Below are 72089 nucleotides of genomic sequence, written 5' to 3'. Positions count from 1 at the left end.
CATTTGGGTTGTAACCCTAATCAATTAAGCATGCATGCAATGTTTTATGCTTGATGTGATTGATTGTGGATGAGATGTGTGATAAATGGCACATGTGCTAGGAGAATGAACCATGGCTAATAAGGATGACCAAAGCTATAGTATAATTAAGTAAAATGAAAGTAGGTTTAGCATGGTATATAAATATGAAATTGGTGTGGAATGCAATGTGGAAATATGATGGTTTGGATATGTCATATGTTGACATTACAAAGGCATGGATTAATTATGTTTATGAGTTTTTGAGTGGCTAAATACATTATGTTACATGTCATCTAGGATGAATGAGTAAATGAGTATTCAAGGGTGACAAATGGCTTGGAAAATAGCCTAAAATTTGTCTACAAGGGTAGACACACGGGCGTGTGTCTAGGCCGTGTGTGACACACGGTCAGCTTCATGGGCGTGTGGTCCAACCGTGTGTCCCCTATACCCTAGTTTTACAAGTCAATATGCATGGTAGTAAACATACGAGTAGAGACATGGTCGTGTGTCTCATCCGTATGGAGGACACGGCCTTGGGACATCGGCATGTACCCAGGCCGTGTGAAGTCTGCACCTTAAATGCGAAAATTAAATTCACCACACGGCCTAGCACACGGGCGTGTGACTTGACTATGTGATCTTAAATTGATATTGACGTCATAAACAGAGAGTTACACAACCTGGAGACACGGGCGTGTCAATGGTACATAGGCGTGTCCCTGTGTCCACATAGGCATGTTGTAACACCCCTAACCCGTATCCGCTGCCAGAACAGGGTTTCAGAGCATTACTACTATTTACAGATCATTAAAAAAAAATTTAAATACTTACCGATTCAATGCATCATATAAATAAATATATTACCATTCAATCAACAGTTTTGACACTTGTATAAGCATCAAACAGCAGCATTGTTAGTATACTTGCACATATCTGATATAAATTCAACATTGATATATCTATTTTCTCGACATATCGCACTTGAGTTTAATAATAGTCTCAACTTACATAATTTCCTTGTATCAACATATCAAAGATAATCATATATGTACATGTCATGAAACATATCATGCTCTTACCGTTTCTTCATAAGCATATATCATTCATTTCATTATATCAATATTTCATGCTCTATCATTTCCATATATTTTATGTATATTTATTCCGGTAATAGTTTATATCAAACTTAACATAAATTATATTCCATGTACTTATACTTATTTCGTTTATCTATCTTTATAATTATTTCATATAACCATTCGTCATCTGATACATATTACCTGAATATCAATTGTTCAACAGATGTCATAGCGTCTCCCATCCACGGTCTTATTTATCTTTGACATGATGCCATAGTGTCTTTCAACTATGGTCTTACTCATTTTTTTGTCATGTTGCCATGGTATCTTTCAACCATGGTCTTATTCATTTCATGTCACGCTGCCATGGTATCTTTCAACCATGGTCTTATTTATTTCCCGTCATGTTGCCATGGTATCTTTCAACCATGGTCTTACACATTTCATATCAGGCTGCCATGGTATCTTTCAACCATGGTCTTACACGTTTCATATCAGGCTGCCATGGTATCTTTCAACCATGGTCTTACACATTTCATATCAGGTTGCCATGGTATCTTTCAACCATGGTCTTACACATTTCATATCAGAGAGCACACTCCCGCGAACCTCATCCTTACAGTGGGATTACCAGTCCAGGCTAAATCCCCTGTAATATAAACTCATAGAGTATTGTCAGGATTACCAGTCCAGGCTAAATCCCCTGCAACGACAATTACTCTAATGAGCTTGGATATGAATTACCAATCCAGGCTAAATTCAGACCCTAATTCGGATTACCCGTCCGGGCTAAATCCATTTACACGTATTCTTCGGGAGGGCTATATCAGGATAGGATCACCCGTCCGGGCTAGATCCTTTTTACCGTCAATTCCTTTTCAGAGATCCATCGAATTTTCCTTTCATTCAACCGGGATTTCTTCCTCTTTTATCAAATATGTCAATGTTTCATAAAATTTCATATAATGAACATTCAAATCATATTCATATCAAAAACATGCATTTCAAGCATTTAAGAATATAATTCAAGTTACATGAACTTACCTCATTGCTTGTTTGTGTTTATAATTTCAGTAATCCGATATCTTTTCTTTTCCACGATCAAGTCTCATATTTGAGTCGTCCGGATCTTTATAAATAAATTTGATCATCATTTTCATTCATTTCATATTCTAATGCATTTAATTAATGCTCTAGGTAAAATTATCATTTTGCCCTTAACTTTTAATTAATGACGATTTCGCCCTTAGGGTCAGGAAAATAAAATTCTTGCAATTTAATCCTTATTTCCAGCTATTATTCTCATATATATATTGATAACAGTCCATGAATTCTATAAAATATCAGAATTTTCCATAATTTCAACACTTTTCAATTTAATCCCTAAAACATGTTTTCCCCCGATCTTAAACTAAATTAATAATTTCATTCAATTTTTTAATTTAAATAATAAAATAATCCATTTCATGCAATTTGGTCATTTCTGACATTTTTACAAAATTGCCCATAAAGTTTTATTTTTATTCAATTTAGTCCTTGAGCCTAAAATATGCAAATTAGCCATGCTAGATGAATATTCATACATATTTTTTCCTCCTCCTCCTCTCCATTCCACATCCTTAATGTAGATAACACACTTGTAAGTAACATTATCCATAATTTTTATTATTTACTTTTATGAATATTCAAGCTGTCCATCTATGTCATAGTCACTAAATTATTTATATCTGGAGCTCTAGAACTCTAAATTAAGATCCAATAATTTTCCCTGAAACTAGACTCATATATCTTCTTACCATAAAATTTTCAGAATTTTTGGTTGATTCAATAAGTACAGTTTATTCTTTAAAGTTACCCCTATTCTGCTGTCTGACAGTTGTGACCCTTCTTCACTAAAAATAAATTATCTCTTTATACAGAATTCAAATTATGTTCTTGTTTGTTTATATTAAAAATAGATTCATTCATAATTCTATACATATAAATTTAAGTCCCTAATTATTTTTATTCAATTTTTTATAATTTTTCAAAGTCAGAACAGGGGAACCCGAATTCATTCTGACCTTATCTCACAAAATTCATTATATCTCAAAATTTACAAATCTATTGCTTACACCGTTTCTTCTATGAGAAACTAGACTCAATTATATTTAATTTAATATTTTTTTCATATTCTAATTCAATTTATACAATTTATGGTGATTTTTCAAAGTTAGTCTACTGCTGCTGTCCAATACTGTTTTAGTACAAGATATTAATTACCATGTTATAACATCCTTATTTTCTTTTTCTACACCATTTCTCATCACTTTCTCTTATTTTCTCTTCACTAACATATCAAGAACATAAGACCTTATGTAAGAAAACTCTACTATAACATCATTTCCATGTTTTATCAATAATAACAAACTTAAAAATATATTGAAATCTTGATATACTTACCTTGTTCTATTGATACTAATCTTTAACTTGATTTTCTCTCTCCTCCAGCTTCTATTTCTTGAATCCAACTTGATATTCTAACTCCCCATGGCCTCCTTAACATTTCTCTCTCTTAGTAGCAATGGAAATTCTTTTGATTTCTAGGTGGAAATGGTGAATTTTTGGTGGAAGGACCAAATTGTAAAGAAAAGAAAATTTCTTTCTTTTCCTTCTCTTCTAACGTTGGCTGCATGCATGGAAAGATGATGAAAATTCTTCATCTTTCCTTCCTTTTATACTAAATAATTAATAATAAAATAATAATAAAATATCTCATTAAAATAATATATATCTAATTAAATAATCATAAAATATCATCAACATCATCATTACTTTCTAGATTTCTCTCTCTTCCAATTGACCATTTTGCCCTTTATTATCTTTTAAAATTCCATCCTTGAGTCATCATTTAATTTTGGTAAAATTGCAATTTAGTCCCTCATAGTTCTTCACCTATTCAATTTGGTCCTAATTCATCCATTTTCCTTAGTTTCTAGATCATTCCACTCTTAAAATATTTACACTATTGATCCTTAAACTTTTTCATATTTACACTTTAACCCCTTAAATTTTGAGTATTTACTCTTGTGCAACAAAACTTTTCTCACTTTTACAATTTAGTCCTTTCTTGAATTAATATATCATAATATACTTCTTAATATTGACATAACTCAAAATTTCCCTTTATGTCACTTTATTTCCTTATTTTACTATATCAAGGATAATATCTTACTGTAAAAATTTTCAGGGTATTACACATGTGACTCTATTTCATGGAAAAAATTTCTAAGATTCCCAAAACTTTTTAAGGTTCTCAATTTAGTCCCTAACTACTTTCAATGCATGTTTAGAGCTTCGTAAGTCTATGTAAGAGACATTATCATGAGTTTACATGATTTAGAAATTGAAAGAAAATTGTAGGCCAGTTTTACATGATGAGTATGATTAAGTCTAGTAATGCCTCGTATCCTATTTCGGTGTCAGACACGGGTAAGGGGTGTTAAACTTAGTGGTATCAGAGCTACGGTTTAGTCAATTCTCGGACTAGCGTAGCATGTGTACGTGTCTAGCTATACATGCCATAAATATATTATGATAGTGTGACAACTCTTGACGATTTTAAAATGTGTTTTCATATAGTAAATGGATTCCGACAGAGTAGTGGTAGAGGATGTTCAAAGTAACGCTCCTGCACCCGCTAAAAGGGCAGTACCGTCTGAGAGTAGACCCCTGATACGTAATATTTGTGACAGGTTTTAAAGATTTATGAATGAATCGTTCTTGAGACTAACTTATTATCGCGGTTAAGGCAAGTGTACCTATCGAACAATAGTATACTTTATCAAGACCGGAACCACGAGTACTAGTATTTACTTCCTTTTTATTATCTAGCCTAAAAATTAAGAAGTTTGGTTATCTAAACTAATTACTAAACTAAGAATGCACAGAAAGAAAATTTGAGAAAATACTTTTGGGAAAATTTGATTGATTAAGACAATACCTAAGGAAAAATCCAGCTAGACTTCACTTGTTATTTGACTCTAAATCAGACGATTTATTCATTTGACTTGATCCGTAAAAATCCCTAAGTTATATTATTATCTCTCTCGAGACTAATAACGTCTAACCTTAGGTTGAATAATTGAAATCTCTTTCTAATTAACACCCTAGAATTGCATTAACTCGATCTATGGATTCCCTTATTAGGTTTTACCCTAATCCGGCAAAATCTTATCACCCTATCTCTAGGTGTGCAATCAACCCCGCTTAATTATGACAAATTTACTCTTAGACAGGGTCTATTCCTCCTCTGAATAAGAGCTTAACTTGAATCAATATCCTGGAATATCAAAACAAGAATTAAGAACACATAATTAAGAACAAGTCAAATATTTATCGTAAAATTCAGATAATAATAACAAGATCCGTCTTAGGTTTCATTCCCCTTAGGTATTTAGGGGGTTTAGTTCATACTTATGAAAGAAAACATCTCAAAATCATAAAGATAACAAAACATAAGAAAACCCAAAACTTCTGAAAGAACTTGAAGGGAGATCTTCAGTCTTGATGATGAATCCGGTTTCTGAGATGGATCAATCGGCTTTCCTTGAGCAATTCCTTGCTTCCTACTCTGTGTTCCTTTTCTAAGTGCCTCCTCAGGTGTTTAAATAGGCTTTAGAATGCCTAAGAGCCCCCAAAATTGGCCTTTTTCTGAATAGGGTTATACTTGGGCTCTGATAAAAGCCAAATTATACATATTTATACCCCAAATACTTAGCATATTTATGGATGTTTATTACTAGATTTATGGATTTTGGTGCTCTTAATCCGGTTATTTCATGTTTTGTACTCAGGAGAGCACCAAGAGTCGAAAGGAGCCAAAAACGAGCTAAAAAGGGAAAAAATAGACCAAATCGAGAAGATGACACGGCCTAAGCCTTGCCACACAAGTATCTCACACGCCCGTGGCCTTCGAGGGTGTCAACCAAGGTTTTCACTATTCACACGGCCTGGCCATTGAGCCCACATGGCAGTGTGCAATTTAACGGATCGAACACGGCCTAGTAATCACGTCACACGGCCATAGCACACGGGCGTGTTCCTTTTTCAAAGAGTTGTATTTTACACGGAAAAGGATACTTAAGGAGGAAGAAAGCCAATCCAAAGCCTATATAAACACCCTAAGTGTGACCTAGAAGGAGGCCGCTCTTTCTAGAAATACAAAACCACACGCCAGGAATTACTTGAAGAAAGCCAGACGAGCCGGAGCTACTCCAAGACTGAAGATATCTCTCAGAATTCCTTCAGGGGTTTTAGAGTTTTCTTTATGTTTTGTTATTTTCATACTTTTGAGATGTACTCCTATTTTATTATGCACTAAACCTCTTAGATACCTAAGGGGGATAAAACCTATGATGGATCTTGTTATTATTATCTGAACTGTATGATAAATACTTGATTTGTTCTTAATTATGTGTTCTTAATGCTTGAGTTAATATTCCGGGTATTGATTCATGATTTGATGTGCTTATGCAGAGGAGGAATAGACCCTGCCTAAGAGTAGATTTGGCATAATTAAGTGGAATAGATCAAACGACTAGAAATAGGGTTACGAGATTTTTTTCAGATTAGGGTGAAACCTAATATGGGAATCCATAGAGTGATTTACTGTTTCCTTAGGGGTTTTAATTAAGAAAGAAATTTCGATTAATTCAACTGAGGGTTAGACATTATTAATCTCGAAAGGGATAATAACATAGGTTAAGGAGTCTCACGGATCAAGTCAAGTGAATAAATCATCCGGTTCAGAGGCAGATAACAAGTGAAATCTAGGTGGATTCCTCTTTGGGTGTCGTCTTTATCAATTTCTTTTCTTCAAGTCTTTTTCTAAATTTTCTCTTTGCTTGAATTAAATCAGATAATTAGTTTAAATAATTAGTTAATTAAAACAAACCCTTTTATTCTTAGGCTAGATAATAAAAAGATAATTATTACTAGTACTTTTGGTTCCCTTGGGTACGATATCCCGGTCTTGCCATTACTGTACTATTGTTTGATAGGTGCGCTTGCCTTTTCGTCGTGATAATAGTTAGTCTAGGTTTGATCTTCATTATAAATATTTATTACTTGTTAAGAATCACGCGACCAGGCTCAACAGGGACACGCTCGTGTGACACGCCCGTGTGCGATTACTCCAGCCAGTGGTCAAGGCTGTTGAACAGGCACGGGCACATAGTCTACCCGTGCAAGTTGTGTTTCGATCCTACCAAAGGGACACGACAGTGTGACATGCTCGTGTGAGAAAGTGCAGGCCGTGTTGATTTCCCACGTAGGCCATTTTCTCCGTTTTCAGCCCGTTTCTCGCTCTTTTTACTCGTCTATGCTCACCTAAGTATAAAACATAAAATTAAAGGATTAGGAGCATCAAATTCACCAAATCTAAGGAGAAATCATCCATAAATGTGCTAAGCATGGATAAAAATATGTATAATTTACGGTTTATCAAATACCCTCACACTTAAGCATTTGCTTGTCCTCAAGCAAAATCCTCAACTCACAATCAAAATAAATTTTTCTCAATTTATAATCTCTATCAATAATATCTCAAAATAATCCATATGTATTCATACATTGAAAATTCAACTAAATGTACATCAGAGTTTCAAACATTCCAAGTTGAGCATTTTATCACGAAAACATAGGTGTCTCCCCTCTATCTAAATGATTACATTTGATCAAAATATCGCAGAGTTTAACATCCTCACTCAAATCACTCAAGGTGTTTAAGGACATCAATAAAGGCACTCATTAGTCAATATGAAAAGTTATTACCATAGGCTTGCTTGAAAATCAAATCTCCACCACTATACATTGAGCTGATACATTAATCAAAAAGGTCTTTTTAGAGGGTTGTAACGTGGCTTTGGTTAGGGGGTGTGGTCACAAGCTGAAAGAAAAGGTTAGAATCGAGATTGAATTGAAAATTTACCTAGCTAGAAAAATGACTAGTCATTAGTTGAATACAATTGAGCTTCTTCTCAGAATATGGAATTGACACTTAAGCTCAAAAACGACGAATTACAACTAATATGTATTGAAGTACACTTTTTTTAAGAACAAATCAAAAACATAGAAGAGCAAAACATAGCTAAGCAATTAGTTCAAATCAAATCTCGACAAAAATAGGGATCAAATTAGGGGATTTCAACAATAATGGGTTATAGGTTAATATTGAGGGTAAATCAATTAATGTCTTGTTAGGCTCAAAGGGGTTCACTAAAAGTTAATTATGAAGGTTGGCTTTTGTGGAGTGAGTGGGTTAAACCTAAGTGCTTTTATGATCTTGACATATCAAATCAAATGGTTTGGTCTTGACATGCATAATCAAGCAAGTTCTAGAATAACAAATCAATATTGACGCACTCATAATAAAAGTGAGCATGAAAGGAGTAAAATATGCTCTAAAGGCTCAAGATCTCACAAAAATTATAGCTTTTTGATGTTCAAACTTGTGAATTTCAACTTAAGATAATACTTAAACTTAGGAAAACAACCTAAAAGTTTTTAATTCTTCAAAAATCAACTTATCATGCTTGATTCCCTAATGTCTTAAAGTTTAAATAATCAATGCATAAATGCCTATGTTTTAATTCAAGACATATCAATAAAAATCATAAATTAATTAACATTCATTCTAATAGTGATATGAGTGATTCACGTGAGAATAAGACACAATTCAGGGATTTCTAACAATAATATAAAAGACCCCCCACACTTAAGATATACATTGCCCTCAATGTACAAAGATAGATATATTGATAAAAATAATCATAAGATAGGAAGAGAAGTGAAACTTCCTGAACGATGAATGAACTCCTTGAATTGGAGTGATGGAGAGTAATCGGCCAAAGCAATGATGAGAGTGGAGGAGGATACTCCGGTGGTGGTAGAGGTTCATTAATTTATAAATCCTGCGCCAAAAGAATATTATATCTGGTGGTAGCTATGGTCGTGGTCGAGCAGGACATGGCAGTCGTGGAGAACCTTTCTCGGTGGAGTTTTTAGTTCCTATGCGATGATGAGCTTTGGAGCTCTTTATAACTGTGATAGAATTAAGAACTTTTTAGGGAATATAAAGAAGCATAATTACTCGTAATAAAATAGTTGAAATTAAAAATTGTAAAATAATAATTATAAAACCTAATAAAAATAAGCTTAAAGAAAAATAAAAACTGGTCTTAAAATAGAATAAAAGTAAAAACATAAAATAATAAATAAAAGTTTTTAAACATCTTCATCGTTAGATGGTTCGCAAGGTGGGGGTGGCAATGAGATGTGAAGGTGCTGACAAATCTGGTGAAGTGTAGCATCAATGTGATCAAATCGCTGAAAACACTGCTACTCAAATCGTGTAAGGCGCTCAGAGATGTCAGAATATGAAGCCGCCGCATGAACTGGACGATGAGGAGGTGGTGGCTGAGCCGGTGGATCCTCGCGACGTGGAGGGACATCATCAGTAATGTCCTCTGGGTACTCCTCCTCGGTGGACTGGGCGAGGCGGTACTAAGGAGGGTATGTGCCACGTCGTTTCTCGATCATCCTCATACTTAGCATGCTCGAGATGCCCTGTGGGGACATCCGGCCGATGAGAGTGAGGGAGGATGATTGTGCTGCTGTGTTGAGGAGCCCAAAGTGCTGAGCCAACAGAGTCACATAGGGCCCGATAGAGATGAACCCTCTCTTATGTCGCTCCGTCTGGTGGCGAATAGTGAGGGCAATAAAGTAAGCGAGGTCGATGACTTGTCTATTCACCATACTCCATAAGAAATAGGTGTCGTGGGTGGTGACGACGCTAGTGCTCTCTCATCTCCGTGTCAGAGTGTGAGCTAAGACGGCGTGCAGATACCTCAAGGATGGAGGGAGAGCCGATGCCTTGGAGTGGCTAGGATCGTAGGTGGTCGAGGCAGGGATGAGGTCCCTCCAGCATTTTAAGGGGGAGTAGTGGATGTGGCGGTAGAGGGTGTTGAGTTCATTGTCATCCATGAACTCCTCCGTGTATAGCCCTATGCAATCCCGAACTCGGGTATGCTCAACTGGCGTACTAGACCACCAAGGCAGAACTGGACCGTTCCAGGATCGTCGAAGTTGGTCATGACGGTCTGAAGATGGAACGCCGAGCAGAGCTCCAATGTGAACTCGAGATACATTGGCTCAACAATCTTAAAGAAGAGCCTCCAAGGGTCCGTCGTCAGGAGGGCTCAGACCGCGTCAGCCAAATGAATCATTCTAGTACGGCCCAGTCAATACAACGGCCCACACCTAGGGGTCGGGCCCGTAATATCTGATATAATTCCTCTTGGGGTCCCAAGAGAACCTGGAGGAATGGGTGCCTAATATCCGTGGTAGGACCAAAGGATGACGTTACTCCTTTCCTCTTCTTCGAGGCGAGAACAGCGGTCTTCTTACCATGTGAGGACGACATTATACCTATATTGAAAAATCGAAGTTCAACCAATATGCCCCAAGAATAGTATGGAAAATCAAGACTAAATATGAATATTTCATGAGATTTACATACTAGATGATACAAACTAAAACAACTAAATATATCAAGTTATAAGATTATAGGAATAATGAATGAATGCATGTGGGTAAGCATAAATTTCATGGAAACAAGGAAAAATGAAAGAGTATAGCATAATGTAGTAACTAAAATGACAAAATTTTTATAAAACAAGCATGAGTATTTTAATATTCTAACTATGAATATTCATTCAAAATAGTTCAATAGAGCAGAGAAATCAAGAAATAAGCAACATATTTAAAAAAATAGAGAGAAAAGAGCAAACAAACGCAAAAGAAAAGAGCTTGGGGCAGTAGAATCGGTGTTGTAAGCGGCGCACAGGCATGGATGGTAGGGCGTGTGGAGTTGCAGCGGCTAGGGTTAGGGATTTTTAGGGAGAGAGATAATGAATAGTGAGGGGTTTATATAGATTTTGGGGCATAAGGCCATGGGACACGCCCATGTGCCTTAATTTTTGCCCGTGTGTTTCGCGATTTCTAAATTTGGGCGGGTCTAAATTCGGCCCACGCCCTTGTTGCTTGGGCGTGTAGGTGCACACGATCGTGTCACACGACCGTGTCTTGCTTCTTTCCCTTCTCCCACGCCCGTGTACATAGGCCTACGCCCGTGTTCGTTTTGACAATGTCGACCACAGGTGGATGGCACGGGCATACACGTCCGTGTTACATTCTCAGTTTCAACCATGGTTTCAAGGCACGGGCGTGTCTCACGCCAGTGTTGTTTTGGCAGTTTCGTCCACGACCATGTTGCACGGCCGTGGCAACTTATCGCATCCCGTGTTGGGTAAAAAATCTTGCCATGTTTTCACACGGCCTGATGCACGCCCGTGTGCCTGGCCGTGTGTCTTTATAAAGCCTACGTTCCATGATTCGGTTAGTATGTTAGATTTTAAAAGCTAAAATTTAAAGAAATTAACACTGTTAGTGCTCGGGTTGCCTCCCAAGAAGTGCTTATTTATAGTCTAAGCTCGACCTACCTCTCTTCTGCATGGTAAAGGTGGTGCGAGGAGTTTACACTCCTCATCCCTGCTATCAACTTTATCAACATAAGGTTTAAGACGAGTATTATTTACTTTAAATGTGCCGAATTTGCGATGAATTACCTCAATTGTACCATATGGGAAAATACCGTAAGAGAAAGTTCTTCATTAGGTTCAGGAGTGGCAATGCGAAGATCTGTTGCATCTAGTAGCACTTTGTCTCCAACCTTAAGTTGATTTGGTGAGGCATTGAGCTCGTCCTAGCTCAGTTTCGGGTTATTGGATATTCTCAGTTTCTGTGTCCGCCATTTATCTAGCTCCTCGATTTGTAGCCTTCGGTCTTCATAGATAGGTCCTTTGTTGTTGTTTGAACACGACTCATATGCATTCTTCGTAACTGTTTCCTGCACAGAGGGTTACACCACATGATCAGTACTAGTAGAATGATTTATACAACCACCTTCAATTTTCGATGTGTTACTCGAATTACGAACTTGAAGGGTAATTATTTCGTCTCTCACACGAAGTGTAAGTTCACTTGTACCAACATCAATAATGGTTCTAGCAGACGCTAAAAAGGGTCATCCTAAAATTAAAGGTGCGTTACTATCCTTTTCCATGTCTAGAGCAACAAAGTCTACTGAGTATATAAATTTATTTATCTTAACAAGAACATCTTCAATGATACCCCTAGGAAATCTAATGGTTTTATCCGCCAATTGAATACTCATCCAAGTTTGTTTGGGTTTCCCAAGACCTAGCTATTTAAACATTTTATAAGGCATAACATTAATGATTGCCCCTAAGTCAGCCAATGCCTTATGAACATCTAAACTACAAATTAAACAAGGAATCATAAAACTCCCTAGATCTTTCAATTTTTTGGGTAGCTTATTCTGTAATATGGTTGAGCAAACGGCATTCAACTCCACATGCGACGCCTCATTCAACTTTCATTTATTTGTTAAAAGCTCCTTTAAAAATTTGAAGAATTTACCGAATTTTTTAATAATTTAAGGAATTTACCAAATTTTTCTTCTGTGCGGTCTTTCCTTGTCACGTTTGGGTATAGAACACGAGGTTTGTACTCTTTACTCACAGGTTTCTAGTCATTGTGGTCCACATTACCTTTACCTCTGTTCTAGCTCAGGTGAAACTAACCCTTCCTCATCTTGAATGGTAATTGCATTGATTTGATCCCTTGGGTTTGATTTAATGTTACTCGGTAAAATACCTTGTGGTTGTTCAGAAATCAGTTTGGCGAATTGGCCTACCTGAGTTTCGAGCCCTTGGATTGACGCTTGTTGATTCTTAAGGGTTGTCTCGATATTCTAGAAATGAGTTTCTAACACCGAGATAAATTTTGTTAACATCTCCTCAAGGTTTGGCTTCTTTTCTTGCTGGTAAGGTGGTTATTGAAAACCCGGAGGATGTTGTGGCCTTTGATTTCCTTGATCGCCCCACGAGAAATTGGGATGGTTCCTCCAACCTGCATTATAAGTGTTACTATATGGGTTATTTTGAGGTTTAGAGTTATTGTTACCCATATATTGGACTTGTTCCTCCTCGATGCTAGGGTTGAAGGGTTGATATTCTGTGCATGCTCCTCCTCCACTCGAATCGCACCTCATCACTGGATGTACTTGAGTAGAACCACACAAACTGCCAATCTTTTTATTTAAGAGTTCTACTTAGTTAGATAGCATAGTAACCGTGTCGAGGTTGAAAACACCGGCTGCATTTATCGACTTTGTCCTCATAACTTGCCACTGATAGTTATTCAGTGACATCTCCTCAATAAATTCGTAAGCCGCCTCAGGTGTCTTATTATTGATAGTTCCACCAGCGGCTGCGTCAATCATCTGCCGAGTCGAAGGGTTCAGGCCATTCTGAAACGTTTGGACCTGTAGCCAGAGGGGTAACATATGGTGAGGGCATCTTCGGAAAAGGTCATTGTGTCTCTCCCATGCACCGTATAGTGTTTCTAAATCCATCAGCACAAAAGAGGAGTTATCATTACGTAATTTGGTTATTTTAGCCGGCAGAAAATATTTTAATAAAAACTTTTTGGTCATTTATTCCCAAGTAGTGATTGACCCTAATGGTAACGAGTTCAACCATTGTTTAGCCTTATTCCTCAACGAAAAAGGAAATAATCGAAGGCGAATGGAGTCATCAGAAACGCCATTGATTTTAAAAATGTCGCAGAACTCTAAAAAATTTGCCAAGTCAGCGTTAGGATCATCGTCCTACAAACCATCAAACTGAACAAACTGTTGTATCATTTGAATTGTTTTAGGTTTCAGTTCAAAATTATTTACAGCAATAACAAGTTTAACTATACTTGACTCAGTTCCTGTTAAATTAGGTTTAGCATAATCATACATAGTGCGTGGAGCAGGATTCTGATTTACTGGATCAGCAGCAATCACAGGAGGTAGCGGATTTTCTTGGTTTTCAGCCATCTCCTTGGTTGTGGTTGAAGTATCATCCTCTTGCTCGTACTCTGTGTATCTTAGGCTTCGCTTTATTTCTCTTCAGTTTTTGCGAACTGTGCAGTCGATCTTACTGTCAAAAAGAAGTGGTCCTGACGGGATTCTTCTGGTCATAAACTAGAAAAACCTTTCAGAATAAAATAAATGAAGAATTAGAGAAGAAAATAAAATTTTAAATTGCAATAAAAGTAAAATGGCTAAAATAATAAAAATCGAGTGTTCCTAATATCCTAGTTCCCTGGTAACAGCGCCAAAAACTTGATACGTGATATTCGTGACAGGTTTTAAAGATTTATGAATGAATCATTCTTGAGACTAACTTATTATCACGACTAAGGCAAGTGTACCTATCGAACAGTAGTATAATTCAGCAAGACTGGATTGTCGAACCCAAATGAAGCACGAGTACTAGTATTGACTTCCTTTTTATTATCTAGCCTAAAAATTAAGAGGTTTGGTTATCTAAACTAATTACTAAACTAAGAATACACAGAAAGAAAATTTGGGAAAATACTTTTAGGAAAATTCGATTGATTAAGACAATACCTAAGGGAAAATCCATCTAGACTTTACTTGTTATTTGACTCTGAATCAGACAATTTATTCATTTGACTTGATCCATAGAAGTCTCTAAGTTATATTATTATCTCTCTCGAGACTAATAACGTCTAACCCTAGGTTGAATGATTGAAATCTCTTTCTAATTAACACCCTAGAATTGCATTAACTCGATCTATAGATTTCCTTATTAGGTTTCACCCTAATCCGGTAAAATCTTATCACCCTATCTCTAGGCGTGCAATCAACTCCACTTAATTATGATAAATTTACTCTTAGACAGGGTCTATTCCTCCTCTGTATAAGAGCTTAACTTGAATCAATATCCTGGAATATCAAAACAAGAATTAAGAACACATAATTAAGAACAAGTCAAATATTTAACATACAATTCAGATAATAATAACAAGATCCGTATTAGGTTTCATTCCCCTTAGGTATTTAAGGGGTTTAGCTCATATTTATGAAAGAAAACATCTCAAAAGCATAAAGATAACAAAACATAAGAAAAATCCAAAACTCTTGAAGGAACTTGAAGGGAGATCTTCAGTCTTGATGATGAATCCGATTTCTGAGATGGATCAATCGACTTTCTTTGAGTAATTCCTTGCTTCCTACTCTGCGTTCCTCTTTTAAATGCCTCCTCAGGTGTTTAAATAGGCTTTAGAATGCCTAAAAGCCCCCAAAATTAGCCTTTTATGAATAGGGTTATACTTGGGCTCGGCAAGGACACGCCCATGTGGCACGTCCGTGTACGATTACTCCAGCCCGTAGTCAAGGCTGTTAAACAGGCACAGGTGTGTAGTCTACCCGTGTAAGTCGTGCTTCGATCCTGCCAAAGGGATACAACCGTGTGACACACCCATATGAGAAAGTTCAGGCCATTTTGATTTCTTACGTAGGTCTATTTGCTCCGTTTTCAACCCGTTTCTCGCTCTTTTTACTCTCCTATGCTCACCTAAGTATGAAACATGAAATTAAAGGATTAGGAGCATCGAATTCACCAAATCTAAGGAGAAATCATCCATAAATGTGCTAAGCATTGGATGAAAATATGTATAATTTACGATTTATCAACCCCTTACAGTTAGTCGATGAGAAAGAGGCAGGGAAGCCTTTCTTCATATGACGGATTCCTGGGACACGGAGTTTGTTCAAACAAACCCAAACGCTCAACCTCCTCTATCCTCATCCATTCCTCAACCTAACCTTGTAGCACCCTAAGGTATAGACTTTGTGAGACTGAATAGACCACTAGTTGATAAGGTTCGGAAACAAGGAACTGAAGAGTTCTGAGCTAGTAAAGACGACGACCTTAAGAGGGCAGAGTTTTGGCTCAAGAATACTATTAGGGTGTTTGATGAGTTATCATGCATACCAAAATAATGCATAAAGTGTGTTGTGTCTATTCTGAGGGACTCGACCTATCGTTGGTGGAACACCCTTGTGTTGGTGGTACCAAGGGAGAGAGTTAATTAGGACTTCTTCCAAGAAGAATTCTGTAAGAAGTACATTAGCCAAAAATTTATCGATCAAAAAAGGAAGGAATTCCTTGAGCTAAAATAAGGTCAAATAACTGTAACGGAATATGAGCGTGGATTTGTGAGACTAAGAAAATACGCTCGAGAATGTGTATCGACTAAAACCATCATGTGCAAAAGATTTGAAGATAGATTGAACGAAGAAATCTTATTGTTAGTGGGTGTCCTTGAACTGAGAGAATTTGTTGTGCTCATAGAGAGAGCTTGTAAAGTCAAGGAATTGGCTAAAGAGAAAAGAAAAGCTGAGTTAGAGTCTCGAGATTCGAAGAAGAGACAGATAGGTAAATCATTTCAATCCTCAACTAAGAAACCGAGAGAGTTTAATACTCAATCGAGTGTTTCAGCTGGTTCTCGATCAGGAACCATGAGAAATAGTGTTCAGGTTATAAAGCTCAAACTACGTCGATAGCGAGTGTGGGTAACACTTGACCTAGTAGACCTTAGTGCCAACATTGTGGCAAACGTCACCCCGGTGAATGCTGGATGAATAGCCGGACATGCTTCAAGTGTGGTTCACATGATCATATTATCAAAGATTGTCTTAATAAGGTTGAAAAGGAAAAATTTCAGAGTGCAAGGTCGGGCAATGTTTCTTCTAGAGGAAGACCATAGAAGAATCTGGAAAATAGAACGAGTAGTAAGAGTGCACCTAGAGAACTAACTGTAAGACCCGAGAGTAGAACACCTGCGAGGACTTATGCAATTCGCGCTCGCGAAAAGGCTTCATCCCCTGATGCGATTACGGGTACTTTTTCTCTCTATGATACTTCTGTTATTGCTTTAATTGATCCGAGATCTACTCATTTGTATGTTTGTGTGAAATTCGTGTCTAGCATGAATATGCCTATTGGGTCTACAGAATTTATGATAAAAGTGTCAAACCCTCTAGGCAAACATGTAATAGTTGACAAAGTATGTAAGAACTGCCCTTTAATGATTAGAGGTCATTGTTTTTCAGCTCATCTTATGCCTTTTCCGTTTGATGAATTCGATATAATACTTGGTATGGATTGGCTGACCATGCATGATGTAGTATTAAATTGTAGAAGGAAAATCATTGAACTGAAATGTGAAAGTGGTGATATCCTTCGGGTTGAATCAGATGAATTGAATAACTTTCCTATAGTGATTTCTTCTATGACTGCTCAGAAATGTATAAGAAAAGGTTATGAAGCTTATCTTGCCTTTGTGTTGAATACAGAAGAGTTTGAATTGAAAATTGATACAGTACTGATAGTATATGAGTATCCGGATGTGTTCCCGAAAGAGTTGTTTGGATTGTCTCCAATTAGGGAAGTTGAGTTTGGCATTAAATTAGTTTTGGGTACTGCACCTATTTCGATTGCTCTGTATAAGATGGCTCCGACGGATTTAAGGGAGTTGAAAATTCAATTACAAGAGTTGACGGATAAAGGTTTCGCGAGACCCAGTTATTCTCCGTGGGACGCACCGGTACTATTTGTGAAAAAGAAATATGGTTCAATGAGATTGTGCATTGACTACCGACAGCTCAATAAGGTAACCATAAAGAACAAATACCCCTTACCAAGAATTGATGACTTGTTTGACCAATTGAATGGAGTCACAGTATTTTCAAAGATAGACTTGAGATCCAGTTACTAAAAGTTGAGAGTCAAAGATTTGGACGTACCAAAGACTGGATTTCGGACAAGGTATGGTCACTATGAATTTTTGGTTATGCCTTTTGGTTTAGCGAATGCACCTGCTGTATTTATAGACTTAATGAACCGTATTTTTTGACCATACCTGGATAAATTTGTGGTTGTTTTCATTGATGATATCCTGATTTATTCTCATAATGAGACTGAGCATGTTGAGCACTTGAGAATGGTTTTGCAAATTTTGAGAGACAAGTAGTTGTATGCTAAGTTCAGTAAAATCAAATTTTAGCTTCGAGAAGTTGGGTTTTTGGGCCACATTGTTTCGGATGATGGTATTAGAGTTGACCGAGTAAGATTTCGATTATTATTGATTAGAAGCCGCCGAGAAATGCAACTGAGGGCAGAAGCTTTCTAGGTTTGGTCAGTTATTACAGACGGTTTGTGAAAGGACTCTCCATGATTGCTACTCTGATGACGAGATTATTAAAGAAAGATGTTAAGTTCGAATAGACGGAAAAATGCCAAAAGAGTTTTGAGAAGCTAAAGGCATTATTGACTGAGGCTCCGATTTTAGTACAATCTGAACTGGAAAAATAATTTGTGGTTTATAATGATGCGTCTTTGAATAGATTGGGTTGTGTGCTTATGCAGGAAGGCAAGGTGATCGCTTATGCCTCGAGGTAACTGAAACCGCATGAGAAAAATTATACAACACACGATTTGGAATTGGCTGCCACAGTGTTTACATTAAAGATTTGGAGACATTATTTGTATGGTGAGAAATGTCGTGTGTATACTAATCATAAAATTCTGAAGTACTTGATAACTCAAAAGGACTTGAACCTACGACAATAAAGGTGGGTAGAGTTGATAAAAGATTACGAGCTAGTAATTGACTACCACCCAGAAAAGGTGAACGTGGTCGCCGATGCCTTAAGTAGGAAGTCGTTATTTACTTTAAGGGCTATGAACACTCAGTTGGCCTTAGCAGATGATGGTTCGATTCTAATCGAGTTGAGATCTAGATCGATGTTTCTTCAAGAGATTTATGAAGCTTAGCAAAGTGACGGTGATTTGCAAGCCAAAAGAGTTCAATGTCAATCGGGCATGGAATTAGATTTTTGGATTAGTTCCGATGGTTGCTTAATGTTCTGAAATAGGATTTGTATTCCTAAGAATACCGAGTTGATTCAGAAGATTTTACTTGAGGCTTATAGCAATCATCTGTCTATGCATCCGGGTAGTACGAAAATGTACAATGACTTAAAAAAACTATATTGGTGGCCGAGCAAGAAAAAAGATATTTCTAAGTTCATTTCGAGATGCCTGATTTGTTAACAAGTGAAAACGAAACACCAAGTATCTTCAGGCTTACTTTAGCTTGTAATGGTTCCCAAGTGGAAATGGGACCGTATTACTATAGATTTCGTGACGGGTCTGCCTTTAACACCGCGAAAAAAGATGTTGTGTGGGTTGTAGTTGATCAATTAATAAAGTCGGCCCATTTTATACCAGTACATATCGACTATTCACTTGACAAGCTAGCCGAGTTGTATATTTCTAAAATAGTGAGGTTACACGGAGTGCCTTTATCGATTATATCGGATAAAGAAGTTACAAAAAGCTTTAAGTGCAAAATTGAATTTTAGTACCGCTTTCCATCAGCAGACCGACGGCCAGTCTGAGCGAGTAATTCAAATTTTGGAAGATATGTTGCAGTGTTTTGTTCTTGAGTTCTAAGGTAATTGAGAAAAGTATTTACCGTTAGTAGAATTTGCCTACAACAACAGTTTTCAGTCGAGTTTTGAAAATGGCACCTTATGATGCGTTGTATGGGCGTAAGTACCAAACGCTTTTGTATTGGACCGAACTTAGAGAGAATCAGATTCACGAAATTGATTTGGTTAAAGAAATGAAGAAAAGGTAAAAGTGATTCGAGATTGCCTGAAAGTCACTTCGGATAGACAGAAATCGTACACGGATTTGAAACAGAAGGAGATTGAGTTTCAAGTCGGTGATAAAGAATTTTTGAAAGTGTCTCCAAGGAAAAAGGTTTTGAGATTTGGTAAGAAAAATTAAAATCCACGCTTTATTGGACCGTATGAAATTACTGAGAGAGCAGAGCCAGTTGTCTATCGGTTAGCCTTACCATCCGAATTAGAAAAGTTTCATGATGTGTTCCATGTGTCTATGTTGTGCTGATACCGATTTGATCCTTCGCACGTGATTTCACCTATAGAGGTTGAGATCTGACCAGATATGACTTATGGTAAAGATCCGATTAAGATTTTGGCCCGGGAAGTCAAGCAATTGAGAAACAAAAGTGTTGCCCTTGTGAAAGTTCTATGGCAAAGGCATGGGGTTGAAGAAGCTACATGAGGGACCGAGGAAAATATGATAAACCAATACCCGAACCTTTTCACTGGTAAGATTTTCGGGGACGAAAATCTCTAAAGGGGAGAATTGTAACATCCCGAATTAGGGCCTAGTTAGAATAGTGGTTTTGAAACCATAAATCCGAAATATAAAAATTATTATATGATTCTCATAGGGTCTATGATACGATTGCATGCTTGTGTGAAGGTTTCATGAAGAAATTATATTAATAAGGTGTCCAATTTGACATTTAGGACTAAATTGTAAAAGTTACAAAATGTGAGTTCTAAAATATTTAAACATAAAATTGCCATGGATTATTGATTAGAGGTCCTTAAATAGTAATTTGCCCAATTTCTAAAATTATGGACAAAAATGGGCATGAATAGGAAAATTTTGAAAGAAAGGCCTTAAGGGCATTTTTGTCATTTGGTTAATAAAAGAATAAAAAGGGAAAAATAAGTCAAAATTGTGTTCATCTTCTCCATGCCATAGCCGAAGTTCTCAAGCTCTCTATAGCTACAGTTTTTCAACTTTTCAAGCTTGAAAGTAAGTCAATCCTAGCCCCTTTTATGTTCTTTATATTTTTGAAGTCCTTAAAACATGATCTATCCATTTTTAGTCATATTTTGAGCTAGGGTTCATGTATGAAATTTGACCCATGTATGATATGGTTGTATTTTGATGTTTAATAGAGGAATATGAAAGTTTGATGCATGATAAACATCTTTTACTAAGTAGTTTTTCATGAAAACACCTAAAAAGGACCTATTTGTAAAAGTTGTGAAATAAGTGGTTAAAATATGGTTTGAAAGAAAATGTGGGCTGATATGAGTATGATATAAGTTCGGTAAGGCTTGGGTATCAAAGAAAATGAACACATTTTATTTTACAAGCCTAGGGGCTAAGTTGTAATTATGAAAAGTTTAGCGAAAAAGTATAATTTTGCCAAAGTATGATTTATGGACTATTTTGAACAATGTGATGATTATATGAGCTAAATTTTCTATTATAGATCAAGAAAACCAGAGTCCGGACCTAGATTGGGGAAAAAACAAGATTTCAGACTAAATTGAATTAATTGTCCATATTTTGTACGAGGTAAGTTCATGTGTAAGTAATACAATGTTGTATCATGTTTTAATGCTTAATTAATGTATGAATTTCTATGTTTAACTATTACAATGAGTGTATGAATGATACTATGGTCAATAAGAATGACATTGTGAACGAGTTCGACAAAGATGAGACGTCGAGAAAATTCCGTTTGAACCTTAGGAATAGTTTAGGATATAAGTGACATGTCACTAGGAACTATGTGATTATGAGCTCATGAGATTATGTGTATATGTGACTATGTGAATCCGGGTGATAGTCTTGTACGTTCTACCGATGGCTGGGTAGCCCGGCATGTGTTACGGGTACCTGTCAGCTTGTGTGAGCAGCCCGAGTAGTTACGTCCTGACTGTCAGCTTGTGTGAGCAAGCCCGTGATTAACTCAAGAGTGAGCAATGTGTGATTATGATGTGAGGTAGCATGTGGCTGCGTTTGAAGCACTATGTGCAAGTTTTCCGTGTATCCAATAGTATTCCAAGTGTTCAATGGGTAATCCTGTGAGTTATTTGATAAGTAAATCAATGACATGGATACATGACAATGTGTTACGAGTTGGTACAGGTATGTACGATAAACTCATACGAATGAGCTCGATATGTGATGAACTTTTGATAAGATTGAAATGGTGTAAGTTATGTCTACAAATTAAGCTATACTTGTGAAATTATGATAACACATAAGTAAACTATGTTAGGTCAAGGGTATTTATACATATGATTATGTTGCTATTTATTTGCATGTGAACTTACTAAGCTTTATGCTTACTCCCATCTCTTTCTTATTTTCTTATAGTATTGCCAAGCTAGCTCAGGGATTGAAGGACGTCGGAGGCTCGATCACACTATCAACTAGACATTTGGGTATAGTTAATCTAAATATTTTGAGTATGGCATTTTTAGGGGCTTGACCTTTTTGTTATATGTCATATTGGTTTAGCCAAATGTATTGGCTTATGGTAATATCTGATTCATTTTGTATATGGCCATGTAATATGGTTCATATTGATCATTTGGGTTGTAACCCTAATCAATTATTCATGCATGCAATGTTTTATGCTTAATGTGATTACTTGTGGATGAGATGTGTGATGAATGGCACATGTGCTAAGAGAATGAAACATGGCCAATAAGGATGACCAAAGCTATAGTATAATTGAGTAAAATGAAAGTAGGTTTAGCTTGGTATACGAATATAAAACTGGTGTGGAATGCTATGTGGAAATATAATGGTTTGGATATGTGATATGTTGACATTACAAAGGCATGGATTAATTATGTTTATAAGTTTTTGAGTGACTAAATATATTATGTTACATGTCATCTAGTATGAATGACTAAATGAGCATTCAAGGATGACAAATGGCTTGGAAAATAGCCTTAAATTTGTCCACACGGGTGGACACACAGGCGTGTGCCTAAGCCGTGTATGACACACGGTCAGCCCTATGGGCGTGTGGTCCAACCGTGTGTCCCCTGCACCCTAGTTTTACAAGTCAGTATGCATGGTAATAAACACACGGGTAGGGACACGGCCGTGTGTCTCAGCCGTGTGGAGGACACGGTCTTGGGACATGGGTGTGTGCCCAGGCTGTGTGAAGTCTGCACCTTAAATGCGAAAATTAAATTCGCCACACGGTCTAGCACACGGGCGTGTGTCTTGGCCGTGTGATCTTAAATTGATGCTAACGTTATAAACAAAGAGTTAAGCAACCTAGAGACACGGGCGTGTCCCTGTGTCCACAAGGGCGTATGACTCTATTTCATGGAAAAAAAATTTAAGATTCCCAAAACTTTCTAAGGTTATCGGTTTAGTCCCTAACTACTTTCAATGCATGTTTAGGGCTTCGTAAGCCCATGTAAGGGACATTATGCATGAGTTTACATGATTTAGAAATTGAAAGAAAATTTGTATGCCAGTCTTACATGATGAGTATGATTAAGTCCTGTAATGTCTTGTATCCTGTTCCAGCGTCAGACACGAGTAGAGGGAGTTACAAACCTTCTTAATATATACCAGTATTTTATTACAAAAGGAACAATTAATCCAGTTATAAAAAAAATATTTAGATTATGTTTATATAGTAAGGCAAGAATAATCCTACCTATAAAAAACTTTTCTATAATAAATAGAGCCATTTGCAACCAACAGCCTCAATTTCAAAAAGTTATTTCTGAATATTTTTCATAAGCTTGTGTTTTTACAAATTATATAAAAAAATTTCCTACTACAAAATTTAAACTTGACCATGAACCATTTGATATAAGTTATATTGAATGAGAGTTAAAGCAATAACAACTCAAAATTTTTCTTTCCATTTATTAAAAGATTTTCCATCTTTCATTAAATCTATGTTATTATACATGTTAAATAAAAATAACTTCTTTTACTATTTTCATTTTGAAATATGTAGTCTTATTGGTATACTTGAACATAAAAAAAATGTTCAGCCATATCAAATTTGGACTATCTCCAAAATTATTATAGGAAGAAACCTTTCTACAACCATGGAAGTGGAAGAACACTTGACAAAATATGTTAACAAGTGTTATAATAATCCTGCTTATTATCAAATTCAAGCAAGAATAGATCGAATTGCTAGAGCTCGGGATCTACTTCAATAAAAAACTTAAAGATTTTGGACTAATAGTCGAAGCATAATGGCATTAAAATATATTGAAAAGTTGAAACTCACTAGAATTGTCAATCAATTCATTAAATTTAGAAAAAAAAAAGAAGCAACATGGAAACAACAACAATCAAGAAAAGATGGCATCCTCGCCAAGAATCTATGTGGAATTCAAATATAATCAAATTGAGATATGAATCTATACCATAGAAGGAGGTGTAAGAACCTAAAAGAGTTATATACAGCTTATCTTAAACACAAAGAAAATTTGTAATCTTCTGCCCCTTTACTAGTAGTTTCATTCAGGTAATATTTCTTTCATCATGTAATTGTGATAATAAGTAAAACCAACAACTATAGGTTATAATGATGAGAAAGGATTCCAACACCAATTTCAGAAGATTATTGCTCGCTGCCTTTTTTTTTCCATCTATATAATTCATAATTATATGCCAATCAAGTATATTTTAGCTTCATTTTCTAATCGATTACTCTTTGGACAATGACATCTATATCATTTTCCCTTTTTTTTAATCGTTCTAATTTGCTATTTACTTTAATAGGTCATAACATTATTTCATATCATGAAATTGGTGATTTTGTATTTTTAAAAACTGCAAGGACCTGCATGTACAATAATAGACCGCAAAATCTTGGATTTGCAATGACAGAAAGCTCAGAGGTAACAGAAATAACATTCAGAAAGCAAATATCAACCATGATAATAAATCTTTTTCAACTATATATATGTTGTACGTATCCGTACTGGGTTTCTTTTTACATCAAAAACTGGGTCTGGGATCCACATCTCAGCCATCGACTATAATGATACTGTTCATTACACCTTCCTTACCTTCCAAACTAAAAAACGATGAAAAAAAAAACTGCCCCTTTATGGGAGAAGAATAAAGCAATATAAAAATAAAAAAGAGCCCAGATCAATCAAACAAATACGTGCCCAGACTCAACGTCAGCTTTTACAATTTGAATTGTCAAAAAATAATAAACCAATAGAAACATATCACAATCGGAGATCGATGTATGCAAATATATATATATCATATATATATATATGAAGAGGGGTAAATGAATTGAATTTACAACAACCAATGAATCGGCAAGTGTATCTAAGTCCACATTGCTGACCTTGACTCGATAACGACGGGAAGCATGCATCTAAGCTCCCTAGGCCTTACTCGTGTAAAAATTGGAAGGCTGGATTCTCAAGAAGTTCCTCTGCTGGTTTGACTTCCAAGAAGTCTTTCTCTTGAAGCGAATTGGAAAGGTCATCGACAGAGAAGGGGATGCTGTGTATTAACAAGGATGGATTAGGTTGTTTCTATGATTTTATACCTTACAAACTTCAACTCAGCATGTACCATAGTTGTTATTTAAACCATTGCAATTGCAGTCTTTCATATCCATCTATACTTGGATTCTAATACACTGTTTATGTAGTGACTTTTCAACTCTTCCTGAACTAACATTCTCATTTTCTAAACACGTCTGAACAGGAGTTTACTTAAGCCACATCAGAAACCAGCTTTACTAGTAGTGCTCAACGTAAGAACTTACCTGGAATTGTCGTCCAATAAAAAGGAACTGCTAGCAGCATCATTGGAATCCTCTGTCATTAGTACCCTCATGCTGGAAATAACCTGTAAAGGAATGAAGGTCACCCATAAATCATCTGATTTCTGAACTTTCTAAACAACCAAGAAAAAAAATTATATGCCACACAAACTTACATTTGGAGCAACACTTCGAGTATTGTAATTGTCATCCCAGTACAACGTACATATTCTGTATAACTGCTGTACACTAAGAATCTGACCAAATCAAGAGTTAATGTCAGAGTATGAGAACATTGTGAGAAATAATAGAGAAGACAAAGAGAGAAAGGACTTACAGGGCAGAGATCATTTGTAATTTCATCATATGAAATTCTGTACTTCTGATGTATAACCTGTTATCAGGTTTTAACAAAATTCAGCAAAACTCGATTTCTAAATAAAGGGCCAACGAAACATAAATACTCTGCGTAAATGGACAACACTTCAGCAGGTACAAATCAATTGAACAATGATTTCTTGGGTTAAGGGAACAAAATTGAATAGTATGACCAGAGATAGTTGAAGAGCCACATTGTTCAAGCAAACAAATGCTCGTCATAATTTTAGAGGTTTAACTAACCTACAAGCACAGGTAAATACATGAGTATTACAAAATGTGTCCTAGCAACCTGTGCCAAACAACATGAATCTCTTCCAAACAACGATATGAAGAAGAAATAACAAAGCTACCGGTAAATCCTGTCCTTAAATATCTGCCACTTCCCCAACTTGTTAGCTTTATCATTTACATAAAACCAACTCCATCTAATAGGGCATTTGAGAACCACCATCAATCAATAAGATTCTGCTACCCTAAAACTTTGTGCATTGTCAAACATAATGGAATGGGGCTAAATAATCATTTTGAAAGTTCGGCAGTACAATACCTAAAGAGCTCAAAACAAGATAACTAGGCAAAGCAATGACGTTTCCAAATACCAAAAAATTTCAAAAATGAAAAACAAGCAAAACAACCAACAAGATGATCCAACATACCAAGAATCCAACAGCCTGCCTTATGTGCTTAAGTTCATCCCACGATGACCCAGCGAACTGCAGTACAAGGGAAGGTAAAGCATCAGCTTAGTTAGAGGCCTAAAGTAAGCAAACAGCCCTGCAAAATTATGTAGCAACAACTCCGTAAATAAACACAAAAGAAGTTACCTCTTCTTTTGCTTGGCAGCACCAAAGCTCTAACTCGGCTAACCCAGCCTTGACATATTCTCCATTGCTAAACGTACAACACTCACGGCGTAGGAGGAGGCTGGAAAATGACAAAAATGCCAATATAAGCAAACCATTTGAATTAAAACCACAAAGGACATCACCAAAACATACCTATTAAACAATTGTACATTGATGTATGAAAATGTTTGAGTATAAATCTTCTGGATAAGAACAGAAGGCACCTGAAAACCAAGGAACTGTAAGAACTCTGTGCATTTAACTGGAAATCAGGATGGACAGTGGTAATCGAAGTTTATAAAGGTAATTTAGAAAGAAAAAAATCAGGTTCCTTACAAAATTTCCTTTCAAAGTACTTAGGAGGGTGTTGAGGCTATCAATAATGCTTTGCCAGTGAGTTGAAGCAGAATCTTTGCCAAAAGACCGCCCAGATCGTAGTACACTTCCCTTAGATGTTCTCGGAGCCTAACAATCAGCATAACCAATTAGAAAAAGGGACCAAGATTAATGGCAGTATAGCTGCAAGATACAAATTCAATTTTTAAACAAAAACTAAATCACAAGATACCTGGATGCATAGAGCAAGCAAAGATGATAACTCTTTCTTCAAGTTGTCCCTAATGATTCCATAGATTTTTTCCACATATGCTGCAAGTTGCTGCTTGAAAAGTAAAGCAGGATATTTGGCCTCTACTTGGCGAACTACTGCAAGTGCAGCAGCAGCAGCAAGATTGTTGGAAGAAGGAGATGAGCGGAAACCCTGGGTTTAAGAGAGAAAGGAATGTGAAAAATAGTCTTACTCTTCCCTAAAAATGATACACTCAGCGAGGAACCATAAGAATTTCAAATACCATTGTCATCCTTCCAAACAGAGAGGTTGCAGCAGTTGGCTTCCGACTTGGAGTTGCGCCACTTGAACCAGCAGCTTTAAGACTTTTTTGGAGCAAAAACAGTAAAGTTGATGTGTTGGACAACCAATATGCCATATGACCATTGTTTTCTTCATTCTACAATCAAAGAAGTTTTCATTCTTCACTTATGAATGGCATGTTTATGCTTGTTCTACTACAGCAAACAGGAAATAAATAAAAGAGGCCCAGAAAGTAGAATTCAGAGACATAAGAAAGTGAGATCTTCTAAAGCAACTATTTTACATTTATTAAAGCGGGGCAATTAAATAAAAGGGAAGAACAAAATCATAGAAAAGGCTGAAGGATAACCAAAAAAAATTGAAGCAGATGACACAACCTGCAACCCTACACCACAAACAAGACAGAAACGTACAATCAATTACCTCAATTGCAGAACCAATCATCTGAATAAGACGATCAAACACACTGGTCCTTTCTGCTTCAAAAGATTTCCAGTGGAGAAGACATTTATATATGGTAAATGCTGCAACAGGTTTCCCTTGACTGAACCCAATGTCTTTTGAAACGCAATTGACCAGTGCATCAACATTCTCCTGTTGCAAGAACGAAAAAAAAATAATTGAAATGCTGGAAAAAAAAAAGAAGGAAAGGCTTGAAGATGCAAAAATTAATTGCAGGAAACACACACATGTTGACGTTCAAGATTGGATCTTCGCAACCTGCCATCAGATTCTGCACCAGCCTTCTTCACTGGAGTCGCACTCTCTGGTTCCTGCAGTAACAGCTCGTCAATGGCCGCATTACAGAATCCAGACAAGTATATCACAAGTATTAAAATCAAACATACATTTGATTTGTTCAATTCATCCATATGGTGACCATTTTCCAAATTCTGCAAATTTTCAAACCACACGAATAATGAGAAACTTCAACATAATGATTAATGAAACAGGAGAATAAAAAAATCAAGTTATATTTTACCGGAAAGACTGGAATTGGTGGAAGCTGTGAAACCTTCTTAGCAGGCGAATTTAATAGGGTTTGCTGCCTCAAAACTTGGTTTTCAGATTCAATGTCTGAAATCTTTTCTTCAAGACTGCCAACAAAGAAACGATGTTAACCAGGAAAAAGACAAAAAGAGTGGAAGAAATGAATAAACACAGCTCCAGCAATATGCATGCAAAAAACCGCTATCCCAGATTCTGGTAGTTTACTGAAAGAATTTAACTCAATCTTTTCTCAGTAAGGGCACAAACAAACCTGTGCATAACAGTCTTCAACTGAACTATTTTTGATTCGGCATCCAAAGCTTGTTTCAACCTTTCTTCACTTATTTTGCTTGTCTCTTCAAACTTTTTCTCTGTTTCATCAATTTTCTTTTCCAACGAACTCACTAATGCCTGCAAATAGCAAGCACATGAGAAATATAATTATGAAATTAGTGTTCTCTAAGAAAACATCCCCAAGGTATCCTATATATCATTGTACGTTCACTGTATCTTTATGCCAATATAGATTTTAGACGCAGCCTACTCACCTTCAGTTTTTCATTCTCATTTGTAAGCTTCTCCAACATCAGAGGGTCCACCACCGAAACCTCCTGAATTATAGGGACTACCTCAGCTGCCTTTTTGGCAGCCTCACGTTCCTTGGCAAGCAATTCTTTAGTTTCTTTAAACTGAAGTTGTATGTCTTGCAAAGCAGACTGCAGTTTTGCATTTTCTTGTGTTTTAGCTTCTTCCAGGTCAACCTACAGAGTAAGACAAGAAATTATAAATAACAAGACAAAAATCATAGAAGCACTACAGGATGCAAGTAGGCCTGACTGACCTAGCGCAGCCCAGCCCATAGCATTTATATCATTACAATATTACAAATAATATACATTAAAAAAATATATATATTTAAATGCAACACATTATTAATAAATAATTACATCAGGCGAGACCAAGCTATACCTATATCTGAAATTCCAACCAGAAGTGGCTGGATATACAGGCAGGGGATCACATGCGAACCCCTTGCAATAAATGCAATATCAGGTTATTTATCTAAAGCAGATAATTCAAGATGGGAAGCCAAATACAACTGAGAGCCTCATTATCTACAGTATTTAAAGCACAAGATAGTTCATAAAAAAATCAGGCCCTCTCTCCATAACATGACCATCAAATAAAAGCACTATATTTTGATAGAAGCCAAGAACAAACACAGAATAATAATAATAATAATAGTAATAATAATAATAATACATGCTTACCCTCATTCGTTTCTCCAGTTGTAATCTCCATGTCAGTTCCTCAACTTGCTTTTCCAGTTTGTTCTTTGCAGCTTGCAGAGCTCCCGTCTCCCTAGCAGCCTGTAAATAAAATAATAACAGAAAATCTGAGGGATGCATTCATAAAACAAAATATTATCATACTTAAAGGTCTTAGAAATACTACATTGTTTCAGAAAACAAGGTCTGCATATAGAGAAAAATAAGTAACGCCCCCCCCCCCAAAAAAAAAAACCCACACAAAGAAAAAAAAAATTATGTAAAAGATTTAGTAGATTTTAGATAAGATTCGCCAGAGCATGGATATCTTGAATAGGCTTTAACTTGTACCCAAAATAAAACTCAAAAATCAAACTTGAAGAACCTCCCAAAAAATATCTTAGCAAAGCTGCAACTTCTTAGTGCTCTGATTTCAAATTTAAGCAGAGAAGAGGGCCACAAAAGACTAGTATGCCAGCTGCCAACCATTTTCAAGGTTCTAAAAGATGGAAGACAACAATTTTTTATAAAAAGTTCAGCAGGACAAACAAGACATACCATCTTAAGCTTCCGCAGTTCTTTACGAGCTACTCTTCCTCTCCATGCACATTGTGTTGCAATTGCTGCTTTCTTCAACTTCAGATAATGCAACCGGGTCAAGAACTTGCGACATTGGCTCTGTTGAGTACAATCAAAGTCATTCCAAGTTCTTTTTTAATATACAATACTATGAAACAAAAAGAACTTCAGCCACTGAAAGCAAAATTGAGAAGGTACATCTTTCAAAGCACCAATGCATAAGCAGTATGATTAAGAGCAATTTAAAATCCAAGACCTACCTGAATTATAATAGCTGCTCTGGTCTGCCTTCTGAAGCGTAACTCATTGCGAGCAGCCATCCCCCGCATGCCTGTCTGAATGGAAACAGCAGAGGAGAACAATTCTTTATAAGCTTTCCTAGCAAGATGCATGCGCAAATCTCTCTGGATCCTTAAACTGGCTGCTTCTCTTCTCATGCCTTCAAACACTTTGCGAGCAAGTTGCCCTGAGATCAGCATGGACAAAAACTATCAACAGGTGTACATAATAACAAATTCCTTAATACTGTAAATTGTATTAATTTACTACTGCCAAACCTAGAAATGCTTAAACAGGAATAAATACCTCTGCAGACAGATTGAATCTGTAATGCAGATCGGCGAAGCACAATGAAACTTCTGCGAGCTAAATAAGAACGAACTTTCCTCTGAATAATGCTAGCAGATCTTCCTAAGACTTCAATCCTACGGGTATCCAGATCAGCCATCTGACCAGCCCTAAGAAAAACCTTTGTCTTACCAATCTGCCAAAAACAAAATGGCATCGATATGATCTTTCCCAAAATCCAACCAGAACAGAGACTCATAAAACATGTGAGTAAACAATAATAAACGAAGTGGATGCATAGAATTTGTTCAAAAGCACTGATTGAACTCTCATCTAGAAGATGCCTGTACTCCTTCCATCCGTATGTATGCTAGATGATGCTCGAGCAATAAGTAAATGGCTAAAATTAGCCAATAATAAGTTTGTGACTTGAAATCCAACAAGTTAGATCTGCATGTGACAAGTGTTTTTGCACTTTTGATAACAGTAGCTAGCTTCCAGAAATTTTTCAAGTGTACTAGGGGCCCAGTTTTAAGTGTTGTTTCCTAGTAAATCCAAACATTTTACCTATAAACAAGTTCTGGTCTACACCAAATAGATCTTTTGCCAGACGAGCTGAGTTGAATTTCCTCAGCTTGCAAGATAAAATAAGCCAAAGGCCAGACCTAATTATTAAATATCTTCCTATTGCATATCTGTCTTGCTAGCATTTAGTGACACCTTGATGACAGAGGACTTTGCTTAAGATGTATACTAATAATTCAACATGAGATCTAGTACTAATGGCAAGGAAACTCAATTGACTAAAGAGACTGTTTGAATATCTATCAGACATTTACCTGATAGCCTTGAAGCCCGACCTTCTCTAGAAGCTTTTTGCACGCAGCAACCTCATCAGAACTACCATGTATATAGTAAATGGGTCAGAGTCCAGTATTGAAGAAAACTCTTGCGAGCAAAGCAAATTATTAACTGTACCTTCCATCCAAAACTTTAGGTGCAAGAAGACCAAATCGGTCCACAAATTCATCAAATTGTTTTCTAGTAGGATATCCAGCACAGCTAATCCTGATAGCCTCCATAACCCCCTGAAATGAGATAAACAGAGAGGATTAGTAGGAAAGCAGCTCTTATTAAATACCAAATACACATTTCAGTTCGTCCTGGTAGATTATCATCATTCTTACCCCACATCGTAGTTGTTGTAGAACATTTTTATTCTCAAATATTGACGGCTTAAGAAGATTATTGGGCTTTACACAACGTATGTAATGTGGCTCAGTGGAACTGAGAGTTTCAAGTAATGCTTGTAATTGTTGCTGTGAAATACAAAGAGAGAGTGCCCATGACACATTAGTCTGGAAAAAAAAAAAGGGTAATAATATGCATTTAAGAAGCAGAAACACCAACACACCTTAAATCGAGAACCTATTGAAGAGAATTTTGACGATTTGGAAGATTCCTCTGCTAAAGGTGGAAATAAACTAGAAACAAAGGAACATTTTGAAGCATTCAAAAGGGCCTGATGTTCAGCTACAACATAATCTTTGTTCTTGTCCAGGAACAACTCGGTTTGATAAGTGACCTGAAACGTTAACAAAAGTCCATTCACCTAACTTCTTTATTGTGTTCTTTAACCTGAATTTACTATAAAGAGAAAGCAAACATACATCACCAGCATAATGGCAAATGGTGAAATCACTACGAGACAATTTGGGCTTGCTGAACCGCTTATGGTTTTTAAATGTCTGGTACAGCTTCTGAGCAAAAGTTTCATGGGTTGATCTTGGAAACATGCTTTTAAAATTTAGAAGGCGAACATCCAAGAGAGGAAAAAGCTCATCAACATCACCACAAGAACAGTAGGATATAATTATTAACAATAAGTGCTTGCTACATCTTACCAAGCCTCATCTAGAAGAGCAATTATGCCACCTGGTTTCTGGAAATCAATAACAGAAAAAATGAAAAACATATAATCAATAACCACCAAATAAGTGTATGAACCATTAAACGCAGATGCCTAGACGTGATTAATGAGAACCCACCAACATCTAGGAATATTATTGGTAAGAATGCTCAAGAAACCAAACAATGATAATAGAAGTACAGAACAAGAAAATATTTTCTTGTTACCAGAGGAAAGGAAAAAAGAGAAATGTGAGAGAACAGAAATGCATGAAAGAGTGCAATTCTTAAGAAGAAGAAAGGTAGTTTCTCAAGCACAGAGATAAAGAGGCATAACAGTAATCAAGAAGTTTGCACCAGAAATTGCCAATATGAGTCAAATAAGTTATATATCAATACCAACATCAAACAAGGATGATACCAATACAAGATTCAAGATTCTGTTTCGATGCTAAAAAGGAAATTTTTATTGCATGGAATTTAAAATATATATAAGATTTAAGTAGATATTAACTTAACCATCACTCCTCTATCATTTTCACAGCAACTTACTTGAAGCAGGCATTACTTTTTACATTGCTAGACTATAGCTTGTGAGTAAGCTTATTTACAACTATTTCAACACCTGACAAATGATCCATCTCTTGTCTCTTTAGACTCTTCCCTCATTATTCCCCCAAATTTCTTCTCTTGTTTTCAAGCTGAGCATCTTACACCTCCTAATCAATCAGGTTTCCCCCCATGCTTTTAAATTGTCAATGAGAATAAAGCATCAAAGATGCCCTTACCATTTACTCTTCTATATAGCATGAAAACAACACTACATAGTGTAAACAACATCTAACGTTAAGTATACAAAAGCTTTTGGCACTAGAAATGGAATCACCAGACAAAAATACATGGAAGAAATCACATAGTTACAAGCAAAATTGTACAATTCCAGTAGCAGAGATTTATAGTCAACAACACAGAACCAACTCCACGGTTATACACAGAGATCATTTAATGGGATTATATATTGGAGGTACAGATGATAAAATACTAAACCACCCTGTAAAAGTCCAGCCAAATAATAGGAGAGGTAGAATCCACAGACCTTTTCAATGAGGTCAAGAACATCCTGATTATCAACAAATTCAATGTAGCTCCAATTAATTTCTTCTTTTGTATACTCTTCTTGCTCCATTTTGAAGACGTGCTGAGCAAAAAAAAATTAGGTATCACAAACTACAGAACAAAAACTGGGAAATGTTAAGCATGAACTGGGTATGTCTTTCAGAAATGAACCTGGTTGAAATGCTGCTGCAACTTCTCATTTGTCAAATTAATGCAGAATTGCTCAAAACTGCAAAGAAAATAATACATCAGATAAATAGAAGGCCATAGCAAGCATCCAAAAGCAATGAACAATACTAATTTCCAAACAAATTAAAGACTTCAGAAAGAAGGTGAGAAGATAATTATGGCAAGACAATCGAGAAACTGAAATTATAATTTAAAGGACATCAGAAGCAGAGAGCTAATTAATTATTAACCGAGAAAGTAAACTACACTCCGACTCGTAAAGGCAATGAATGAACTATACCCTAAAGCTCAAGAGAAAGTTATGTTGACCACTGTACAACAAAAAGGTTAGAAACTCCATTGCCAAAAGCCATCAAACTCATCAACAGAAAATTTTGGTAGAGTTATACTAAGAGTGAAACGATATCATGTCACCCCTACTTGAAACCAGAAGAGAAATCCTTATGTGCGAAACATCCAAGTGCACCACCTTTACAACACCTTAACAAATGAGAATAGGTCTCTCAAACCACGGCTTCTTTTAGTATCAAAGAATAAATGATTCTCCAAAGTATTAACTGTGCCTCGTTGAGACAACTTCCATTTCTATTCATTGGTTTCGGAAAACCAACTTCGGTCAACTATGAAAACAACAGGCATACCAGTTAAGCACCTGTTAGTCTTGAAACTCTCAAATCCATAAATATCCAGCACCCCAATTAAGTACTTTGAGTCAGGATCTTGACCAATTGAACTATTGATCTTATCCACAATCCTGTCAAATAAAAAAAATTAATAAACATTGTCAGAAATAAAAGTCCAAAACTGAACAAAAACAAATGATAACCAGAGTCAATCTTAAGTGTCTCTAATCAGACAGCAGAAGTGAACCATACCAGTCAAACAACCTCGAGTACACAGTTTTAGCCAAAGCATCTCTACTAAGCGCAGCAGATAATGGGTCCAGCCATTTTGTAATGGTTTCGTCACGAGTTACGATTACGCGCTTACAAAGAGAATCTTCTAGTAACTTTTCGTCGCACCTAAAACAAAACTCGCCATTAAACATGTTCTCTTTGTTCTCTTCCGAGAGGCTAAGGAAGTGAACAAATATCAAAGAAATGCCTTCCAGTTTATGTTATTGCAAGTCCATGAAATTGCACACTTACTCAAAAAGCTCAGCTGCAGTCCTCAGATGAAACCGAGATTTTTCATCTTTAGGTACTGATGAGTCTATTTCCTTCCCTTTGGCAAATTCAATGTTCCCAAGATGAAGAATTGCAGCCACAACACGGAATATGGCATCCTGACAAATGGCAGAGGCAACAATCAAAAAGATGATAAAGAAATATTTGGAAAATTTTATGCTCAAGTATCATCTCCCAGGATAGTGTTTCATAACAAACCTGCTCATCAGAACTTATTCCAACAACATCCATTGCCCTCCTCGTTGCAGCATATTCCTTAGACTCATCAACGCCATCCAACTCATAACAATTAGATTGGTTCAGATAGTGAAACGTTCTCGGGTTTCCTAATTTAAACCGCTGAATATCCTGAAAGGTAAAAAAGAGAATAAAAGCAGGACAGGAGGAGACAAACATTCATAAGTATGAGAATTGACAACCTGAAGCATTACAATCTCATGAATTGTCAAACTGTTCTCTTTTTCCAAAGATATGAAATGATACTCACAACTGCACATCTATCCATAACTGAACAAAGCTATAGGTTCAAAATTTTCTACTCATTATCAGATAAATGAACAAACTGTTAAAAAGGGCTTTCGAGAAAGAAGGAACTCCCTCATATTGGATCTTCTATACCACAATCTTAACAAGCTATGGATGTATCTTGACACAACTGACATGCTAGGAAATCCTTGGAAAATAACAGACATGATACACTACACTTTACAACCTTCAAGCATTGGCACTTAAAATAGAAAAATATATATATACATACAAATAGATTGATATCTTAAGCTAGAAATAGAGGCAGGACTGTTCTCGCAATTTAAGCTCCCATCACGATTCTTTCTCTAGAATGTACATTTTGGTCATAAGATAATCCTTAAATTTTAAATCTGAAGATAAAAAATGCTTGTTGAGGGAATGAATATGCAAAAACATATTGTATCAAATACTTTATAAGTAGCTTGATTAAGCAATCAAAAACCACTTACCTCTGGTGGTGCAGCACAAAGCATGTAGAAACAGTGATAATTTCTCTCAGGATCAGACACTTGACAAACTCGTGATCTTTCTAGCAAATAAGTTCTGATTGCAGCTCCTGAAATCCTTCCACTTCGATCAAATTGAATCTCCACAAACTTACCAAAGCGACTAAATCATTCAAAATAATGCAAATTATTATTTAAAAAAACCAATGATTCAGACATAGAATCTACTATACATACAGCATGTGAAACTTGCTAATAATAACATTCGTACCTTGAGTTGTTGTTCCTAACAGTCTTCGCATTACCAAATGCTTCTAAAACAGGGTTTGACTGCAGATTAGGCAAAAGAAAAAACAAACTTGTTGAACGCTGTTACTAGGATGATAATTTCAAAATATCAACATTAGATTTAATGTCGCAAAAGATCAAAATTTGTAGCCATATTTACCTCTAGAACTTGCTGCTCAACTGTTCTTCCCTCAGCAGCAGCTCTACCCCCCATGTAAGCAAGATATCTCATAAGCAATTTTGTGCTTTCTGTTTTACCAGCCCCACTTTCACCACTGACCAAAATCGACTGACTAATTCCCTCATTCATCATTAATCTGCATTGACAGAAACAGCAGGCTTCATTGTCAAAAACAAGTACTCATATAAAATGAACTTCTGGTCGGTATAGCAGGGTACCTGTATGCAGCATCTGCTACAGCAAAGGGATGTGGACTCAATTCACCAAAGGCTGCCCCCTTATATTGTGCCATCATATGGCTATCATAAAGATGAGGTAGTCTTCTGAATGGGTTTACAGCAATCAATATATTTCCTGTATATGTCTGGAAGTACGATTCGGGACAATTGCCTCCTCTTGTCAGTAAGTTTTGAAATATGATGAAAAGCTAAGATTCCAAACATTCATAGATGCAAATATGGATTATATCACAACAAAAGCAAAATATAAATCAATTCCCCAGCAATCAAATATATTTCCAGTATATGTCTGAAGGCACCATTGGGGCAACTGCCTCCTTTTATCAGTAAATTTGAAAACATGATGAAACATAAATATGTCATTAACATTCATCAATGCAATATACCAGAAAGAAAGCAATTACATCCATTCCAACAAAGAAAATTAAAGAAATGACAGATATGACACCCACACACAGATAGAAAGTGAACATTTGCTTGAAATCTTACATATATTTCATTCATATCATATCTTGATCGTAAATTCTGGAGCACACCCGGTTCATGCAAATAAGCCAGCTTTGTCATATCATCTACTCCACAAGGTGGGGCCTCAGCATCTTTAGGATAGACATTTGAAGCTTTAACAACAACCTGTTGCAAATGCATAGGAAAGTAAAATTAACAAACTCAACCAAGCATTCTATGTTCTCAATGGATTCCCATTTTATCATACTGGACTGCATGACATGGAAAAAGGTGAGGGGAAGAAAATTTTAAGCCATGTGATATGAACATGATTGTGGCAAGAAAATAGCAATTTATCAACAAGCATTCACCAAAATAGAAGTAACTGAAATTCATATGCATGTAAAAGAATCCATTTAATTTTTTAGAAGCAACTCACCGTCTTCCCTGAAGTGCATAGGACTTTAATATCTTCGCCTTTAACCTCCACGACTTCACCATCGATCCAAGCATCATCAGGATCTTCCACCCAGACAAGAGATCCAACTACAAGACTAGTTGTGGCAGCCTACAAAAGCCAATAGAGCCCATGACTCATCAATTTAATTGAAACTATCCCTTATAACCATTCAATCAAGATTCAAGCATTTAGGCAGAACCACATAGTTAAGTTCGCACTTTTCAATCTCAAAATGACTTCTAATAGGAACTATTAGGATGGTGCAGAAAACAAGTAAAAAATTCACTAGTAAAAGAAGACTGTTAGGCAATCACTATTGGAATTACAGATATGGACAGGCACTTCTTTCTTGTTTGGAAAACATCTAAATAGAAATGAAATGATTTTGGAGGTTACATGACCCATCTAAAATCCACCAAGCTCATTATTTTTAAAACCCTTTCAAATTCGGAAATTTTTTAGGGAGGAATTTACCAGATGTGAATTTGGGTCTTCTTAGAGATATGGAGTGAATAAAAACACTAAATTTAAAAATTGGAAAGCATACAAAGTACAAATTCAGCCAAAGTAGCAGCAATGCCAATTTTATGGCTCGAATGTCCTATTAACAGTAAAGCCATCATAGTTTCCACACACCAAGCTAGTTAAATCCAAGCTAGTTAAATCAACGGATAAATAACCAGACAAGTCAAAGCCCAAACATTGAAGGGGAACTCAACCAACAATCAACATAAACTCACAAGACCATACTCAAAATTACATCATACTTGGAACAAAATGTACTGCTTCAAGTTCTAGTCAATGGCAATATGGTTCTAACTGAAATTTTATCCCCAACTATATTCAACTAACCATAGCAAAGCAAGACAATTAAAACCCTAAAACGCGGATCTAAGTAACAACGAATATTAATGGACCAAAACATAGTAATAGCTAGCTTCAACTCATGTTCAGATCAGTCAACTACAATTCTTTAGAATTACCAAAAGGTTTCTTTAAATCAAGACCGTCCGAAGCTAGAAATCAGAAATAACAAAACAAAAAACAAAATGCAAGGGGAAAAAAAAAGCAAAAGATATCATAAATAAATTACCATTCTTATCCTTGACCAAGATTAATCGGATCAGAAACTTGGTTTGCTTCTGGATCTACTCCTCCAAGGCGTTGAGCAATGATCATTCAATACAATATTCAACAGAGAAAAAGATTTGAACTGGTCTATTGTTCTAAACGATTTACACTACAAAAGAATTCCAAACGAAAAACAAAGCAATAAACAATATAAAAAAAAGAAGCTTAAATCTCTTCAACAAAGATTTTTAATATATATTCTTGAAGAAGAGATTAAACCTCCCGTTTGCTTTGTTTATGAAAGCAGCTTTTCTTTTTCTTTCTTTTTTTCCTCTTCCCTGTTCCTTAGGGATGGTATTAACTCTCTTAAAAAAAAAATTTTTTTTGAGGTGACAATCTTTACTCGTTAAGTTCGATTATTTAATTTGTTTTTGTAAAGAAAATGGAATAATTAAGGAAGAGTGAGCGTTTTGGATTAAATAAGAGGAAATTACAAAAAGCCCTAGATTTGGGGATGTAATTACGGAATTTGATGACAACAAAGACGAGGTCAAACTAGAGTCCAACGAAAAGATGAAATGGAAAAAGAAAAAAGGGGTGGGCGTATACTGTCCGGTTCTTGCAAAATCAATTTGGAAGGGGGCAGTAAATAATAATTTTTGGGTCGGTTGGTTTTGGAGTCACGTGCGGCTCCGAATTGTGCAATTTGTCAAGTTCTATTTTGCGAGGTTTGTGGGACCCAAAACAAATTGATTGCCAAGAAATATCGGAAGCTTTTCTTTGTCCCGCGATGTCAATTTGAAAAAAAGAAAATGTGATGGGGGCACAGGGGGTGGGGTTCACGAACGTAGATCAGTTAAATAATGTCATATTTTTCTATATGAAAATATATATAATATAATAATATAAATGTTTTAAATTTATTTTATTTTATATAAATTATTAAAGTACCTAAGCCCTCTGATCGGTTAATCTGACACTTCTCTCGATCAGATTTCTATGTTTTAAATCTAATTTGTGGCCTTCATTGTGGAGGGATCATGGGGGCTGTTATTTGGAAGCGCCTCCGAAGGTAAAGGAATCTACGTGGAGGTGTTTACGTGATTTTTTGCCTTGTAAGAGTCGACTTGCTAATCGATGCATCTTTATTGAGCCTGTTTGTGCACGGTGTGGCGAGCATGAAACGATGGATCATATTTTGCTAAGCTGTAATATTGCAGTGTCGGAGTGGAGTTCTATTTCCTCAAACTTTAATCAATTTTCTGATGTTGATTTCTTGTGGTCTCAGGTGCGATCTGCTGCTTTGGGTCAATGTTGCAGGATTTTGACTATTGCTTGGTGTCTATGGTTTCATCGAAATTTGATTGTTTGGAAACAAACAGATGTGTTTGCTGCTGAGATAGTTGCCAAAGCGGATCGGTTTTTGACTGAATGGAAGGATGCTCGGGCTGCTTTTACAAGGGTGCAGCGATTTTCAATGAGTTTCGTTAATAGCCGGGTTGATTGGGAGAAGCTGGTTGTTGATCTGTTCAAGTGTAATGTGGGCGCTGCATCTTCTTTTAGGTTGGGATGTTCTTCTTTTTCAGCTAATATCTGGGATCATAATAGCACGTGTTTTAGAGGATGCTCAGTAACGATAAACACTATGTGGGAGGTTCGAATGGCTGAGTTGCTCCCCATAAGAGAGGCTCTTTCTTGGATGAATACGCTAAATGTTGCGAATGTAGTGTTAGAATCGTGAGGATGTGATTAATGCACTAAATTCTTCATGTAATAATTTATTTGAATTTGATCTCGTTCATTGTTTATACATAATTTTTTGTTTTCAACAGTTACCCTTTTGGTGGACTCGACAAACAGTTAATTAAGTGACTCATGAAATTGCAATAGTGACTTTAACTTATTCTGAATGTCAATAGTAGAAGATCCCTCACGCGTTTCTTTCACTTATTTTAGATGTTGATTATTGCCGTGTGTAAATGATAAATATTAATGGATTAAGGTGTATCATGTAATCATGTTCACTTGAGTTTAATTATCATTGATATTACTATTATTGTTTGTTAATTTTTTTATTATTAATGAATAGTGTCTTCAATTTAAAAAATTAATATTTTAACATAATTATGATATGATAAAAATTCATTTCTATAATATGAAATATATTACCATATGAGATTTAATGTGACGCAAGTATAATCATATCAAATTAAGTGAGGGTTTAGTCAATTTTAAATGTTTCTAATAAATCATTTTAATTTAAAATATGTTTTAAAAGTCTCTTTTATCTTTAATTTTTAAAAATTTAATTTTTTATTTTCTAATTTTAAAAAATTATATCTAATAATTAACATTTTTGAAACTTTTATATTAAATTTACAAGTGTAACATTGAAATTTAGACCTCATTCCTAGGAACTTCTTTTTATATTCAATTATATAAATTATACAGATATCAATTGGATAGAGATCTACCCAACATACTATTTCATTGCCTTTGTTTTTTTGTTCCTTTTTGTCTTTGATTCGGGTGTTGATAGTTTGTTGCTTATGCACCGCTTAGCTTTTGTTACAACTATTGATTACAAGATCTTTCCTCATAACGCAATGGCTCATGAATACGTCAGACGATATTTATATCTCTTCACTCCTGTTGTTTTCCGCATATTCATTATATTTTTATTTTTAAGAATTTATTTTTTTATTTTTTAATTTTAAAATTTAATTCTAACTATTAACATTATAATTTTATTTTTATTAAATTTATTAATATAATATTTTAAAATAAAAAATTACTTACTTAATAGTCATGTAATTAAAAACATATTATAATTAATATAAATTTAACAAAAAAATTTAACGATATTAAAATTAAAATATCAAAAATAAAAGAAATCTTTAAAATAAAAATATAAAGAATAAATCCTAAATTTTAACCCCTTTTTTTTTTCTCGTACACATATAAAAATTTTAACTTTGGATGATGAATGATATTTTTGTTTCAAATGTAATTGGCGTTTTCTTAAAACAAACATAGAAATATCTAATGTTGTGCTTTGGTTATATTTGGGCATTCCATCGAATTGATTGAGACAGATGAAATTTACCTATTAAACTAAGTCTGAATCGTTAGTTGTGAACCGTGATGTCATGTCCCCAAATACATCACATTTTCATCTAAACCAATATATTATTTTTGGTTGGTTTTGCGGTTTATTAAATTTATTTATTTTAATTTATATTTGTCTTTTTCTATAATATGATTTAATTTGAATGTTCTCTTCCTACTTTATCAATATATTTAACATTTGTCGATAATAGAAAAAACAATTAATTACTTTTTATTGTCACCTCAAGGTAGCAAAAATTAACGATTATTATTTTGACTCAGAAGCTCTAAATATATATATATAAATTAAATTCATTTATTAACTTTGACTTTAGTAAAAGAAATTTTTATTTTCTCAGTTTCGAAATTAAGTAAATTTATATATTTAAAAAAAATTGATAATTTAATTCTTGTCATTTTCGAAAGTGAGTAATTAATGATAATTAATCATGACGTTAATATCTTTCATAATTTGTACATAATTTTAATTGATATAATAATAATTTTAGCTCTCAAAGTTCACATTTTTTTTGTCAACTTAGTCATAATTTTTCAATTTTATCTTGGAACATTCGTGTAAATGTGTAAATGTTGAGGCTGAATTTGTTGAATATTTTAGAATTAAGGTCAAAGTGACAAAATATGTAAGCAACAAAGGCTAAATTTGTTACTATACCAATCAAAATTATGTATAATTGATGGAAGACATTAATATCATGATCAATTATCCTTAGTTGCTCACTTCAAAATTGGCAGGATTAAATTACTCCAATTTTTTTAGAGTGATCAATTTGCTCGATTTTAAAATTGAGAGAGACTAGATAGGTCTTTTTACCAAAATAATTTAAAAATATTTTTTGAGTAAAACTTATTTTATGTGAAAATGAACAAAATAATATTAATAATTAAAAAAGAAGAAGCTAATTTTAAAGACATTAAGCTATCTTTTAGAAACAATCAAATTTTTGTTTTTGTTTTTGTAGTTTATATATTTCATATACATAGAACATATTTTTGGTAACTCATCTTTATGTGAAAAAAATATGAGATTTGATAAAATAAATAAGCTTTTAAAAATAATTAAAATATCATTTTTGTAAAAAGTGGTACTTAAATCTCATATTAATTTTTTGACAAAAAACCTCAAATAAAATTTGAAGAAATAAATTCAAGGTATAATGATTTATTTGATTTTCTAACTTTTAAAAAATTTATTTTAGTCCTTTATTTAACTTTCGCCCTTTTTAGCCCTTAAACTTACATTGTTTGTCAAATCACCCCAAAATGGATGGAAAATTTTACATTTGTTAACTTTCTTGACGTGGTAATCCACGTGTATGTTGTGTCACATGGCATTCATGTGTACGTAACATCAACAAAGTTAACATTTGTTAACTTTTCCATTCATTTTCAAAAACACAATTTTAAAGACTAAAAAAGATTAAAAAATTAATTATAAGGATAAAATAATTTTTTTTATAAAATTAAAGAGCCAGATAAATTATTATATCTAAATTCAATTCCCTAAAATTAGATATATGTATATTAAGGGATAGATGCTGATCACGAGTTTTAAAGCTTCTCCATACTCAAAGTGAATATCGAACCCTTAACCACTAATTGAGGTAGAGAGGCCCTTGCCATCTCACCTAACTCTCATTGTTAATAAATATAATTTTTAATGAATAAAAGAATATCGATAAAAGGTGGTGAATCAATAATAAATTTTATTCTCATAAGGAAAAGGGCCAATATGTAGTTTGGTATCTAAACTATAGCTTATTTCTCAATGTGGTCCTTATTTTATTTTATTTTATTTTTTTGCTCTCAATTTGGTATGTGTGGTTTTATTCCGCCAACCGTTTTACCTCAAGTTGTTACGAAAAGTGACGTGAAAATATTGGATCAATCATCCGTTGGCACGTGATATAACATTTGTTAAAAAATATTTTTTACAATTTTCCTTTTTATTTCTAAGTGAGTTTTTTTCTTTTTCTTCTTTTATTTTATTAAAAAATAATATATATTTTTTCAACATTCCTTTATATATATTTAGCAAAAGCAATAAAATTAACTAACAATCATGCAAACTACCGATTGCATCAAATTGGAAAATCCTCTATAGCTGCATAGTTGGCTTGTAAAACGACTCAACACCAACTGTTGTCCATGAGCTAACTTCGCCATACCATATACAAGTTGATTTTCCATCCTATACACGTATTTAAAGGAGACCTCTCATGATCGTTCACACAACAAATGTATATTCCGAACTAATCGTAACTTATTACTGCTGCCTTGTTGTCCCGTGACTAATTGCACAGCCAACTCACTGTCGCATTCCATCTGCAGCTAAAGGATCTCGAACTCCTATGCCTTCCTAAGCCCTTCGGAGAGCCCTCACAACCTTGCTTCAAGAACAGAGCATGAACCTAACAATTGAGAGTAACCCAAAACCCAGTTCCCAAAACAACCCTACAACACTCCTCCTGTTGTCGCCTGTCCCAACTCATCGCATACCAAACAATCACAATACAATTTGACACAACCCTCTTCTGATGGCATCCAATCCAGATTTTTAGAATCTATCCAACCACGTTTACCAATATAAAAATCAACTTCTTTATCATACTTAGCCATCGACATACCCTTAGCATAAATTTCATCATTGCTAAATTTACACCATTAAAGCCCAACATATTATGTCGCTTCCAAATCAGCTAGAATGAGACCCCATACAACGTAATCCAATTTGCACATCCAGATGTGAATTATTTAAGAATCGAAGTCGATTTGCTTTATAAAAAGAAAATATCAATGAACTTCTATGAAATGATTTTACGGGGTTCAGCCAAGCTCCCTTCTGCCTTTGCACTCGAGGGCCAATCTCCGTCCGGACCGAGAAAACCTTTGCACGCCTCCGTTACCTTTTGGGAGGTTTACGCCCTATAGAAATTATTTACCTGAGACTATCCCTTGGCCCGTAGGTCTTACCACAAGGTTAGAATTCTAGCTTTTCCAGAATGGTATCTCACTGATGGCTCAAGCCCTTAAGCTGAGCAGAAAAAGCCCAAAGTCAATCCCAAGAAACAGTGAAGCTTCATAAAGTCTTTTTATCCAGGTGCGGATAGTCCGCATCTTCACAAACATGTCTATTTCACCGAGCCCCTCTCTGAGATAGTGCCCAGATCATTGCGCCTTTCATGCAGGTCGAAACTTACCCGACAAGGAAAGTAAGGTTTACACAAAGCCAATCATGTAAGGAAGAGATTGAAAATGAGATAGCCTGCTCATTTTAGATCAACTTATTCCAAAGCAACTGTACATGTGAACAATCTCGGAGAACATGAAGCAAAGTTTCAGTTTGAGCTCCGCATATTGTACATGTAGGAAACCCTGTAAGTCATTGCCAACGTTTTTCCTTATTTGTTTGAAGCCGTTCATGCCACACAAGCCAAAGAAAATTCATGGGCCCTCTGAATCTTCCAAATGTACTACCAAACCGACTCTTGTTGTTTCCAACTCAACACCGTCAAAGTCTTATAGGCTATTGCTGTAATATCCCGAATTAAGGCCTAATCGGAATAGTGGTTTCTGACCATAAATTTGAGATAGAAATAATTATTTTATAATTATTTTGAGGTTTATGATATGATTGCATAATTGTGTGAAAATTTCGTAAAGAAATTTTTGGCATAAAGAGTTTAATTTAAAGTTAGGGACTAAATCGAATAAGTTGCAAAACTTGCATTCTAGAAGTTTTTAGTATGAAATTGCTTTGAAATATTAATTAGGAGGTCTTAAATGGTACTTTGACCAATTTTAAGTTCATGGACAAAATTAGGACATGGAAGGAATTTTTTTGAAAGTTTAGTAAGGAGGGACATTTTGGTCATTTGGATATTAAATGAAATAAAAAGGGGAAAATAACACAAAATTGGTTATCATCTTCCTTAGTTGCTACCGAATGCTCCCTCTCTCCATAGCTAGGGTTTCTTCAACTTTCAAGCTTCATAATCAAGAAAGACGTGGAATCGACCCCAATCGAGGAAAAGAAAAGATTGTGGACTAAATTGCAAAATCATTATATTTTGGTACCAAGGTAAGTTCATGTGTGAATAATGTAGCATAATTGTTATTTATAAGTTATTGATGTTAATTATATGATATGCTGATTTTTATCATGAAATATATGCTTTGTGGTTATTTTCGAATAAAATGCAAATTATGTGTATTATTTGTTAAATATAAAGTGCTACCGAGTATTGGTTTCGGTATTTTACGGAAGATGGCAAGGATATGTGTTCGATGAAAATCCCATTTGAACCTTAGGAATAGATTAGGATACAAGTGACATGTCACTAGGATGGTTGAGCATCCGAACTCGTTGAGTTGAGTCCGAGTTCACTTACGGATGCGAATGTTCGAACTCGTTGAGTTGAGTCCGAGTTCGTGAGATGTAACTAGGCATCCGAACTCGTTGAGTTGAGTCCGAGTTCACTTATGGATGCGAACGCCCGAGCTCGTTGAGTTGAGTCCGAGTTCATTTAGGGGCGGGTTACATGATTTATTGATTACATATGTGGCACTTATGTGCAAATTATCCATGTATCCGAGTTATATTCCGATGAGTTCAACGGGTAAAATTTCTAGTGAAATGGAAGAACACTTAAGATGCAAGTGACGTTTTGGTAAGTGTTGTGAAATGAACACTTTGGACAAGTATGTACTTAACCCTTGGGTTGAAAATAGATACAACAACGATAAGGTGGTAAGATGATAAATGATGTTTAGAAATGTGATATATGTTTTGGTGATACTATGCTAAGGTTGTTTGGTATAACTGTATTGTTATGTTACTTGTTATTTGCATATGAACTTACTAAGAATTTATGCTTACTCCCTCCTTTTTATTCACTGTAGTTTTGAACAAGCCGGCTTGGGAATCGGGACAGGTCGAAGGTTCGATCACACTATCCGAAGGACATTTTTTGGTAAATGGCTTGTAAAACTTAAGTATGGCATGTATAGCAATATACCTATTTCGTGTAAATAATTTTGTGATATGGCGGTGATTTGGTTGAGAAAATGCTTGATAATGATAGGTCATGGAAATGACTAATTTAGACCATGTTTGATGTCATGGAAAGTTAATAGGTTATCTAGTCTATAAAAACTCATGAAAAGATGAAATTTGCCATAAACAGAACATTGCAGCAACACTGACGTGAGTTTGAAAATTTACTAAAAATCATAGAAATCGAATTTGGTGATGGATTAAATATGAAATTGAATCCCAATATGTCTATTTTTACATAAAATAAACGAATCAGGTAAAGGAATTATATGTTAGAAGATATTTGAATTTTTGTGAAACTAGGCCAGAGTGATTTCTAGATCCCCTGTTCCAACTTTAGGAATTCACCATAAATTGTACAAAAATAATTAGGTGTTGTATTTTATATTCTTGGAATCCTTATTGAGTTTAGTTTCAGGATAAACAAACGGCACAGTCATATAAATTTTGCACAGAGAGATATATGGTTCGTAATAAACAGAGGTCAGTCCAGCCAAGTCCTGAAACAGGGGTAACTTTAACTAATAAACTGTACTAATTGGCCCAACCAAAAATTCTAGAAAAAATTTAGTAAATATATATAAGAGTCTAGATTTAGGGAAAATTTACGGATCTTGATTTTGAGTTTCGTAACTCGAGATATGATTTTTATTGTAACTGTGATGCAGGTAACTAGAAAGCTATGAATGTAGAAACAAATGATTCGAAGTTCTTAATTTGATAAATTATGTTCGGTAACACCTCAAGCTCGACTTCGGTGACGGTCTCGGGCGTGGGGGCGTTACAATTGCAATTGAAAATTGACTTGAACAACTTTTGCCCCAAAACAAACATCCTCCCAACATGTATTGAAGGCAGTCGTAGTGCCGCAATTTTAAGGAAAACCTCCCTACTAAGTAGCTAATAAAAAATTTCCCAACTCCAAGCTCCATAACCATCCACCAAATCACACATTAATGTTTCTAGTGTCATAACAATTGGCATCAAACAATAGTTGTCTAAATAATCCAAACCGAACATATTTATCCATCCAAAATCAAACCAATCGGTCATCCCTAATTGACTAACGTATTGAAGAAAGAAGCATAGGTCACACCTTAACCACTGACTTCCAAATGGGAGAACAATTTGTCCTTTCAATTGACAATGAGACTCTCTCCAATATTTTATATTTTTAACGTAAGAATTGCATCCATAGCTTGTTAGTGTTTCCAACAATTTGGAAACCAAACTTTTAAAGGAAAGCATGATTTTGTAGAGCCAAAGATGTTGGATTCGGTGCAATAAATGTATTTTCGTTTATACACTTATATTTTTCGAATAGACTAGTTTAATAAAATTATTCATTAATTACTTCAATACTCTTCGTATATTGTCATTAATAGGTTTTTTTGCACATAGAGCAAAATGGATGCAAATATTAACTCATTAATTATCTAATGTTTAACTAATACTAAGTGATATTACGTAGTGGAATCGTAATATGGAAATACAACTTATATTAGTAGATGAATCTAAACATATTCTTAGTCTAATTGGAAATAAACAAACTAATTGAAAGATTAATATATCGTTTATCAAGTTTAATTACAGAAATGTTTTATCTTGAGCATAGATGTTTGGCAGGGATTCATATTCCACTCATTGCAACTTATTATTAGTCATAACCTTTGACATTAACGGTTTTGACAAATCAATATTCATTGTCATCCTCGTAGATCAACCCTGAGACCCTTTATCAGTATTATAATCAATCTTCACTATTTGTCCAATTATATTGCCAATAGTACGTACAAAACTTTTCTTATATACCAAACTTGATTAACACGGAAAGCCGAATCCATGATACTAAAATTATATGGTAATCTTGAATTGTAGTGAATGCCTCTATCCATGGTTGAATGGTGAGATAATGACCATAGATATATGGGCCTTTAGATAATGTATTTGTATAATCCTCCATAGCCTATAATTTAACTAAGAAATAATTATTTTCTAAATCAACCTATTGAAAAGATTGCAAAGGTTTCTAAACACCGTAAATCTTTTTAGAGTGCGTCAAATCTGATTCTTCTACCCCAACAACTTAATAATCATTGTTTTTGACACACTCGGTTTAGCCAAAATATGAATTATTTCAAAAATGAGATAGTCGACACACTATTTTCTACCCTAGTAATCACATCACCCTTTTTCGGAATAATATCATCATCTGAAAGAGTTAAGATATCCTTGAAGGATGCCCCATCTTACCGCTCATTCATCACTACGTCATCCACCTAAGACCGCCACCTCATCCTTTTGCTACCTCTATCTACTCCATCGCCAAAGCCATGAATCTTTTTTTATCCCCCATGGCCCCCGAGGGTCCCACCCAGATCACCATGCCCATCACCTCCAAGATCTTCCATTGTCAAAGCCTTATGAGAGAGCACCGTAATTTTTACGTCACAAAGAACAAACCTTGGTTAATCAATGTTGTCCATTTTTTTTTCCTTTTTGATTTGCCGTTTCTTTCATGTTTTAACTTTTTTTTTAATAAAAAAACCTTTTTAACTTTGTATTTATTATTTTGTTTCTCCTCTCCTTGTTCTTCAAATCATAAACCCCCATTATCGGAGAACTCATGTTTTCGTCGGAAAAATTATAATTTTCCAGATTTTGACAAAATCCCAAATTTCGATGACCACTCCCAGATTCCGGCGACACTATCTTTTGTTTTAAATCTCTAATTTTGGCTCCTTTTAACTTTCGGATCAAAACCCACCAATTGTATTAAAAAAAAAAGCAAATTCCTTCACTATTTTCTTTCATTTTCTCATCGAACCCTTTAGAAATCTTTAAGTTTTTTAAAAAAAAACTCATATAAAATCTTCTTAATTATTATGATAGGGAGAATTTTTTTTTTTGAAGATGAAAGGTTTAAAACTATCCAATAATTGATGCCAAAAGCAAAAAAGGCTTCGTTCTCTTAACAATAAACCACAAACATTTACAGTTATTACATTATTATTATTTTTTTATTCTTTCCATAATTTGTTCATCAGCAAACTTGATAGACAAAATCGCAATGAGTTGCAAAATTTTGATGTCTTGTTTGCTTCTACTTCAACTTTGGTTTCTCCAGAAAGGTCTTTTTAAACCAATAGAAAGGCTGGATGAGCCAAAGAGCGTTGATAGCCGCGACGGCACCCCAACTAGTGGCGGCTTGTACATCGACGGGTTGTAAATGTTGCCTAGGCTTAAGGAACTTGCACGTCGGTGGGGAGAAGTTGATGAACGATGATGACGAGGGGGAAATAAAAGAAGAAAAAAAACCACTTGGAAATAAAAAAGGGAAATAAATGGAAAATTGTAAAAAAAAAATTTTAACAAATAACATGCAAGTGCTAATAAATGATTGGCCCAATATTGCCATGTCACTTTCTGTAACGGCTTGGGGAAAAAAGTTGAAGGAATAAAACCACGGGTACCAAATTGAGAGAAAAAATCATAAGTACCACATTGAGAAACGAGGTATAGTTTCAGTACCAAACTGCATATTAACCCTAAGGAAAAAGAGTAAAGCAATGGCACCTCAAATAATAAAGCAAGTTGAGAGTGATTGATTCCGTGAGTCATGGAGCAGGCAATATTGCCCTTCAATTTTTTTAATTAATCATTAGGAGTAAAAATATTCAAGGTAAACAACATTTTAGGTATCAAAATTATTAATAAGCTTACATTTTGATAATTTAATTTAAAAGTTATAAGATGGTCACTGAACTATTCAAAAGTTATTATTTAAGTCATTAAATTATTCAAAAGTTATTATTTAAATCTATTATTTTTTTTTAAAGTCTGACTAGCAAGTTCTGAGTGATGATATAATGATTTATACAGTAGGTTAGTATCCATCGATAGATAGAAAAATATACCTTAAATTTAAATCAATTTAATGATCAGTGTCAAAGATCGAAAAAGAATGCTATTTGAATTTTAGTTTACAGATTTGTGACGTTTAAAATCACTTAATAAAAAAATTGAATTATAGAAGAGAAGAAGACTGAGAGTTTTCAATTGGTTCAAGCGGTGCAAACAGAGAAACCATACAGTAACAATTTTAACATTCTATTGACTTAAATGAAAATTTTTAAATAATTTAATAATTATTTTGTAATATTTTGAAGTTAAGTGACTAAAATTTAAATATACTAGTAATTTAGTTACTTTAAATGTAGTATACCCAAATATATATGAAAAGAGTTCACCAGACTTTTGCGGAGGGTTTTTGTCTACTTGCCGAGGTTTCCTAGCCATTTGATGGGCATTTATGACATTTCTTATTTTTAATTTTCATTTTCAATATTCTGAGTTTAATTAATTATTAATTAGGAGTGCAAGAGAAGCCACGGAAAATTGAAAGGAAAGAGAATTAAGCAACAAAATCTAAAGGAAGAAAATTGTTATTAAAAATACAGCTGGTAAGAGAAATGAATTACAGGAAAGACTAATCATAGTTAGCCACGTAGATACCCTAACGCTTACATGTCCTTTTTTCAATTATATTCTCCTCAAACTCATTATGAACACTTTCCTTTTACAATTGTCAGAAGGCAACTCGTGTAGTAGGGCCACGCTCCCTTGTATCAAGCCATTGATTACTTACGAGCGATGAACGGCCGCAACAGGCCATCAAAAAGGCGAGTGGAATGAAGCCGCGATTATTATAGAATTATAATGGTTTTTAAAATAAATATACTAAAAGCTAAAAAGCATGTTCTTGCAAGCTCAGTTTTAACGCGTCAAAGCCACCGCCATGGGCTTGTAAAGAAAAGGGGGTTAGGTAGACTTCACTGGGAGAACCACGTAACGGCTGATTACATTGATTGATATTCGGTGCAATACCAACCGTTGGATGTATGGCACAGGTGAAAAGGCATTTGCTTTAAATATGGCTTCTTCACTGTCACCGCCTTAACCGAGGGAGTCAATTGCCGTTTAGACAATCTTCACATCGTGAGTGCTAGTTTTTCTCCTTTTCCAACGCATAAAAACTGGACCTTTTTTACTCATTTTTCGTTATTATTTTATCAGGGCATGTAGTTGTTGATTTAATAGAGATAATATAGCTTTTGCCCTTAAATTTATCAATTAAGTTAATTTTATTTTTGTACAATTTTTTATATAAATTTGACAATTAGATTCATTTTCATTATCAAATTTAGATTTTATTAAATGTGAACAATATTCTTTAAATATAACCAAATTATTCGGTAGAACAAATTAGACCAAAAATCAGTCAGTATATTGTTTCAAATAAAATGATTGAATCAGTTGAATCGAAAATTGTTTGAAACCGATAAAAATAAAAGATTAAAACAAAAATTAAAAAAACTAGTAGTTGAACAAATTGAACCGGTTTAATAATTTTTTAAAATTTTTTAATTATTTAATTAATTATTATTGGTCTAGTAGCTGAAATGATCAAATCAATTGAATCAAGTGGTTCTAAATATAATTTTAAAAGAGATAGAGGACTTTACATGGTGCAAACTGAGGCAAATGCCTCTACAGATCCCTAATTTCCTATACAGAGCAAGATATATAACAAATATTCATTTGCTTATTCATTTTTAATATATATTAAATTGCAAACTCAAACAATTAATCCAAAACAACTTAAATTCTAAAGGTCCATACGAATCAAACTATGATGCATACAAGCATGCAGGTTGAATATAACATTTGAATGACATAGTAAGCCAGTGCCATTCTCCTAGGGAGCCTACACCAATTTCTACAAAATCTAAATCACAATAACGAATCAAGCATTACTACTATCCATATTTGCCATGGGAAACGAATTTTTCACACTTTGATCATTGTTTTCATCATGATATGCATAGGCCAATCCTCCATGGCTTGTCACATCTAGGCCAGCCATCTCCGCGTCTGCCGAGATCCTCAATAGCCCAAACACTTTCAGCAACCAGAACACTGAACCCATGGTCACACTCACCCACCCTATCACCACCAAGATCTGTATCAGATGTGCAGCCAACAGACGTGCTCCACCACCCATCAGCAGCCCGTGTGGCCTCCCAGGTTTCCCTGGATATATCTCATTTACGTAATCCTGCTTTGCGAACAATGCAGTGAAAATGATCCCCCATGCGCCGCACCCTCCATGTAGTTGTGCTGCCTCCAAGGGGTCATCGTACCTTAACATCTCGGCGAGCTTGTTGCATCCGATGAGGACCCAAGCTGCGATGAACCCGCAAATGATTGCAGCCCAGGGATCGACGACTGAACACCCGCCAGTGATTGCTGCGAACCCACCGAGCAAACCGTTGCAAACATCGGTGACGTTCCAGTGGCCTGTGAGCAATCGCTTGCCGAAGAGGGTTGTCAATGCAGCTGAACTTCCTGCAATCGTCGTTGTGACAGCAGTTCTCCCAATGGCACTCCATTGGCCGTAATAAGAAGAATAATTGGTGTGTTCGTATGTTTTCAAGATACTGAGGAAGGAACCTGGATTGAACCCATACCAGCCAAACCATAACAAAAATGTTCCTAGAACAACCAATGTCCCACTATGTCCACGCAATGACACAGGCTTGCCATCACCATCGAATCGACCCATGCGAGGACCCTCAACCAAGGCACCCCATAAGCCTGCAATGCCTCCAACCATGTGAACAACTCCAGAACCAGCAAAATCAATCACCCCAGATCCAAATAAAAGGTGACCTTCTCGAACCGGACTCGCCCAACCATCAGTAGACCAGAACCAATGAGAAACTATGGGGTAAACCAAACCAGTCAAAAAGGAAGAATATATCAAATAAGCAACAAACTGAGTCCTCTCTGCAATAGAGCCACTGGTGATTCCAGCAGCTGCAATGGCGAAAGACCATTGATACAAAAAGAAACTATAGTCTCCAGACGGGGAAGGGTACTTTTCGAGCCCGAAAAAGTGCCTCCCGACAAAGCCATTGGAAGGAGAACCGAAGGCCAAAGCAAAGCCAAAAAGGTAGTAGAATAAACTACCGGTGGCAGCATCAAGGACATTTGTAAGCATGATGTTCATGGTGTTCTTGGCACGTACCGAACCAGCACAAAGCATGGCGAAACCAAGCTGCATGGAGAATACAAGATATGCTGAGAAAAGAAGGTAGGTGTTATCAATGGCATACGTTGCAGCAACTAACTTGTTTGAAACAGTATCGAAGCCATTGCATATGTATTCAGCAGCAGCGATGGCATTGGCAGCAGTACCGAGAAGAGGATGAAGATCAGCAGCAGAGCAGGAAAAACCAGCCATAGCAAAAGCCGGCAAATAAGATGAGAGAAAATGGGGAGGTATCAGGTGATGTAGCAATTGAGATTCCAGCCTTTTAAGGTTTCATGGTATTTGGAGCCCAGGGAACTCATTCCCATAGACTAGGAGGTTTTAAAGAGATTTCTAACAGAATTTTGTTAGTTTCCTACTAAATAGGAAGTATGATGCGTAAGCATTTAGGTTTTAATGTTCAACGCATTTTCAAGTGTAAAAATGTGAGCTTTTTCTTTAGTTAAAAAAAAAATGGTTCTTGAACTTCTTGTATTTGCCTTAGTTTTTTTTTTCTCTTTCTTTTCTGGGCTGCATAGCGCAATATGAATTTGAGCATTTGATAGCTTTACATAACTTCATCTGGACTCGGTGAAATCCCAGTTATGCCATCCGAGAATGATACTTAAATCTTTGTTATTATCAGAAATTTTCATAAGTTTAAGCTTCAAAAACAGGACTTGTAATGCCCTTCACGTGCTTTATAGATAAACCAATGATGCATTTTTGATAGTTCAACTCAAAAATGGACATTATCACTCAAGTTATAAAGATGTAAAAGAAACTCCTTCATCCTAGACCTAGTCTTGTCCAGTTTTGTCTTTGTTGTGAAAATATGAAATGCCAACTAACTAATACACGAACAAATCAATGGCTTGGAAACTTTAAGCTCACTTGAAGAACATCATGACCATCATATATGGTGTATAAACCCCAAGCTTGCTGTCTAGCATGTGCATTCTATTCATGCTGGAGGTCTCCATTTTCCGGTTATGAAGTCCTTATAAAAGCCAGATCTTTTTGAAACAACGTAATAGACTGCAACAAGGATATAAGAAAAGATCATTACAGGTGAAGATAACGGAAATACTTCCATTGGTCCATTGGTGACAAATCTGCACGTGTACGTATTTGCCAAAAAACTATGATGGGTTTGCTTTGATTAATCATACAGACATAAAAACCAACCTGGTATCATTGGAATAATGAAGTTTGGTTCTTTCAACACGTCGTGAAGTGTTCTTTTTTCATTCACTTTGACCCATTTGGATGAACCTGAAACATAAAACCACAGGACCTTTCGATAAAAATAATGAGGTAATCTGTAGCATAGCCGAAGTGAACGAGGGACCAGGGTTGATTCCATTTTCAAGTTATTACCAAACACATTCATATCGGATTAAAGAGAAACAACACCAATAGTTACAAAAATACATGGTGATAATCAGAGGCTAACAACAAGTCCATTGAGTTGATTTAACTTTTAAAATAATTTTAAGAAGGAAGATATGCCCTAATACACAGTGATTCACCCTCTTTTCTTTTCCCAGCAACAGAAAGCTACCAACATATAGCAACTAATAAAGAGAAAATTTGATCCGAGAAGTAGAGAAGAAAGCATATGACCTGCAGAACTGTCGTATGGAGAACCATCAGCTGCATCCTTTTCTTCCTCTCCAATGCTTTCCACATTAGCAGCTGCAGTCCCTTCTAGGAGATATCGGAGAATTTTTCTCTTAGACAGGCAAATCCCAGAACCAGCCTGTCAATAATAAAGGATAATGAAATTTTCATCAAAGATTGCGATGGCAAGTGAAAACAGACTCATGTCTTCGACTCTAGCAAAACAGTGTGATTTTAGCAATCTCTCTTCGAAGAAAGTTGCTGCAAGTAGGCAACCAGTCATTTTAGTATAGTACAATATGCTTGCCAATGATACATATGGTGATTCCATTCTATGCCTAATATAACATATCCATGCCAAGCATACTATACTAGAATTTGTCCAATTAGATCACTTGATGCTTGAGTTCATCACAACCATCAATTCATTACCAACAGTGCTTACCTCATAGTAGAGTTCAATCGCGTCACGGGAATAATGGTTTTCCTTATCCCATGGTAAAGGTGGGCAACTTTCTGAAAACATGTTTGAGAGTTAAGGACACTTACATAAGGCACAAAATGAAGATACTAGAAATCACATGGAGAAAATAATAAGCAGTTTGATTCTTAAATGATGAAATAGAATGGATATGATATCAAGGTGAGCTGAAAACATGTCGGTTTCGCAGAAGTCCTCTATAAAATCACTGGACATAAACTCCGCATAGAGTAGCAAAACAGGCCAATGAAGAATTCCATTTTTATCCAAAACCGGCTTCCTTAATCCGGTAAGTTCTCTATACATTGCATTCCCAAGCTTCAACCTTCTATCTTCAATGGCAGAAACGAGGTCCTAATCAAGCAAACAGCAATTAGATACAGAGCTTTTCTTCTTCTTCTTCTTTTTTTTATAATTCAAGAAAAAGTATTTTGAAAAGTCCAAAAGTAGAAACCTTAGCCTCTACAAGAGCCTTAGAAACTTGGGCTTCACGTGGTTCCTGTTCCAACTTCTTTAAATCAATTTGCTTTGCCAGTTTCTTTAACTCCTCATTAGTTGGGTCTTTTCCAACTCCACTTTCACAATAAGATTTCGCCTCCGCTAGCAGATTCAATGATAGACACGCTTTGGCAGCTCGATAATACGCCTAAATAAAGACATTCCACGGTGACCCAACTCTCAAAAAAGGGTTCTTTTTTTGAAACACTAACCTAAAAAAAAAGGACAATAACTGAAACCAGTACCTTAACGTTAGCAGGGAAGAGCTTAATGGCATCTTGAGAATCCGAGAGCGCACGTCGATAATTCCCAAGGAGTAAATTCACATGAGCTCTGTTTGAGAATAAAACGGAGGTGTCAGGGTCATTTAGAGCTTTTTGATTGATGGCTCTACTGTAACAGTGGATGGCTTCTGGGTAATGCTTTTTACCCTTTTTCACAAGCTCGTTGCCTTTCTCCTGGAACACCCATTTTTCAAAAGGAATAAGATAAAAGGAACAGTTGGAGTTTTTGGGAGCTAAGGATTAGATAGAGGAATAAAAAGGAAAACCTTGAGTTCAAGAGCAGTTGATTCTTTGAGGGCAGAAATGGCTTCAAGATCAGCGATCTCTGTTCCAGTTTTGGGTTCAGAGCCAGTTTCCATCCATAGCGCCATCTTGTTGGTTTCAATTCAAACTCCTGTACGCTGGAAAAGGAGAGAAGTATTTACGTATTGGAGCAACAGAGACCACTAGACAGAAGAAATATAGACAAACACAAGTTTTAAGAGTAAATCAAAATTTCTAAAACCATTCCTTTAATCAGTTTATGAAAGGGTAAAATATATTCTATATCCCTATATTTTTCATACATTTAAAATTTAGTATTTACTTGTATTTCAAGAGATTAAGTCTTTCGATTTAAAAATTCAAGTTCAATTATTAACATTATTTCTTTTACTAGGGTCAAGTTCATTATAATGTTTCAATTATTAACATTATTTCTTTTACTAGGGTCAGGTTCATTATAATGTTAACTTTTTTTATCATATGACTACAAGTGAGTTTTTTTTTAAATTTTAAAATGTTATACTCACAAAATTTAATAAAAAATTTAACTGTATTGATAATTAAACCTAATTTTTAAAATCTGAAAAAATAAAAGTACTGAATTCTTAAAAATATAAGTATAAAGAGAAATTCTAAATTTACAAAGAGTACAAAGGTTTACAACATATTTTAAGTGTTTAGTTGACCTTGAGGTTGAGGTTTTTAAATAATGAACAAACCAAACTAGTAGTCACCAAATTTTTATTTTTTTTATACTGAATAAGGTAACAGGAACATGATGCGTCAACTTTTAAAATTAACATAATAACAATTCTAACTCTTAACACTTATGTATTGCATTAATTTAGTCTTTATTCTAAAAAAAATTAATCATCAACATTTACACATTATGTAATTTGATTTTATTTATAATCCTTTCACCTAAAAAGCTAACAAAATAATTTTATCAACTAAATTTGATTTAAAAAAAAGACTAAATTACACAATTTGTAAATATTGTAGGTTAATTATTTTTAGAATCAAGATTAAAATGACACAATATAAAAATATTGAAGATTAAAAGTTTCTATCATGTCAATTTTAAAAATTATCTCGTCATCTTTCCATTAATAATTTAATGTCTCATGACCAAAAAAGAAAAAGTTGAATAATTAGATAATTATTTTATAAATTTTCATAATTAAATAATAAAAAATTTATTAATAGTTAAATGACTACTAATATAGTTTACCCTTAAAATAAAACAATAATGCTTTTTGTTGAATTAACAAAAGCTCCGAAAATGTAGTCCACCAAATTTCACAGTTGGACTAATTTATTTATATTAGAACATGTTTGTCATTAAGCCATTTTCTAAAGTGTTATACTCCCGTCCTAGTCAAGATACGTAACAAGTTAAAAGATCGCATGAACAATAAGCTTGCCACCAATGAAGTTAAGAGACTGTGAGCTCATCCTCCTGAGATGACTATCTAGGCAACAGAAGTCTAGTCTTCATTAAAAACATGAAGTTACTGGCCACCAAATATTACATGGACTCAACTATTTTATCGCATCAAGTTAAAATGAATTATAAAATATATCCTATCACATAATCACACATCTCATCGAAGACATCCCTCCATACGTTGTGTGATAATGGTGAAATAGCTAGTCTGATACGTTAACACTATCTTGTAGACGCCTTCACATATAAATACCTCCGGGAACGATGAAAAAGTTATTGACTCTTCAAAAATACCATACATGCACTCTGTCACCATACCTTCAACTCTTAGCTTTGGCCCTCTCTTCACCTTCACTCTTTATAATCTCCAACTTTCTATCCCGACTAGAACCTTCATAACAATCATCACTACCTCCTTTATACTTCTTCAAAAATACCATACATGCACTCTGTCACCATACCTCCAACTCTTAGCTTTGGCGCTCTCTTCACCTTCACTCTTTATAATCTCCAACTCTCTATCCCGACTAGAACCTTTATAACAATCATCACTACCTCCTTTATACTTCTTTCTTATTGTATCACTGGATCAACATTGAGAATTATTTATCTTTGGTGAGCTTAGACAATGTGTCTTTTCATTGGACACTCATAAAAGCTAATAAAAGGCTCACGCTTTTAACGAGAATAGCTTTATTTCGTGCCAATATACAGAGTTAGGACTTGGGATATTGCCCCAACATTTTTATATAATATTATCTTACATTCTTAATGAAGATGTCTTGAATGAAAGTGCAGGACCATAAGAAAATACGGGGAGAACTATTTGCCTGTTGATTAATGAAGACGATTTACTTTCAAAAAGATTGACCCTTCTGGTTTTTTTTTTTTTGGTAAAAGTTGTTCAGAGAACCGGAATGGACAAAATTGGTATCATCTCAAGATTTGAAGAAAAGTCTCTTCTCACTCCTCACTTGTGAGTTGTGTGGTTTCAAGGTTTCACTTATATTTCAATATTATCACTATTTTAACAAAAATGAATTAAAAACAAGTAATACGTATCTAAAACATCATCAATCAAACCTGAAAATTATAGTAAATTTCAGACTTACTGATAATCGAGAGGGCTGTAGCTTCCTTAATAATCACAGATGGAACTATCGGTGGAAGCCTCCTTGTGCTAAAGATTAAATCAGTCTCCCCATGTACAAAAGAATTAAGAAAACCCTGCTAACCTTTGAAACCTCGAACTCTTCTTTTACTCAAATATAGGAAAATTGATAATATTATTGAAAATTGGGTAGCGAATAAACGACCCATTTCTGTACAGCCCCTGCTGTTCCTTTTTGTACAATTGTACACCCCCATAGCTTCCCTCTATTATGATACAGTCACTAAATCAATCCTACAAAACGCAAACCTATATCTCACTTCTCTTTAAAGTTATATGTGACAAGAACCAAGTTTACTTCTCTAGAATGCACAAGAATGCTAATCAGCTACACGCGAGTTAGACAATCCCAAGAGGTGTCAATATCAAAGGGATTCATAACAGTGTCAATAGATGCATGACTGGGGGAAAGTGGATTAAGTTCTGCAGCAAGAACATCTCCAGGAATGGATTGGTCATCCAAAAGGAAGTTCTCAAGCTCGCTGTAAAATGATCTATCTCCCTCATTTACCTCCTTGGATGGTTCTTTCTCATTTGTGGACCCTGGGGTTTGAAGCTGTACATGATCAACAGAAGATTGTTGATTGCTTACACCAATGTTGTTGACCCAATTTAAGTCATAATCTGAAAAGGCATGAATTGCTGCAGGTTGATTTTGATTCTGAAGCTGATTAGTATCTTGGTTCAAGCTTGACTGAGGAACAGCCTGACTGTATGCCGAGGATTGGGAGGGTGCTGAGTTTGTAATGACACCGTCCACACTAGGCTGTGAAGAGCTCTGGTGTGTATATGTCACTAAATTTGAACCAGGACAAAAATTTGGCCATCCAATGGGATTTGAATTCCTTTCATATGGTATTGTAAGTGAAGCTGGATTCTGTTGATGCTGTGAGGCAATAGCAGAAGTAATGTTTTCCACAGGAACATATGCAGCGCGGTTCATTGTTGAGGCAACTTCCATTCTTTTAGACATGGTGTTGGAAGGGACAAATTGGGAAGCCAAGTTACTAATCCTAATACCTCGATCCCTTCGAATTACAGTATTATGCACACCAAGTAACTGCTGTGAAACAGAACGTGACTGCATTGTCCTATTTAAAACACGTTGACTACCCACATTTGGGTTATAAGGAATCCCATATCTGGTAGATGATGAACAAGCACGAATTATGGACGGCCGTTGGTTGTGACTTTGAGGCATGCAATTCCCAGCAGCTCGAGTCGGAGTTAGCCTAGAAACTTGATTTTGTTGTGTGAACTGCATGTTGTCACAACGTGAAGCTTGCTTTGCTCGGGCCGTTGCTGTTGAATAAGAAGTGACTGGAGCTTTTGCAAGTGATATGGGAAAATTTCTCCCATGCCTGAAAGTCTTCCGCAATGTCTTCCACTTCTCCTCTTTATCAGTGGCATGGCAATGATCGGCAGTAGAGATACCCGAGCCCCAATAACAACATGGTGCTCGTGTGTCACAAACAAAGCAATGGCACTGCAATTTCAAAAGGGTATCCATTAAATGCATGCTAAATTCAAGAGCACCTAAATCTGAAACAGTGCAGCAACCAATGATCACAAAGTATAAAGTTTAAGTTACTTGACAAAAAATTAAGATATCTACCAAATCACAATGCTGTTCATGAGAGGTCAAACTGAAAGGAAATTTGGCACAATCATGTCGTGGATGGGGAAAATCTCTGCATGCAATCTGCAACCAGATCAACGAGAAAAATTAGATAGCTATCACAAATATGGTGCCAGTGAGGAGTGAGAAAACAGTCTTCAATACATAAAGCAAAAAGAAAACAAGTAAATTAAACATTAATATTAATGTAAGAAGTTATGCAACCATAGTGTAAATGCTTCTGAGAACACCTCAGCTCCTTGATAGCCCATGATAGAAAACTCTGAGCCTCATTAATACATTCCATCTTTTGTGATCTCAGCAGCAAGATTAGACCATTTTGCCTACTTCTACAACAAAATTATCAATGGCACAAATATATCATGCTGTTAAGATCTGCTGAGCACAAAGATCTTTCTGGTTCTCCAAACTGGGCATTTTCCCTTACAGCAATTCAACCTTGTAACATCTGCCTTGAGAAGAACCTGCCAATCTCCAAGTCTCATTTTTCTCCAAGCCAATGTTGTCAAGGGCACAAGTTCCACTCTAGGCACTAGAGCCCTTGTATTGCCTCAGGCACAAGGCACAAAAAGGCGCTACCCTGAGTGAAGCAAAGTGCAATATGTAGACGTGTGAGTTTGTGTGTGCATGTGTATATATAAAGATGTATATATGGATGTGTGACATAAAAATATATATAGCTTAAGATATAATAAACTCTAAAGTATGATTGAGTTTATCTACAAAGCATGCGAAAATTTTATTGTTCAATATACATGATTTTTTTCACAGGACTAGAACACACTTTTTCACAGCACCAAATGATAAGGTTTTTCACTTGTGCATTCCAGTCACAGAGCACAACACACTGATTAACCCATGATGTAGGTGCTTCGACCAGTTGAAACTTAAAAGAGTTATTAATAAATACATATCACTTCTCTAAACAACATGAACATTCAATATTGCTGGAGCTAAAACATATTCTAGAAAAATCTAGAACCGCAATGAAACACACACACACACACAAAATCAACTCTAACATGCAATGCTACCCACAAATCTCAATAACTATTTTCTATTGCAAACCAATCCTAAAACTCAACACCAAGTCACCAAACAAAGCCTTCCTTCTCACTGGAAGCACAAAAAGATCAGCAGCAGCAGATCTACCATTAATATAAAGAATCAATAACTTTGTTTTATTCTTCCCTTCCTTGGAAGAAACCAATCACAAATTTCACTAAGAACTACAGGAAACCACATAGAAACATCTTGTTCTATTTCAGCAAACTCAGTCACACAAAAATTACAACGAAACAAAGATATATATATTTATTTACCTGCCCTTTTTGGCCGACAATAAGACACTCATCGGAATCTTGTTGGGGATCATTAACATCCGACAGCGCTTTATCTGGGTCACCTTCCAAAACGACACAATCACCATCATCCTCATCAACAACCTTCCTGGCCACTGAATTCGACGATTTTGACTTCTTAGTATGGTTGACCTCCCCGACGACCACCACCTCATCGAGATCGTCGAATACCTTATCAACGGCTTCCAGAACTTCCGACAACCAGTCGTAATCGTCCCCTTTCGGCTCCTCCCAAGCTGGTGTTGCCTCATCGTCATCGGAGCTTATGTCGAAAACATTAGGGGACGACTCCATCATAAAAAGAAATAAATAAACAAAAATTTAGGTTTTAGTTTGTTCAAATAAATAAAGTATGGCAACCTTCCGTTCATGAGAAGTGCTGAAAATCTCGTAATCTGAATAAATAAGAAAAACAAGTGAAAAATAAAATAAAATCAGGGTTCGAATCCATGAGGAAAGTGGAATGATTTGGGTTTTTTTTAAACTAGGGTATTGTTCTGTACGCGACAGATACTTAGGAAAAAAGGAGAGAGAAATGTAGGGTTTAGAAGGCGAATTTTAGCAACAAACGTCGTGAAATTAGGGTTTGGGGTGAAGATTTGGGCGAAAATGATGCAAGTGAAGTGAAAAGAAAAGGAAAATGGGCGTGACTTTATATTTGGATGACGTAAAGCAAGCAAAGAATTGAAAGGAAAAAGCTGGGGGTATAGTAGGGATTTCAAAGTTCTGGTGCTCGCGCTACGACCGACGACGACGACGACGACCACGTCCTTTCAATTCTCTCGCGCGATATAACCGACTCTAATGAGTGCGTTTTCTTTTTTGTTCGTTGAGTGATGGCTTTTTGCCTTTTTCTTTTTATACTTTATAGTTGATTGCCAGTGCCAGTTCGAGCATATATTATAAATATTATTGCTATATTTTATATTTGTTCAACTCTTGTTTTGATCAGAAATATTTTTTTTTTCAATTTTGTTTCTATCCTTGTTATAAAATTCTTCACTATATTGATATTATGGGTTAATTAAGCAATAAAAAAAAGAAAACATTTCTGCTTTAGCAAGCAATTTATATTACCTTAATGGTGTTTTCATCATTTTCTATATCTGTCTCTAGATCTATATCAAGCATTAGAAAAGTATTAGAAAAAACAAAGATAGTTTTACTTTAAAAAGCTATTTTTATTATCTTCAGGGTCTTTTATCATTTTATATTTTTATATAAAAAATAGAAAAATAAACTAGTATGGTATATTTTTCTTTTATACAACAGTTAAAATTACTCATAATTTTTTTTCAACCTTTTAACAGAGGATAAACGTGTTTTAGCGTGCTAAAACTCAAATCTTTCTACATTAATAATAAAATAAATGACTACCGAGTTAAAACTAAATCAACCTAGGATTGTAAATTTTGAACCCATGCATTTTTATTTTTTTACATTTGTACTCTATCATTCAATCAAAACTTCATTTGTTATTTGTAGGGATAAATATCAATTTTATAAATAAACTTTGTTTTCATGTGCAATTTGATACAAGAACTTTTATTCGGTGCAATTATACATATGAAACTTTGATTACGGTTCATAAGTATACATAAAACTTTGGTTTTGATTCAATTGTACACATTTAAAAAACAAATACATACATTTATTTTCATGTTGAATTAATATAATAGTTTGTTATACAATATATCAACGTAAAGCGATGCTAATTTGATCATATTGTTAGTAATTTCTAAAAATTTAAGCAAATCAAATTTAAATATATAAAATCGCACAAAATCAAATTTCACGTGTAACATTGCAAATTAGATCAAAGTTCATGCATAGTGTTAATATTTATCCCTTATTTATATAATTTTTTCATAAATATATTTGTTATATAATTTTATTTTTCACCACATTGTTGATGTGATCATGAGAGCAACACTTGGGCCAATTTCTAAAGTTTCATTACAACCTTTAAGTGGGCCAATTTCAAGTTCAAGAAATCCAATTGCATCAATTAAAGATTCATTTAAAGTTCCAATTTAGTCGATTATAAGTGGACCTATTTTAATTGGGCCAATTCCAAGTGGGCTGAATTTAATTGGGCCACTTTCTAGTGGGTCGTGTCTAAGTGCATGGGATCCATTACAAATGCCTAGTGGGCAGATTACATAGGCTAGGGCTAAACGATTTAAGGATGTATTTAATGAGCTAGTTCAAGGGAGTTGGGCCAAAGATAAGAAGTCCAAATTCAATAATGGATCGAATCAAATATGAAGGTTTATTCAATATTCTAGTAGTGGTCATCTATCTTCCACACTCGACTATTTAGTTTTCGAGATTCATCCCTTTCCATGTTCAACACATTAATGGATGTATTTAGTTTTTATTTAAGTCATTTAGTTAACTTAGATACATTGTACTGTCATTCGTTTGCCCTTAAATACAATGTTTCGTTTGTTTCATACATGTTTGGTCATTCATCTATTCCTAGGTTCAATGCACAACCAATGCATGCGTGTATGACCATTTCCCTACCCTATATATAACGAATTGATGGCTAAGTGAATGTACATGCATTAATGGTCATACATGCACATGAAGATACATTGCATGTGAGGATACATGAACCTAAAGATTCAATGTATGATCGGATTTATGGATGCATTTATGGTCGAATTTTGGACATTCCTATTATTGAAGGGATGTTCCAAGTATAAATAGGAGAACTAGGCCTATGTAAAAAAGAGAATGAACATTGATTAAATTAAAAGTTATATATTTGGTTCTTTTGAGAACTTTATCCAAACTTATGAAGAATTATTTATTGTGGTGTTCACCCTCTTCAAGTCTTATCACTCACATTCTACCTATCTTGAGTGTGGTGACTACCTTATACATTTAATTATTATCTTTCTAAATAACGGGTCATGTTCAGGGTCCTTTTTATACCATTTGTTCGTAACTTGTTATAGAAACTGGTCAAGGTCATTATACCTCTAGTTCGATTCTTGATATAGTTATTGGGTCAAGGTCTTTTTTCTTTTTTTTCGAACCTATTTTAGATGATCGGGTAACACAATTGTGTTCTAATAATTCAAGTTCAGGTCTCGTTGTTCTTTTCGAGGTTCAACATGATTAGAGATCACATCATTTAGTATCATAGCTTCAATTCTAATTCAAGTTTCATCAATCTTTACTTATCATTATTGAAAAATATAACAAAAAAGAAAGTAAAAGCCTAAATTGAGTGAAACACGAGAGTGAGTGTGTAACACCCCTAACCCGTATCCGTCACAGGAATAGGTTACGAGGCATTACCAGACTTATAGCACAATTCAGAACATTCATTTATCAACAAATCAACTCATTTCAATCAAAGTCATTAATTTACACTTGTAACATGCTTAAGTCGAGCATAAATAACTTAAAACATGCATTCAGGACTAAATCGATAACACTTGAAAACTTTGGAAATCTTAGAAAATTTTATTGAATACAGAGGTCACACGCCCGTGTTCCCAGGCCGTCTGCCTCACACTACCACCAATCACGCTTGTGTCATAGACCGTGTAGAAATAGGGCATACATACTGACTTGGGTCATACGGCCGACCATACACCCGTGTGTCAGCCCGTGCGCCATATATGGCCAATAGACACACCCGTGTTTCTAAGTCGTGTAACTCACTGACTTATTTTAACTAAGTTTCAGTAGACACATGGTCGAGTCACATGCCCGTATGCTCAACCGTGTGGACGAGAAATAGGCTTATTTAAGCCACTTTTCCCTCACTTAAAATCAATCACCTGTAAGTATATATATAACACCATACTTTCATTAATATAATAGCCAAAACAACCATTTCAAAAGCCCATTATGTGCAATTTAAAAATCTAAGCGTCTATATACTCAACTTAATACCATTTGTACCATCAAACATATACCAAACTCATATGACTTGTAAGCCAATATATGCATATAATCTATTTACTTATTCAAACAATTGGCATATCTTTATCTCATCAACTACTTGCCTAAACATGCTATATTTAGTACAGAAACACATCAATGCATATAAGCTTCAATAGCTAAAATAATTCATACATCTCATATCATCAACTAGCCTATACATGCCATATTACCAATTTCAAAGAGTTCAAAAATACCAAATCAACTCATGGACAGTGTGATGAAATCTTCGATGACTTCCAACCCAAGCGAGCTTTCAAATCACTGTAAAATACGGAAAATAAACAGAGTAAGCTAATAAGCTTAGTAAGCTCGTATGTCTAGTTTGTACTATATACAATTTACAAACATGAGGACATATAAATCAGCTTTATCGAAATCAACAGTATTACAATAACAACCTAGTAATTCTTGTATGTATTCATCGATTTTCACTTAGGTATCATATGAAATTATTAAATATTACTTACTTGTCGAGCATGTCACGTATACCTGAATTGATTCATATCATCATTTCAATTCTCGTACCGTTATCTTGTTTGTTGAACCATGGAAATAACATCGAATATTTTGTATCTTGCACACTAATAGGCATATATGTGGTTAAACCACCTATATCTCGATTCACATATAACATTTGTTTGTACGTCATTATAATCTATATTACCATTTCAATACAATCCAACCAAAGTTGCCCAATGCATAAGCATATAAAATCATCAATAGATTAGTATCATTATATCGATGTAATCATCAAGTCACCATAGGTGAAAACAATAAATATTCAATCTCAAGTACATATAACTTCATCCTATATTTAATTCATCAAATAACATCAATACCATGTAATTCACATAACATTATGGCAATTCATTTCTATTCGTATAAACTGTAATTCATTCATATAACCAATAGTTTATCCGTATAACCAGTAATTCATCAGTAATAACAGTAATTTATTCGTATCAATAGTAATTCATCCATTTCAACATAGCTTATTCATATGATCAGTAAGAGTAATTATGCTCGTTGAACTACGTAGAATATGGATAGATACTCGGGTGATATACACTAAGTGTATTTATCGGTAATCTGTCAATTCATTATTCTTTTCTCTCTTTCGAGCCATGATCAGTAAGCTCCTCCTGAACTGATAAATAGTAAACTCTATTGAGCTAAAACGGTAAGCTCTATCGAGCTGAACAATAAACTCTACGGAGCTGAACAGTATGTTCATAGAAGCTGAATCGATAAGCTCCAATGAGCTGAAAACAATAAGCTCTTACGAGCTGATATATCGGTAAGTTCATACGAGTTGTGGTGAGTCAGCAAAAAATGCAGGAGCTCGACCAAATCGGTAACCCTAGTAATATGTCACTCGTATCTAACAAATTCCTACGGTTCAAACAGGGCTCGGTAACTATTCAACTTCATCATTTTAAGCATTCAATGATCAATAATTCAATTTCTCAAATCATATATATATTCGATTCAATTAAGTACATACATTTAAATACTCAATTTGCATACCTAATGCATATTATCATACCAAATCCATGTAACATACATAACAATTGTAGCATTTCTCTTTCATTCATGTAAACAGTAATTTAATCATATAATCAATAATTTGAATCTCAATTGAGTTATTCATTTAACTTATATACATTCATTTTAAACAATTACAAGTATTAATAGTTCGATTCTAGCCATACGAACTTACCTCGAGTTGCTCAAATAGAATTTTTCGATTATTCGTCCATTTTTCCACTTTCCCCGATCTAAGCTCAATCTCGGCTTATCTTGATCTAAATAATATATCAAATTTAGAAATTTAACTTCCTTTCTATTCAATTTGACAGTTTATACACTTTTGGAAAAATTAAGCTTTTGCCCCTAATGTTTCATAATTTTTTACAATTTAGTCCAAATCACATAAAAATACAAATTCATACAATTCAATACCAACCCATGCTAATCAAATTTTCCTTATATTCATATCAGCCCATTTTTCTCATTAATTCACACATTTACCCATGGATTTTACAAAATTCTCAATTAAATCCGTAATTGACATTTTTGTCAAAAATCACTTTATGAAACTTGTTAATCTAGCTTCAAACTTTAATAATCTATTATAAAACATCCAAAAACCCAAGCATTCAACAATGGTAATATTCAAAATCTATAACATTTTTGAAAATGGAGATATGGGCTAGCTAGAATACGAAGCAACGATCTCAAAAACGTAAAAATCATTAAAAACAAAGCAAAATACATACCAATTGGCCAAATGAAGTTGCCAAAACTTTGAAGGCTTAGAAATGGCTTTCTTTCACTTCTCCAATCGGTTGAAGAAGATGAGAATAAAATAAAATGGTTTTGTTTAATTTATTAAATCATTTATTAACCAAAATTACATATTTAACCTTTTAAAACATTTAAAACTACTCCAAATGTCATGCCACTAACTCTCAATATCTTAAGAATGGATTAATAACCACATAAGGAAATTTAATTTAATGTTCTATAGTTAGTTGACACTTTTAGCTAATAGAACACAAGTTTTATGCTTTATGCGATTTAGTCCTTTTAACCGAATTAAGCACCCAAACGGGAAAATTTCTTTACAAATTTTTCACCCAAACATTCTATCATATTTTAAACCTTAATAAAATAATAAAATAAATATTTTTACTTTGGATTATGGTCCCGAAACCACTATTCTGAATAACCCTAAAAATGGGCTATTACAGAGTGTTTTCGTCAAATTGAGAGAAACGCATAGAGAAGTGAATTGATGTAAATTTTTTTATACTAATCAGTTTTCTTTGTAGAAAAATAAATCATGTTACGAGATCTTTTAATTACGAGGAAAGCCTTAAGTGTGCGAGCCAAAGATGAAGATCTTCAATGTGAAAACCTATTCCATACATGATGTCACGTTAACAACAAGGTCTGTAAATTGATCATCGACCGGGGGAGGTTGTACCAACATAGCAAGCACTACCATTATGGAGAAATTAAACTTGTTGACGTTGAAACATCCTCAACCATAGGAGATTCAATGGTTGAACGATTGCGAAGTAGTTAAGGTCACCAAGCAAGTAATGGTTACGTTTTCCATCCAAAAAATAAAAATATGAGATTCTATGCGACGTGGTGCCCATGTAAGCCAGACACATCCTCTTAGGAAGGCCCTGAAAATTTGAGAGACATGCTATTTACGATGGCAATATGAATTTATACTCTTTTGAGTTCAATAAGAGATCTATCACTCTTGTCCCTTTAAGCTCAAAACAAAAGTATGAAGATTAAGTGAGGTTAAAGAAAGAGAATGAGAATGAGAAAAAAAAGAGACCAAGAAAAAAAAAGGAACAGTAAAGGAAAAAGAAAAAGAAAAAAAAAGAAATATCTGTGAGAGAAGAAAGAAAAGAGGTGATGTAACAGCTCATTTTCAGTATAATCGGAACAGTGGTTTTAGGACCATAAATCTAAGTTCGTAAGAAAAATTATTTTAAAATTATTTTATGGTCTACCATATGATAGGAATATCGTATAAAAATTTTGTTAAGAAAATTTTAACGATTACATGATCAATTGATAAAAGGACCAAATTGCATAAAATGCAAACGTTGAATTCTAGTAGCTAAAAGAATCAAATAGCTATGGAATTCAAAATTGGAGGTCCTTAGATGGAAAAGATAACATTAAGAATAGTTAGTAGATAAGTATGATGATTCATCCATTGAAAATTTGATAAAGAAAAAGACTAAATTGGAAATTTGAAATAATAAAACATGATAAGTTAATTAAATAATAAAATTTCATCATTTTCATCATCTTTCCCAAATTTTATTATGGAAACCCTAGCTAAGAGAATAGAACTCAAGCAAGCTTATTTGGCTTAATTGGGTAAGTATTCTTGTCTCGTTTTTAAAGATTTTTATGTTTCTGAGATCGTAATAGCTTAATCTAGCTATTTTGGGGATTAATTTGTAAATTTATCAAAGTACTAGGGTTTTTCCATGAATGAATATGTATGAATTATGAAATTTATGGTAGAAAATGAAAGGTTGTTGATAGATAAACAGCTTTTGTAGAATGAATTTTGATGAAATTGTGATTTAGGGACTACATTGTAAAGATGTAAAATTTATGGAAAATTTTTAAATTTTATTAAATACATAGGCTGTTGATGTTACATGTAAAAATCGGTTAGGCTTGGAATAAGGGTTAGACTGTATGAATTTCATTTTTCGAGCCTAGGGATGAAATCGTAATTAAATAAAAGTATAGGGGCAAAATAATAAATTTGCCTAAGATGTGAATTGAATTGAATATGAATTGTATTAAATTGAGATAAATTTACTCGTATAGATTCGGATAGATTAAATACGGAGCTAGATCGAGGTAAAGAAAAAGTAACGACTTAGTAGCATACAAGTTCACGAACATTGTCAAGGTAAGTTCGTGTAACTAAATTGTGTATATTTATACATGTGAACTGAATGTTGTATATGTGAATTGTGTAATTGCTATTTATATGAAATTGATTACATATCCGACAAAGCCTGATAAATGGTAAGTCTCATTTGAATAAATGAAATTCGATGGATACAGGATTTCCCGTATTGGTTGTGGTCTTGCATATGTTGCGGACACACCATAGCTCGAAAGAGCATCCTATTTTAGCCCTCTCGAGTTTCTCATTATATGGTTCTTGCGAGCTTCCTGTTAATAGCTCTTCAGAGCATCTCGATTAATTGTGAGTTTACATGCGTTGTAGACACACCACAGCTCTTATGAGTGTCCTGATATATGACTCTTCATAAGCTTCTCAATTAAAGGCTTTTTCATGGGCTTTCTGATTATTTGGCTCTCTGGAGCTTCCTGATATATGGCTATCCGGAGCTTTCTGATTAATTATTCTTCGGAGCTACCCATTATTGGCTCGCATGAGCTT

At 34.9% G+C, this 72089-nt stretch overlaps 5 protein-coding genes across 6 annotated transcripts; all 5 read right to left on the bottom strand.

The window, feature by feature from the left end:
- Positions 1–24703: 24703 nt before the first annotated feature.
- LOC107924059 (myosin-6) lies at positions 24704–39558 on the bottom strand. 2 transcript variants are annotated; one of them, XM_016854326.2, is made up of 39 exons: positions 39137–39558; positions 38023–38151; positions 37626–37769; positions 37116–37261; positions 36877–37033; positions 36700–36758; positions 36432–36591; positions 35653–35802; positions 35416–35552; positions 35143–35289; positions 34920–35021; positions 34250–34307; positions 34059–34160; positions 32959–32996; positions 32725–32851; positions 32469–32639; positions 32242–32373; positions 32033–32142; positions 31894–31954; positions 31073–31250; positions 30748–30953; positions 30467–30586; positions 29912–30010; positions 29189–29401; positions 28912–29051; positions 28633–28747; positions 28499–28543; positions 28340–28423; positions 28074–28244; positions 27631–27786; positions 27348–27539; positions 27116–27244; positions 26933–27003; positions 26759–26858; positions 26591–26647; positions 25891–25947; positions 25730–25810; positions 25557–25639; positions 24704–25288 (listed from the first exon to the last, which is right to left on the bottom strand). In XM_016854326.2, exons 1-39 carry the CDS (start codon positions 39137–39139, stop codon positions 25174–25176), a joined length of 4545 nt encoding a protein of 1514 aa, XP_016709815.2. In that variant the 5' UTR covers positions 39140–39558; the 3' UTR covers positions 24704–25173. The 2 variants fall into 2 exon arrangements, with proteins under 2 accessions (XP_016709815.2, XP_016709816.2); XM_016854327.2 differs by lacking the exons at positions 38023–38151; positions 39137–39558 and having other exon boundaries at positions 37116–37251; positions 37626–37708.
- Positions 39559–50251: 10693 nt separating this feature from the next.
- On the bottom strand, positions 50252–50756 carry LOC107923800 (uncharacterized). Its single transcript, XM_016853954.2, has one exon. The coding sequence runs from the start codon at positions 50715–50717 to the stop codon at positions 50403–50405; it is 315 nt and encodes a 104-aa protein (XP_016709443.1). The 5' UTR covers positions 50718–50756; the 3' UTR covers positions 50252–50402.
- Positions 50757–52899: 2143 nt separating this feature from the next.
- Positions 52900–54962, bottom strand: LOC107924585 (ammonium transporter 1 member 4). The gene has a single exon (XM_016855099.2). The coding sequence runs from the start codon at positions 54603–54605 to the stop codon at positions 53106–53108; it is 1500 nt and encodes a 499-aa protein (XP_016710588.1). The 5' UTR covers positions 54606–54962; the 3' UTR covers positions 52900–53105.
- A 96-nt stretch (positions 54963–55058) lies between these two features.
- On the bottom strand, positions 55059–57768 carry LOC107924586 (tetratricopeptide repeat protein 4 homolog). Its single transcript, XM_016855100.1, has 8 exons — positions 57545–57768; positions 57240–57452; positions 56951–57142; positions 56650–56850; positions 56461–56541; positions 56019–56154; positions 55581–55667; positions 55059–55430 (listed from the first exon to the last, which is right to left on the bottom strand). Exons 1-8 carry the CDS (start codon positions 57647–57649, stop codon positions 55357–55359), a joined length of 1089 nt encoding a protein of 362 aa, XP_016710589.1. The 5' UTR covers positions 57650–57768; the 3' UTR covers positions 55059–55356.
- A 2490-nt stretch (positions 57769–60258) lies between these two features.
- Positions 60259–63999, bottom strand: LOC107924467 (uncharacterized). The gene is made up of 3 exons (XM_016854928.2): positions 63122–63999; positions 61776–61862; positions 60259–61646 (listed from the first exon to the last, which is right to left on the bottom strand). The coding sequence occupies exons 1-3, from the start codon at positions 63455–63457 to the stop codon at positions 60489–60491; spliced, it is 1581 nt and encodes a 526-aa protein (XP_016710417.2). The 5' UTR covers positions 63458–63999; the 3' UTR covers positions 60259–60488.
- Positions 64000–72089: the final 8090 nt, after the last annotated feature.

This window comes from Gossypium hirsutum, chromosome A11, assembly GCF_007990345.1.
Source record: "Gossypium hirsutum isolate 1008001.06 chromosome A11, Gossypium_hirsutum_v2.1, whole genome shotgun sequence".
Lineage (NCBI taxonomy): Eukaryota > Viridiplantae > Streptophyta > Magnoliopsida > Malvales > Malvaceae > Gossypium > Gossypium hirsutum.
Note: the sequence above shows the minus strand (reverse complement) of the source record. Positions and strands in the feature narration are given on the sequence as shown.

Bases quoted from the DNA above. Each gene is read 5' to 3' on its own strand.
- LOC107924059 (XM_016854326.2), bottom strand. The intron at 35,553-35,652 runs GTTTGTTATGAA...GCCATTTGTCAG, and splicing joins GAATAAGTTCTGATGAGCAG to GATGCCATATTCCGTGTTGT. The intron at 27,245-27,347 runs GTATCTTGTGAT...GCTGATTGTTAG, and splicing joins TGCTTGCTCTATGCATCCAG to GCTCCGAGAACATCTAAGGG.
- LOC107923800 (XM_016853954.2), bottom strand. From the start codon at position 50,717: ATGGCAATATTGGGCCAATCATTTATTAGCACTTGCATGTTATTTGTT.
- LOC107924585 (XM_016855099.2), bottom strand. From the start codon at position 54,605: ATGGCTGGTTTTTCCTGCTCTGCTGCTGATCTTCATCCTCTTCTCGGT.
- LOC107924586 (XM_016855100.1), bottom strand. From the start codon at position 57,649: ATGGCGCTATGGATGGAAACTGGCTCTGAACCCAAAACTGGAACAGAG. The intron at 57,143-57,239 runs GTACTGGTTTCA...GTCTTTATTTAG, and splicing joins TCTTCCCTGCTAACGTTAAG to GCGTATTATCGAGCTGCCAA. The intron at 55,668-56,018 runs GTCATATGCTTT...TTTATGTTTCAG, and splicing joins TCCATACGACAGTTCTGCAG to GTTCATCCAAATGGGTCAAA.
- LOC107924467 (XM_016854928.2), bottom strand. From the start codon at position 63,457: ATGATGGAGTCGTCCCCTAATGTTTTCGACATAAGCTCCGATGACGAT. The intron at 61,863-63,121 runs GTAAATAAATAT...ATCTGGTTGCAG, and splicing joins TTGTCGGCCAAAAAGGGCAG to ATTGCATGCAGAGATTTTCC. The intron at 61,647-61,775 runs GTAGATATCTTA...TTGAAATTGCAG, and splicing joins ATGAACAGCATTGTGATTTG to TGCCATTGCTTTGTTTGTGA.